Source organism: Taudactylus pleione, unplaced genomic scaffold, assembly GCF_031769625.1.
Source record: "Taudactylus pleione unplaced genomic scaffold, aTauple2 ptg000156l, whole genome shotgun sequence".
Taxonomy (NCBI): domain Eukaryota; kingdom Metazoa; phylum Chordata; class Amphibia; order Anura; family Myobatrachidae; genus Taudactylus; species Taudactylus pleione.
Window position 1 is genome coordinate 5,674,815 of NW_028284558.1, and position 72,089 is coordinate 5,746,903.

Here is a 72,089-nt window from a genome sequence, read left to right on the forward strand (position 1 = left end):
GAGGTGGCTTTTTTGGTGTTATGCCCAGGCATGACTGGAGAGGGGATGTGACGGTTTAGGCTCCAAACGGAACCGATTGCCGTACACCCCCTCTCCCTCAAGACTTACCTCCCTTGTTGTCTGGCCACCGCTCCTTCCCCCTGCCGGATAGTTGTTCTTCAATGCGTCCGTGTTTTCTTGCACCTGTTTCTTTGATGTTGTGCTTCTGGGTTTGCCGTGTCACTGGTGGTTGTCCTGGTGATAATTGGCTGGTATGGAACGGTGCTGTAATCCAGAATGGTTGTTAGACATCACGTCACTAGTGCTCGTCCTTGCGATATTAGGATGGTTTGTAAGGTGAGGGATAATAGGTTCCTTTACAGTGTATAGGAAAGATTCCTAGACTGCACACCCCAAATATATATAATGGGAGGTGCTACTTGTTGAGACTTATTGCAGGTACAGGTGCACAACTCCAAATCACTGATTATATATAAATACATTATGCAATAAAATTTTGCAATCAATAGAGGTTTTTAGCATAATCATGGCCAAGGTTATGGGCATACCCACCATATCCAGGTAACCTCTGTAGGGTAGGTCCCTAACATACTAGGATTCAAATCCAGAGTGCAGGACACCCCTAAATCGGTGCAGCTGAGCCACCCCAGCGCATCGCTATAATGAGAAAAGTGAAATGTGAAGTAAAAATAATAAGAGCAGCTACGGCTGCATGGAAAGGTGAAAATACAAATATAATAAAAACTAACAGTAAAGTGTTAAAATTGTGCAAAAATGAAAGAATGTGTTATAATGCAATGCCCTGAAACAGACCAACCAAAGCAATCCAGGGGACCCACGCCCCCAAAATCAACCCAAAGTTGCACTACAGTACATAACTTGTAGGACTTACCTAAAATTGTGCCCATTACTAGTGTGCATATACAATACCAGGCTCCATGCTTTTAAACCATGCTTTCTAAACCTTTCTTCAGTAGCACGTCTAATTCCTTTTGGAACTGTAATGTGGGATCTGATTTCAGGATATTGTAAGTCTTGGAATCATTAAGCATTCTAAGTGATTAATCTATGTAGTCCTGTTTATTAAGAATCACAATGCTCCCCCCCCCCCTACCCTTTATACCCTGGCTTCACTACTAAGTCTGTATTTTTTCCAGTTGTTTCAATGCTACTCTCTCTTTATTTGTTACATTGTTTTTATATTTGTTGTTGATGTTCAGTTTATCTATGTCTTGTAGTACTACTGGATCGAATATTGTGACTTAGTTGCCTGTTAGATACTGTTAGTGGGGTTGTATCGTGATGGGGGTTTCAAATTGATGTGTCTGTAATCAGAATCTTCTCTTTCTTCTGTGTGTTTTTTTTTGTTCTATATGAAATATTTCTTCAGGGTTAATTTACTTGTGAATGCTTTAACGTCCATGAGCCGTATTCAGTTTGAGACGAGCCGTGATACTTTTTTGCGGCCCGGGCTTTTCACCTACTTTGCCTGTTTTGTAGGCAGAAAAGTATCACGTGCGTACCCGCTTCACCCCGTATTCAATTTGAAAGTACGCAAAAATGGGACCCGGCGAACCTTGAACAGGTAGAAAGTACTGTCAGTTTTGGGGAAATCAGCCTGACACCCCCCAAAAGATGCACTGACATGGAGGTTCCGTATGGTACCCCCCAATTTGGCTTGCTGAAGGTATTTGGGGATTTTAAATGGGCTGAATGGCTGCTAAATAGCATTTTTCCTTACGTGATGCAGAATAGTATTCAGGAATATTTTTTCCAGAAAATAAGTTATCCCAGCAAATTTGGGGTACTTGAAAATGGGGGTCAGCATATTTAAAAGTTGCTAAAGTGAATTTGAAAAAATCCTGAAAAATCCACCTGCCACAAGCACCTGCAATCAAAAAAACACTTGGGGCATAATTGGGGACCCTCCCCAGAGTCAAGTTCACAAGTTTTTATCTCTGTCCCCCAACATTTTTTTTATTCGCCACCAAAATGAAAATAATTTTTTTTGGGTGTTCTTAAGTGTTTTTTTTTTTTTTATATTTTTGCACAGTTTACCTTTGGGGGACTGTCTGAAGGCTGCATGAGGGTTCCCGCAATGTTGCACCCCAAAACCCCAGTTCTGCACTTTTTTCCGCCTGCTATTCATAGGCGAAACTTTTTCACCTATTACATTGCATTGACTTTCCGCCTAGTTGAATACGGGGTAAATTGAATACGGGGTAAAAGCAAAACAGGCGAAAATGATGTAATCGGCGAAAAAGTATTGCGGATCCGGACTTTTCGCCTCAAATTGAATATGGGCCCAAATATGTTTGGAACTTGTTTAGCTTTTTACTCAAATTTCAAGCCTGTCTGTAATAAGGATATTTTAGGTTCCTCCAATGCTCTGAAACTAAAATTGAATACTTCCATAATAACTGTTGTGGTTTGGGACTTAGTATTATCACCCATGTTTTTTGTATTATCCTTTAAATATTGTTGTTCCTGTGTATCCTGAGCTGTTTCTGTAGGGTTTACATTGTTTTGTTTTTTTTTGTTTGCCATTGTTCCCTCTACATCCGCGTCTTGTTTTATGTTTTTTCTTTTTGGATGCTGTGAGGTTATGTTGACTGGTGTGCAGGATCTCAGTCCTGTTTCTTGAGCTAAAAAATCTTGTCCCCATGTCGTGTTACTTTCTTGATCATTGTCTGTGTCTCTCTGTGTACTGTCTGTGGTCACAATGTTGGTAATGTTCTTCTTAGTCAAATGGTTGTATTTTGCTGGTAATTGACCCATTGATGTGTTCACCCATCCTTCATCAAATGACAATCTGACAAGATGTTCGTATTCTAGGTCTTCTTCCCAATCATATACAGAGAAAGATGTTTTGTTAGTGGTTGTAGACATTGCTGTTGTGTCGTGTTCTGTGGTGTTGTTCAATATGCTGCCATATATTGTATTGAGAGTGGTTCATTTGGTTTGTTTTATATTATGTAGCTTGTCATAAACTGTTGGTAAGTCAACCCCGTTCTTTTATATATCGATGTCCTTTGCTTTTTTGTATGTGGACCTTTCTTTATTTTTTGTTTGGGTAGTTTCTTCCTTTATTGTCACAGTGAATGTGATTTGATGGGTTACTGCCCTTATGTTTGTTTGTTTTTGAGTGTCTGCCCTTCTTGTGCTCTGTTGTGTCTATTTGTTGGTCACATTTTATTTTCTTTATTTTTGATTTGATAATTTCTTGTTCTTTATTATTGCTCCTAAGGTTAGTGATCTGTTCAATGTCCTCAAATCCTTCCTCCTTTTTGAATGGATTTAGGGCCTGATTCAGACCCAGTTGCAAGCGCTGAGTGCTCGCAACCGGGTTGATGGTGGCCCAGGGCGCATGCCCTTTCTTAAACCTTCTTTCCCCTTGACCACTTATGACTGGCAACAGCTGCAGCACTAGTACTGGGTTGCTGCTCTTGCTTTTCTATCGACTGATACATGTTCAGATTTGACACCAGCCAAGAAATATTTTTTTTTACTTTTGAGAATTGTTTTGAGGTGCAGATGATGGGGGGATACCACCGCACACAACGTAACTTACACTGAAAGGAAAGCACACTATGCAAATAACATGCAGTAATTTCTTCTTTTTTTTTACACAACACTGGCAATTGTTTTCACTCAATAGGAGGAACAGGTCTCCTTTGTGAGAATTGTTTTGGGGTGCATATGATGGGGGATACATCTGCACACAGAACATTAATATACTGAATGCAGCATCACTTGTCTGAACACACACTTTTTAAAATACACCATATTATTTTAATATTATTTTTCATTTCCATTAGAATTAAAGACAGCAGTAAAATATATATATATATATATATATATATATATATATATATATATATTTTTGCAATTTTTTTTATATAATTAAAACAAAAAACCTCAAAACAAAGCTGCCATCTTGGGTGCAGCAACCCCAGACACAGTAGTTTTTGGACACAAACAATATAGTATACTACAGTGATATATTTCCTATAGGATAAAAAGGTGCAGGTACACTTCAAATACAATCAACAGCACCACACACAGACTGTAACATGTTTGTTTACACTGCAGTGTGTGAGAGTGCAGTCAGTGTGATTGACAAACAATAACAAGACACACTGACAATGAGGATACCTGCAGTCACCTACTCTAGCTACTACAAAACTATTTGCACTCCTACCCTCCTAGTCCTAATGGCGTGCTAATGGTGTTTTTTAGATTACAGTGCCCTATCCCTCCACTCTACCATGTGATATGGAGCCCAATTATGAAGGAGGGACTTTTTTTATGCAATCCAAATCACGGGAGATCCAATGCAGGGAAGATTAACTTTTGCCTCGTTTTCGGATCCAGACTGGTGTGAAGACCAGAGCCGGAGCTCAGAATCGCTTGGATCCCCTAAATTTGAGTGTGATTGGTTTCCAGGGAAACCAAACTAATTATCCTTAATAATCTATACATGTTATGTTCTGCACTTATGTGTAACACACATCTACTCTTTGCAATGACAAAAGAGTTGAGTTATAAACCCCACAACATTTATTTTTGAATATGCCTACAATACTAAGATCATTATGACAGAGGCTAGGAAAGAGTCTCTGGGTTTTAAGCAGCACTGTTGTATTGTATTTCTTTAAAAAAAAAATGATGAGTCTAACAGACATATAAATGATACCAAAATGATGCATTCAAAATGTAAATAAATAGCTTAATTTCTCTCTAAAATATAAGTGGTGATATAATTTATATATCGCTTTCACTTACATTTTCCCTTCACTTATATATTGAGCTATTCTGTACAAAATTGCCTTTTGGTTTAATTTCTGCAGTATTCTCATTTATTGATTAAACGTTCTTGTAAATTCAGTAATAATTGTTGTATAAAATGTAAACGTAAGACAGCTGTAACTCAACAGCATTGCTATGTTTCCTTCGTGACATCATAGATCTATCCACTGACATCACAGTGCTTTCCCCTATAGCATCCTGTCTGCAGTAATCTGGCTACATTCATCAGTTACCTGCCTAGAAGCAGGATTAAAGATAAGTTATTTATAAGATATGATGGATGTGGGAAATAAAAGCAGGGTGCAGTCTATAAGGGGGAAAGGAAGGGTAGAAAGATAGAATAGGGAATAATTGTGGATAGAATGACAAGTATAGGAACAAAAATGTATACTGTAGTGTTACAGAAAAAAAGAGGGCAGTATGGAGGCTAAGCAGCATAAAGTGGCTGGGAGAACACGGGTGTGGATCATGGGAGAGGAAAAGACAGGAGAACTGTCCATATGAGAAAGTTACAGAGAAGAGTACAGAGGGCTGGCAGAGGGGATGTAGTTGGCATCCTGGCGTGCAGGATGCCGACGGTCTGAATACCGGTGCCAAAATCCTGACAGGTCGGGATTCCGGCACCAGTATCCTGACCACCGGCATCCCGAATATAAGTATCGGGGTGTTATGGGGAGGTTAGGTTGTGGGGTTAGGGTAAGGCAATATGGGGAGGATTAGGGTTAGGCACCAGGGAGGGAAGATTGGGATTATGGTGTGGGGAGGGGGAGGTTAAGTTTAAGCACTAGGGGGGTAGGTTAGGGTTAGGCACTGGGGAGGGAGGGTTAGGATAGGGGTTAGGGTGAGATTTACCGTTCTTCCCTATGGGTGTCGGGATTCTGTCTATCGGGATGCCGCTGTTGGTATTTTGAATTGTGGCATCCCGAGAGCCGGGATTTCATACCCAACCCCTGGCAGCGGAATCATTTGTAATACAATTGGCTGTGAGGAGAGACAGAATGATGCAATGATAGACTGCAAAGCTTCACTTCCCTCTAAGGGATCAATCAGACAATTCCGGAAGTGGTAAAATAGATTTTTCCTCATTAAACAGAGAATAAGCAAATTATGAAATTAGAGAAAATTGTATAGTTAGAAATATGTGAAATAGAGCTGTAATAAGTGAATGTTTCCCTACCTTTGCCTATGAAATATAGAGCATAAAGTAGTCATAAGATCCTGTTCCTTACCACACACAATTATATCAGCATATTTTACTATATTATGGCATTTATCACCCAAATGTTAGCAATTTAGGGGCCCATTTATTTTCTTCCTTTTAAATCCAGTGAATAAATGTATTAAAAATTTACAGTTTTACAAACTTGTATTTCCCCTACACATACAGTATATAACCAAAATAAGCACTTTGGGTCAATTGTGCTTATTTTAGGCATTTTCAGTATCCTCAGTAATAGGAAGGTCAGTTTAAGCTCTCTATATATAGGGTTTTCCCCTCTTTACAGTGACACTAATGTTTTATTTTTGTCACTCTGCTTTTTCATCCACTAACAATTTTTTTCTTCCTTTTCCCCTTAGACGTCTCATCAACTGCAGATATTAGATGAGTATTAGAAAGTATAGACCTCCTCCCCTTATCTATTAATGCACCTCTTAATACCCAGAGGGAAGGGCGATCCTGAAGCCATGGTTCCCCAGAGGTTTTCTCCACAGGGGTTTTCTCCTCTTCTGAGTGCTGAAGGATGACTCATCGTGAGTCCAGAGGTTTCCCAAGTTTGTGGCTTTTTTGACATTATGATGATGCATATAAAAACCTGCATTCAAATTCCCTCCATATATTTATAGCAGCACTTGCTGGGACAGAGCAAGAAAATAGGACTTGTCCTGGCAAGGTGAAATCTAACCCCAGGTGGACTCTTTTTTTTGCCATCATTCACAAATGTGAATGAAGGCAACATACATTTGTAGCCCAGTGCACAGGCGCTGACATTGGGCTACGAGTGACCCATGAACATGCTGCACTCTGGCATAAAAAAGGAAGGGAACAGTCTGTTCCCTGCTTCTCTCCCATGCGAGTGTATATAACACCATCCACAGATGGCATTATGTTATTGAGGGAAGCTTCACTTCTCTCATCTATATAAATATTGTTTGTGCAGTCATTAAAACCTATGGGGGCTGCGGGGCTCTGCACAAAAAACTGAGAAGTAAGAGGATCAGTGATTTATTCACACTTATTATTTTGCTAAATATAAAAAAAATATATTAGGCTTCCCCCAGTTAAAATGCTGGAGAAAAGCTTTGTTTTAGTTCACTTAATAGTTCCCATAATTATATTTTATCAGACAATAAAACAAAGTTTTACGTATTCACTGACTGACTCTCCATTCTTTACTGGATGCTACTTTCACAGGGACCTCAAATGATATGACTGTTACTCCGCTGCCCCGCTGGTTCCCCTGACCTGCTGTAACAACCACACACATTCATATGTTACATGTAGCACTCAGGGCCTGATTCAGACCCGCTCGCGAGCGCTGAGCGCTCGCAAGCGGGTCGATGGTGCCCAAATGCGCATGCGCATGATGGAGGCGCCTCCGTCGTGCGCATGCGCGAGACCCGAATAATGATGGCCAAGCCGTCGTTAAAGGTCTCGCACCAAAGGGGGCGTGCTGTCGATGGTGATTGACAGCACGCCCCCTTTGGTGGGCGTGCCGGGGGCGCGGCTGCCCATACCGAGGCGTTCCCATGGGAACACTCACCATCTGGGTCCGGCCCCACTGACATCACTAGTCCGTGTTTTTGGTTTTGGATCTGTATTTTTGCTAAAAAATTCATAAAAACAGCTTAAATCACATAATGTGGGCCTGTTTTTTGTTGCTACAGTATTATTAACCTCAATAACATTAATTTCCAGTAATTTCCAGTCAATTTTGACCACCTCACAGCTCACAATATTGATTTTTTTATCTAGTTTAGGGCCAAAAGGTTGCATCCAGCTAGCTGGCTGACTAAGCTAAGCAACAGCAGTGGGCGGCAGTAACATGTGGCAGTTCAGCTTCGAACATGGCAGAGAGTGGCATTGCAGTGATACACAGAATGGCGGTTTAATAAACTCTATGACCCCTTGGAATTTTAAAAACCAAGAATGTTTTCCTTAACTAGGTCAGAGGCCCGACGGAGTTGGAATATGTTTATGGACTGAAGACAGGGAAAGGACGGAAGGATTGATTAGTTTTTACATTTATTTAATTTAATGTTTTGATTCTTAAAAAAAATTATGAGGGAAGATCAATCTAGGATCAAGTTCTTCAGTTCCTAAAAGACATCTTTGATCTGGAGGTTTTTAAATTTTTTATACATCTCGATCTAACAAAAAAAATGAGGTGGCCTTGATTGTGGTGGTGCTGCTAGAACATACTGTAAACAGACATTTACAAGTTTGTACAGGGAGGTTGTTAGGGATAATGGGACCAAGACTTGCTACTTACATCAGAGGAAACCAGCCTGTAGTTCTTCCCTGAATTAGAACTCCCAGCATCTGTGATGTTTGCTGGGGCCTACTGGAAGTTTTTTGTCAACAACAGGTGGCCATGCTTCAGGTAACCTCAGCCTGCTTTGTGCACTGTATGTACCATGTAAATATGACTAGGTTGGCAGTCAGCGCTCTTTCAAAATGTTTGTACCACTAGCTGCTACCTCTGGAATTGTCCTTAACTTCCTAAATCCGACAAGTAAATGAATAAAGAGGAAAGCACTCTGTGGTGGGTGTGTCGAAAATAGCTAGTAATCTAAATATGGAAATAAACTATTGTGAACTGGCCTTTTATTTCATGATTGTGTATATAGTGTAATAGAAATTGTTTCAAATGTGGTATAATGGAATGAGTATTTGTAATAAGGATCTGGTCGGCAAAATCTTGAGGCTGAAGCGTCTTAATGAAGTATAAAAGTCTAAAGAGTCTATATAAAACTGATGGGCAAAAATTGTAGGCTGGATGTTCAACGCATATGTCAAGAGGATGGTAAGGCATCTGATGCTGGTGTATATTCCCGTTATAAGATACAGAACCACCGTTCATAAATAAAGGCCAAGGCCTTATCCTTTCCTTGCCACTTTGTGTAGTAAATGGCATAATGTAAATTTTTTGTTTCTCTGCAGCTAACTTAGCATTTTTTTTTTTTTTCTTTAATGCTGTAATGGCGTTCTTGCAAACCACGGGCCTGTTTCAGACATTTACGTAATGGTGATATTTATGCAGATTAAGCGAGTTTTAGCCATTGCACATGTGTGAAAGCCATACAGCAGACTCGCAGTGATTGGTTTGTGATTCCGCTCGCACAGTGGATTCACTCCACTGACAGGTGACAGGTAGTGAGTGACAGGTAGTCAGCATTTGGGGAAGGTAATGGGAGGAAAACGCAGGCATGTCGGGACCGTTTAAACTCTGTTTCGTGGGCGTGTATAAAATAGCCATTGCAATCTACTTCGCAGCATGAGAGCTCTCAGCATGTCAGAAGAGCCGCAGTGTTTGAGACAAGTCAGACTTCACTCAGAAGCTGTGTAGCTGCTAGATCTGCATCAATGTTCCCAATGGTTACACTTTTGCACGTCATCGGACAGGTAGGAAAGACAGCAGTGGGTGTCCCTATGCTCGGGTAAGCTTTGGAAGACATCAGCATATTTCGCTATTGCGAACTGTGAGAAATTGCAGCTGTGATGTCAGAAGCATAAATCTCGCAATCATGTCTTTTATCATCTCTGTTCCTGATGCTCCCACCTTTTTACTAGTGGTTGCATAAGACATATATGTTATATTCAAAGCCTCAAACTCCCATAATGGCTGTTTAACAATTACCCAGTAAGTACATTTAAAATACAATATGCATGCTATCTGTTCTAAAGCAGTTCATAAAATCAGTCACGTTAAGCATAAATCTGCATGTGCAGTTTTCAGTAAGTGAGCAGCAGGATTTCCCATCCTAGCATATAAAAAACAGGAGGCAGTTGTTTGCAAGGAGCAGGGTTTTAATATGATTGGACTATAACAGACAATCTATTTAGAGCATGCTCTAGGGAGCTTATAAACAAATGTTGAGTAATTTCAGCCAGCAGTAATTACCCTTGCAGCTGACAAGGGTAGCATGATACTCTCTCCTTCACCTTCAGCCTAGTCCAGAAGGCATTGTACACAACGGCACTTACTTCTAATTATTTCTGCAGTTGTAGGGATAAAGACCAAAGCATGTTATTATAAAACATTTTAGAACTGTTTTAAACGCTTGTTTATTGGGACAATTAAACCCCATAACAGTCACAGCCCTTACAAGATTTATTTCCTGGGAATGTGATATTATGCAGAATTTTATGCTCGTATAAAAAAATAAAAACTTGTTTTCTGTATTCTCAGAATAAGTATTTCTAATCATCTGTGTTATTTCTTCAGCATTACAATAATAATATTTTCCGACAATTTAAAGGGTATATTTTTAATATTTGCAGGATAGGGAAAATGGAAATTTTATCGAATCTATATCAATTAGAGAAAATAATTATTTTAATTAAGAATAAATAAGGATTTAATATAGATGTTAGTAAGATTGATCTCTAATTATTTTAACAAATATGTATTTTAGGGATCTCTTAAAACAAAGTAAAGGGGCCCATACATCAGCATTCAGCAATCACAAAAGAATGATTCATAGATTCGGTAAATTTTCCCCACTGTAAAGATTCCCCAATCCACCATTATCATTTTACTTGTAACGTGGGGCAAATCGTCTGATTGTTACCATGCTAGCAATCTGCAGCCCAGATTGGTCTGTGAAATCCAACATGTTGGACAAACTGAGGGCCTGATTCAAAACCAGACGCTATTTGCGCTCGCTCGTTCAGAAAAAGGTGCCGGATATTTTAATAGAGCGCTCGCTCTTTGCGGTCTGTTGACGCCTCTATGTCACAGTGCTTGTGAACAGTTCAGGCTAAAAGACAACCAAGTGACGTGGCCGATGACGCTGCTTTGTTAATTATGCACACCCTTAAAATGCCCATTTTGACCATTTGGCGCGCCTATGTTTGGATCTCCACTCCCCGTTTTCAAGCACCTTCCCCTGTTACCACCCACAAACGCCTCATCCTGTCACTCAAATTAGCAGGCACTCGCTATTTTGCGAACACATGATTTCCGACCGCACTGACTGGTTGGCGCATGCGCAGATATGCGGACCCATACGCATGCGCAGATATGCGAACATCGCTCGGAGCGAAAGATCGGCCGCTTACGAGCGGCTCTGAATCAGGCCCTGATTCACCAATTCCAATCACTTTTTGGTAGTAATCTGTGATCTGTGGACCCCATACATTGCAGATGTTTTTACACAATCATCTGCAAAATGCAGAATTGCCCCAATTGATTGCTGATGTATGGGAGCCTTAAGACAGTGTACGCTCAGCCATATGATGCTTTGGGACATAATTGACATAATTGACATATATTTGCGGACGTGCAGGGCTTATTTGTCATGGGTGAATGGATATACACACCAAATGCCTTATTTAGAGTCAGGCTTAGAGCAAGTCGTGGCTTTTTCTGCCACAACTTGTATTTTTTGTTTGGTTTTGTTACTGATGGATATTATTGTGATCGCAGCTGCAAAAACATGCTAATAGTTCCACAGATCACCAGAATTTATGCATTCCTATGTAATGGCGTTTAAACGATCAGAACCACCTACGTTTTTCTGAACCTCCCCATGTTACCTCCCCCACATGCTGACTATCTGTCACTCACTTTGCGAATGGGTTCTCTGTGCAAGACAATCGCAGTGTCTGAACATGCACAATGGCAAACAATCGCTCAATCTCTGTAAAAATCGCCATTGCGTCCATCTCTGAATTAGGCCCTGATTGTCTATGTTCAGGCATATGCCAGGCATGTGACTGTGAGATTATTCTACCACCTCTCCAGGACCACTTTAGGTCCTGAATCTTTGTAGTGAGTTCTCAGTATGTGCTTGTAATTGTGAGTTATCCTAGATTTGTTTTTATGCTTTCTGGGTGTGATGTATATGGGTGAGCATATTTATATGTGCATAAATGCCCATGTAATAAAAACATTCAAACACAAAAATAACACAACAGTCCAATCACTCTCATGAGAAATATAAAAAATCCATAAGGGCATATTCAATTGGGTGCGAGAAAAGCAAAAAACCGTACCTGCAAGGTTTTTCCTGCAGGTACTGTTTGTTTGCTATTCAAGTTGGTGAATTTTTTTTTCTGTTTTGCGCGCTATTTTGAGGTTTTTATACTCGCACCACCAGAGCAAGTGTGATTTTTTTTTTTCTAAAATAGCTAATTTGAGTAAAAATCAGTGGGACTTGCTGTGTGACCCAAGCGTCACCCCTCCTAATGACTAATTAAGCTTTTGGAAGTTTCCAATTAGCTTAATTAGTCAGCAATTACTCTCCATCCGAAGTGCGGTTTTCTGAGTCGGGACCCAGACTCCAGCAGCAGCGGTGAGTATGAAGTGTGTGTGAGTCTGTATGAGTGAGTGTGTGTGTGCTTGAGTGTGTGTGTCCCCCCCAGTGTCAGTGTGGCCCCCCAGAATGGGCGCTGGGAGAACTACATCTCCCAGCAGCCGTTGCCCCTCCCACCAGCCCCTGGAGTCTCCCAGCAGCCTCCGCTCCAGTGAGAAGATAGAGAGAAGGCCACCGGAGCTGCGGAGACCACCTGAGACCCCCGGGCAGATAAGTGCAGAATTTGTTTTTGTTTGCAGAGCTGAAAACCCCACGACCACTATTTTTAGATTGGATACCGTGGGTATCAGGAGTGCGCATACCCGCCGTAATCCAAAATTGTGCGCGAGGGGAGCGAGGTTTTTTCCTCGCTAAACCTCACGCCCAATTGAATAAGCCCCATAGTGCTCAACAAAGCAGCACTTAAGTAAAAAGAAAAAGTTAAATCAAGTGAGTTTTCCAAAAGTGATAGTGAATCGGAATGGATTTTAACTATTGTTTTTCACAATTTCCATCATGCATACTTTTATATACTGTTAATTTTCCAAATGTAGTGTAGCTGCATACCCATTTTATAGGGGCAATTCTGAAGCAGGTTGTGGCCATATGTGTAGGTACTAGGCAAACATATACAGTAGGTGCATTTTCCCAAAACAAAATTTGAATCACCTGATTCATAGGGTTACAATAACCAATATATTAAATAGACTCACCCTTGTAAAAAATGACTCTAAAGCCCTAGGACTGCATTTACAATTTCTGACATTGTTTATATACTGTAGGTAAACTAAATTTGTATCAAAATTGCTCAAGGGGCCAATGCCAGAACCTACAGTTGGAGCAAACAGTTTTGGGACAGTGTGAAGTAATATCTGTTACTTGTTTTTTTTTAAATAAACCAGGCACTTCCGATTGTTTATACCCTAAATTTAAGAGTGTAATGGTTTTGCTAGAAAAACATGGCTAGTAAAGGCATTTCCCTTTTAAATTTTGGGCATACACACAATCGGAAGAGCCAGGATGTAGAATCCGTCGCTTAGTAGACGTGGTAGACGTAGTAGTGGTGTATTACTATTGCACTGCAATACTGTCTGTACTATAAGTACATAAATTAGGGAGCCAGATTTCACCATATGCCCCAAAGAATATTACTTAATCTCTACCACTATCTTTCTGGTTTTGAAAAACAAAATGGGTCATGCAGAGTGGACAAGCTTTAGATACATTCCGTTTGGAAAGAATAGCTTTATAACCCTGCTTAACACCACTTACGTACGTTGCACTCCTGCCCATGTCCTATTTATTATTATTTTTTTATGTGCATCAAATGTAATCACTATTAGGCATAAAAAACACCAGCAGGAACAACTCCCACCCCACATATGCAGGTAAAAAAACATTCTTTCTTAAACAAAATCATAATCTATAATCATGATCTATGCCCAAGCGATTAAGGAACATCAGTCAGAGAGCACGCAAACAGTTAATTACAAGTTATTTACTAGTGCCAGTGACCATCTTCATCATTATTTGCACCTGCCCATCACCACCCACACATAATATAGTTATTTAAGGCACATATGTGTATTTTTCCTGTCTGCATCTGCTCACAATTATATAAAAACATACTTAGAGTAATGCTGCCTTGTCCAACTTACTTCCATCTAGATGCAGACAGGAACTTTTCTTTATGGGCACATATGTCTGTCAGTGTTCTGGGCAAGCACAGTGTGACTATACACAAGCTATACTACCCCATATGGCATAATACTGCCTCATACAGTACCCATCTGTCTGTTCTCTACCTTCATGACAACCCCACTGCTGACACAAAATTTATTTCATTTATTTTTTCCTTTTAGTCTCTTATACTGGACTTCATCTCCCATGCACAGTGAGGGTCACTGACATATCTTAACTTATACTGTTTCTGATCCATCTAATAGTTTATCTAAATTGGCATTGTACAATTGCCTTTCTTTCGGCATTTCCCTTACACCATGCTTCTCCCAGAATAGGAAACACATTAATTGGGAGACATTTTACAAAGGGTACAACTGATTAGGTAATTTGTTTAATGTAGCCATGTGAAAGACTAAGGTTTCTCTTGACAGCAGGCTTGTAGATCAACGGGTGTGATTCCTACCAATTGATAAGCAATTGTCGCTCAGTAGAATGTATATGCTGGTTAGACACATAGACATTAAGGTTAGAAGTAGTATGGTATGCAGTCAGAATCTCACCATTAACCTCCAAATTAACATTCAAAATGTTGACAGCAAATGGTTGACATTTCCATGAGGCTTAGAGTTAGGGTTGCCATTAGCATTAGGGATTGCTTTAGGTTTAGCATTAGTGTTAGGGTCAGAATGAGAGGAGAAAACAGAATGTCGATATTTCTTCAATTTCAACATGACATCAATTTCAACATGCTAAATGTTGACTTGTTCAATGTCGACTTGGTCAATGTCAACATTACGATCATATCAGCATAATGAATATCAACTTTGTAAATGTCTAACAAATACACTGAACCCATCAATATATTTATTATGGATAATATTAACCTTCAAAACACATTTTTCAATAAATCAATGTTCTGAGAAATCAATGCAAGTTAAATTCAAGGAACAAAATTGCATGTGTGCAACGTAACCACTATGCAAAGAAGCAGCAGTGATCATTTATTTTTCAGAATGGGTCTTATTAATGCTATAATAATATATATTTCATATGCAAATGTGAGGTAGGTTATGGCATATTTATTGAATCTCTTGTCCCAGTTATATAGAAGTTACTGTATGAACATGTTATATTTTTGGAATTTGTATCCCTTTTATTTAATGACTGTGTTGTACTTTTGTGTATCTTGAATTACATTAATTTAATAAGTTCAATGACCTGTACATTGTTATATTTGAGCAAAAATTTAAGAAGTTCTGTCTTTGTTACTCTAATTATCCCAAAAGCGTTTTATAAAAGGAAATATTGTTTAACTGTGCTAACCCTGTGATAGCTTGACTGTATAACATTTTGGATAGTAGGGACTGCTTTGTTAAGCATTTGAATGATGGTGTGTAAATTGTTAACTAACAAAGAGCATAATGTGTTCTAGTGGGTACATTTTGTGCAACTGAGTGATTTTGCATTAAATACTAAAGGTTGTTGCCGTAACTAGTTGTGGATGGATGTGAGAGACCTGCCATGTAGTGTTTTTCAGCTTGACCATTACATACAGTCACATGCTTCTTCCACAAGTGAATGGAGTGCGTTCCAAGATACTCCACTGTGCAACGTGGTGTAATATGTCACAACCCACTTGATACATTTCTACATCCTATAGCATAGCAGTTTCACTAGAAAAGTAACATCTTGCTTCCAGGTGCCAATAGCAATGCAATAGCACACCTGTTAAAAATAAGCTAAGCTTAACTCATGCATTTGTTGTACTGTAGCTTATATAATTAGGCTATAAATCTATTTAATTGCTTTTTAATATAGATCACCACTATAAATTGTAAATGTTAATACAAAATAATATACAGTATTAGAAAACAATAAAAAAAATATTAGAAAACAATTTATATACACTATATGGACAAAATTATTTGGACGCCTGACCATTACACCAACAGGGACTATAATGACTTTGTATTCAAATACACATACTTTAATATGGAGTTGGTCCCCTTTTGCAGCTATAACAGCTTCCACTCTTCTTGGAAGGCTTTCCACAAGATTTTGGAATGTGTCTGTGGGAACTTGTGCCCATTCATTCTGTAGAGCATTTATGAGGTCAGGCACTGATGTTGGACAAGAAGGCCTGGCTCATAATCTCCATTCCAGTTCATCGCAAAGGTGCTCTATGTGGGCCAATCAAGTTCTTCCACATTAAATTCATCAAACCATGTCTTTATAGTTCTTGCTTTGTGCACTGGGGCACAGACATGTTGGAATAAAAAAGGGCCTTCCCCAAAAGTTGGAAGCATAGCATTGTCCAAAATGTCTTGGTATGCTGAAGCTTTAAGATTGCCCTTCACTGGAGGTAAGGGGCCTAGCTCAAACCCTGAAAAATAGCCCCATACCATTATACCCCTTTCCTCCACCAAACTTCACAGTTGGGAAAATTCAGTCAGGCAGGTAACATTCTACTGGCATCCGCCAAACCCAGACTCGCCCATCTGACTGACAAACAGAGAAGCATGATTCATCACTCCACAGAACAAATTTCCACTGCTCCACAGCCCAGTGTTGGTGTGCTTCACACCACTTCATCTGACACTTGGCATTGGACTTGGTGATGTGAGGCTTGCATGCAGCTGCTCGCCCACGGAAACCCATTCCATTAAGCTCCCGCCACACAGTTTTTGTGCTTAAATTAATGCCAGTCGAAGTTTGGAACTCTTCAGCTATGGAATCAGCAGAGCGTTGATGACTTTTACGTATCTTGCACCTTAGCAGTCGTTGACCCTGCTCTGTGATTTTACATGGTCTTCTGCTTCAAAGCTAAGTTGCTGTTGTTCCTAACCACTTCCACTTTCTAATAAGATCACTTACAATTGACCGTGGAATATCCAGCAGGGATGAAATTTCATGAACTGCCTTATTGCAAACATGGCTTCCTATCACAGTACCATGCTTGAAGTGACTGAGCTCTTCAGAATGACCTATTTTGTATCACAAATTTTTGCAAATGGAGATTTCATGGCTAGATGCGTAACTTTATACACCTGTGGCAACAGGTCTGATTGAAAAAACTCAATTGAATAGTTAACAGGTGAACCCAAATAAATGTATATATATATATATATATATATCAGTATATCCCATACTCACACTTTCACCAGGTAAAGAGAAACTAAGAAATCCGAGGACTATGAACAACAACTGCAGGTATGCACAGAGAGATGTAAAGGGAAAGGTTAACCTACCCATGTACTAAATGGAGCACTTAACAAAAGCAGGCATTTGGATAGAACTAAGCTGTTGAACTATAGGGAGAAGAAGGAGAAGGAAGAACGTATTAAATTTGTTACCACATACAACAGGCATGAACACATCATTAGGAGATCCCTTCAAGACCATTGGAACATCCTACTAATGGATCCTGTTCTGAAAAACTCCCTCCCAGCACAACCACAATTAGTATTTAGGAAACCCAAGAACCTGAAGACCTTTTAGCACCCAGTATGATCAGGACCATTCCGGAACAGTCAGCTCTTCTACCAAAGTGCAAAGGTTGCTACAAATGTGGGCAATGCAATGTTTGCAGGTTTCTACACCCTGTCAGGAAGATGTTTTACAACAGTGATCAAACCAAGGAATATAAGATTAATAATGTATAAACTGCAACACATCCTCAGTTATTTATTTGCTTGAATGCTCTTGTAAGCTAAAGTATGTGGACAAGTCTAAAAGACCATTTAAATTACATATCCAAGAACATGTCCGGAATATTTGGAACAAAGTACAGACACATGCAGTGTCCAAACATTTTTTGTCTCACCACAACTCAGATCCGGAAGAACTGTCCTTCAAAGGAATTGAACCGGTGACCCTTGGGGAATGAGGAGGTGATCTCTCCAATTTACTCTCTAGGAGAGAGATGTATTGGATATATACGAATTGGAGACACTGTACCCGAAAGGGTCAAACGAAAGATACGAAATAGCTCCCTTTCTATAGCTTTAAGAGTTCAGCATAATTTTAGTCATGTTTTGCTTTACTCATGTTCAGCGTTACCTTATTTATACAAAATTTGGTGATATTAGTGCGCAACAAGTCCCCAAAATCAGCCAGCAGAGTACAATAAGGAAGTTTCACCATAAATGCACTTGTATAGAATAAAACGATTTTTGTCTCCACTTAGGTGCTTTCAGGGATTACCATGTAGACCACAGATCATATCATGAGTCTGTATTCTTAATTATTATTTCGTATCTTACTCCTTTGCATCTCTATATTTAGAAATTGTGTACTCACAGTTTGTTATGCCACGTCCCCAGACAATGAGTTGCTTGCATGTACAAATGCATTTACTTGTCACCAGTAGGGTGGTTGAAATCTCCCCCTTACACAGAGCCTCTATTCTGGGTGTCACAATGCAGCATCTGTGTAAGGGCACCTCTGTGGCTAGCAGTCAGCAAAAGTGATGTCTCCATGCAAGTTGTCATCCACTGCAGGCAACAAGCAATAGATTCACACTTGTAAAGGAAAATTCGGGGTGTCTCTAACCGGTTTCGCTGCGTTTTCTGGGAGCTTTTTCTAAGAGTCTGGGGACGTGGCATAACAAACTGGGTACACAATTTCTAAATATAGAGATGCAAAGGAGAAAGATACAGAATAATCATTAACAATACAGACTCATGATATGAACTGTGGTCTACATAGCGTTACATTATACCACACCGCTAACTAAAGCCACACTGTCACGACCTGGCCCTGGGGATCTTCAGTCAGAGGACTGGGAGTTGAGGTACTGGGGTGAGGAGAGAGCAGCAGGAGAGGAGGAAGGATCAGCTAGATCCGGATGTTGGTGAGACCTGACCAGAGACGCGGGGTCTAACTCGCTGGTGGTTTTCACCAGTGACCCCTCCAATTGGGATATGCACTTCGCAGTGCCCAATGAGCAGGTCGTGGTCCCCTGGTCAGTTACCCTGGAAATAGCAAGAAGACTGACAGGTATTGTATGTACTGGGCAGGGGCATTTCTAGAGAGGAGGGGGCCCATGTGCAGTCTCCGATATGGGCCCCCTCCTCTCCGCCAGGCAGCACACTGAGCTGTGCATGGCCAGCGCTGGAGTTATAGACTCTGGGCACTAGAGTGTGCCCAGAGTCTATAGTGTCTGCACAGGTCACCAGGAAAATGGCCACGGCGGCCATTCTCCCTGTACTGCGCATGCGCAAGCAACAGAAAAATGGCCACCGCAGCCATTTTCCAGTTGTTTAACAGCACCGGACACCCACGCCGACATGGGACTCTGGAGAGGTAAGTAATATTATGGGTGCAGGGTGTGCGGTGTGGGGCCCCCTTGGACCCAGGGGCCCATGTTCCCCGCACACCCTGCACCCATTATAGATACGCCCCTGGTACTGGGAGTAGCACTGTAAAAAAGTACAGGAGATTAGCACAGAAGAATATCTCTGTTGATTATCAATGGAGAAAAGCTCTGGAGAATAACAGGAGGATATCACTGAAGAATATCATTGGATAATAGTACTGAAGAGTATAACTGAAGAATATCACTGAAGAATATCACTAGTGATTATCATTGGAGAATAGTACTGCAGAATAACACTGGTGAATAGCATTGAGAATATCACTGGAGATTACCACTGAAGAATAGTACTGCAGAATATCACTGAAGAATAGTACTGCAGAATATCACTGAAGAATAGTACTGCAGAATAACACTGGTGAATAGCGCTGAGAATATCACTGGAGAATAGTACTGCAGAATAACACTGGTGAATAGTGCTGAGAATATCACTGGAGAATAGTACTGCAGAATAACACTGGTGAGTAGCGCTGAGAATATCACTGGAGAATCCTGAGAAAAGACACTGGAGGTAAATTCAGCGTGTAGCCTGGAATGGTGTTAACAGCTACTGGAAGAAGTGAAGTTGTTCAGACAGCTTCTTGTTCCCGGAGCCTAGCTTTATACCCCTAGGTAGCTGGTCATTGGAGGAAAGAATCAGCTGAGTGACCGCAGGGCTACCATGGGAGAAAGGTCCGGTCAGGTGATACAGACAACATTGCTGCACCCATGACAGCAGCCGAGGGAACTCCGCAATAGAGAATCGCATGGAAGTCTTAGCAGTCTGTGAGGAGAATGCACAGCACACCACCTGCCGCAGCACCTGGCATCTGACAGCACAGTAGATCAGGGAAGCAGGTGCTGCGGTGAGTAGCGGCCAATCCCAGGCCACATCCTGACACACACTATACTGGTTATGCCCAACCTCATCTGATCTTGGAAGCTAAGCAGTGCTGGGCCTGGTTAGTACTTGGATGGTAGATCACCTGGGAATCCCAGGTGCTGTAGAATACTGTGAAGTGGTTTATTAATATATTATTATAGTGGTTTTACACATGTAAAACTCATATGTCCTATATATATATATATATATATATATATATATTATATATATATATATATATATATATATATATAAAGTCTGTAGAGCAAGTGTGCACACTCCTAGTATCCAAAGGACGGATGCACAGTTCAATAAATAAAGAAAAATTTCTCTGCAGCCACAGAAAAAAACCAGCACACCATGAATTCCAAAAATATTCCTTTAGTGTAGTAATTCGCAATGGTATGAACAAATACAAACACATATAACAAATGTGCTAGTGTATCCAGCAGTAGTATACAGTCAATCAGGCTCCTTAAAGCTTTTTCAAGCATCGTGAACAAACAGCGAGGTTCCCATCATATAATAAAGGTAGCTGCAGTGTTATCATGCATAGTCACCACCATGGAACAAACGTGCTGTAGTCCTAAGGAGCCAGTATGTCACAGCCCGACAGCTGTTTCAGTGCTTCCTCACACCTTCATCACGGGGCACAGAGTTATAGCACTGCAGCAAACCCAACACAAGATATACACAACAATAATACCTACACCTGTGTAGAAAGTCCACACAATCACCCACCTGATGCATCTCAATCCCAGCGATTGGCATAATGATCCGACTTCCATCTAATCGGCAAACCAATGTGCCGGAAATGACGTCTGCGGTTCATTCACACATCCCGGAACACATGCTTGCGTTCCAATCGGGGGAAACGGCTTGAATAGCTATACCTAATTTCAGCGCTGTGGAATATGTTGCTATAGTAACCAAGATGCTGACCTAGCGTCCTGGTAAGGAGTTGATCAGGTAAAGAGTGATCCATATGCGGACTTCCCCACATGTGTTACAGATACAGGCAAACAGAAATAGCTAGCACACATAAAACAATGGCAATATATCATAAATAAAGTAAACAAGAAAATATTTGAAGAGAAATAGTATTAAGTTAAAGAAAACAAGACAGGTTCAATTCCTCATTTAAACCATTTGGTGACATAGATTTAAACTCATAAATCCATCTGGATTCCCGTTGTAGAAGTAATTTCTCCCTGTTGTCGGCAAAAGGGAGAAAGGCAACAGGGAGAAATGACTTCTACAACGGGAATCCAGTTCAGCTAAACTGTGTGACAAAGACTGTTGTACTATGGTGCTGTCTACATCCTTCATATAATATAGTATATATATATATATATATATATATATATAATATATATACACACATATAAATATATATATATATATATATATATATATATAACATAAAAGAGGGGGACAATGACAAGCACCTGATAGTGTGGTAATTTTGATAATCATTAATTAGAGGTATGTGCTCAATATATATGCGTACCGTGTATACGCTTGTCTGTTAAGTGTATCAAATAGGTCTTATTCATCATATCATATTACATCAATATATAATGGGTCTGCAATATGATCAGGGGCTATTTTTAAGGATCTTTATAAATAGAGCGGTTATATGTTCTTTTTAGCTTATTAATATATGCACTTTTATATATAAATATATTTTTTATATGTAGATTAGCCTAACATTTAAAAGATTCATCATATATTCTTAGAATCTCTATTCATCCCATCCAAAATGATGAAATATAATCTGTGTCCCACAACAAATTGGCGGCACACATGGTACACTCCAGCTACAAGGATGGCCCATCACTTAATAACAAAATACACTAATATAAGGGTGTATTTCCATGTTTTTATCCTTTAAATCTGCATAATTGTATTTATATATTTTTATTTCTATCTTTATTTTTTAAACTATATATTTGTGTACTGTATAACACTGCTGTTTAATATTGGTATAGAATTTACCAACAGGATTATTTACCAATACAATATTTAATTGTGTCCTGCGGAAGAATATACCCTCCTACATCTAATAAGGTGCTCCATAAGCAGTAACCTCCAATAAATAGGCAGCTGTCAACCAACAAAATGGTGGGTCCCCAGTGAGGAGTTTTTATACAGTGCATGGGACCTAGCCAGGTAAGCTACACTGAGCATGCAGTCCATACAGTTTAGTGTATTTAGAGCTAGACATAATGTGTGACTTCCGGTAGCGGCCAAAAACCGAAAGTGACGCGCCGTTCCGGTTCTGGCCAGATGCAGATGAGAAATCAGGAACTAACGGTTACAAAATCAATTTGTCAATTAGGAGAAGGTTGGGTATATATATAGCCTCCCTGTGCATATACTCTATAACCCCTGAGGAAGCCTTATATAGGCGAAACTCGTAGAAACATTTACCCTCACCAACATCTGCTGCTATTTGACTTCTAATGAACTATGCTGCACTTTCTGAAAAAGAGACAAACATATACACCCCGGGAGTCAGCCACTGATGGACTAAGAAGCATGTTCTCAAACTTGGTCCTCAGGTCCCCAAACAGTGCATGTTTTCCAGGTCTCCTTACAGAATCAAAAGTGAAATAATTAGCTCCCCCTGTGGATCTTTTAAAATGTGTTAATGAGTAATGAATATACCTGTTAGGAGACCTGGAAAATGTGAACTGTGTGGGGTCCTGAGGACAGAGTTTGAGAACCATGGGACTAAGATAAGCAACTTTTTTTTGTGTGTAATGTATATATAGTGTGAATACATTTGATTATTAGCCACAAACATATGACACTACAGAGGCAATTTATTTGCATTTGACAAGGTTGCTGATGAATTTACCCGTGGTCGTCTGGGAATTGGGGATAAAAGGCGTTCTATAAATGAAAGTATTTCCCAGTGTGGAGCTCCCTGGTTGATGTAAAAGACCTATTTGATACGCTTAACAGACAAGCGTATACACGGTATGCATATATATTGAGCACATACCTCTAATTAATGATTATCAAAATTACCACACTATCAGGCATCGTCCTTGTCACCCTCTTTTATTTTTAGAAACCAACCGCTCTGCCAGGCGGTAAACCAAGAGGACTGAGCAGCCACCTACATAAGAAAGGAACATAATGTGATTGAATAGACTAATTTGGTTCTGAATAGATCTAATAAATCTAAAAAAGAACCATTCTTTACTGACTATATACAGCATTGGATACATACACAAACAGGAAGCAGCGCCAGTATTCCATTTCTCTTTTCAAATATATATATATATACATATTTTGATGTGTGTAGTAATTTATAAATAATTGTACTATACAATAATATTTAATATAACATATTTCAAATGCACAAGATATATTCTTTAAATTACAGTCATAAGCTCAGTACATACTAACGATACTGGATTAGAACCTCTATACACTCCTTCCTATACCTTCTAATATCCTGCCTATACCTTCTAAGGATGACGCTAATTTGCATACGCAGTTTATATAGTAAATACAGACTCCAGACTTGGAACGTGTGGTTCCAAAGCACAAAGTATTATTCAAGTAAAAGTACAGTCAGTTACACGCTATTGATCCATACACAATTTGGCGCAAAGGAATTATACAGACCCAAGTACAGTATACATACGCAACGCATCCGGACCGGATGTTAGGCATCAGCAAGAAACCCTTCGTCAATCAGCATTCAGCATGAAGACTAAGACCCAGTGTTGGAGTACACATATTTATACCCCCCAGAAATAGACAACACAATAGAGAAGTTTGTTGCTGATGCCATTGGTCCTCAAGGGGGATGCATCTGTTACAGAGCATTTAACAGGCTGATTCAAATAGACACAACCCAGCCTCCAACAACTGAGGGTCTCTGGTTTCCCGCCCCATGCAACATTCTAACAATTGTTCATATAATATACATTTTGTTGCTTGAAGTCTCTGCGGTCCATAAGTTGATAATGCATGATGTGATCTCCACACCGATAATACCGGAATTCTGTTGAAAGAGTACGCATCAGTACAAAACCAAACACGGCTTACTTAGCATGCATAAAACCTTAGTTACCAAATAATCTTTATTTCACAGCATTTATACTAAATGCACAAACTTAAATCTTATACCTTAAAGCTTATGGAACCTTGTATGTGAATATGTAATGTGTGAGTATGCGGGGTTTGATGTAAAGACGCTAGTTAACTTGGAGCAGATGCGTGCGCATAAAGCTAATGAACAGCGGTTTCATATAGGATCTTATGCATTCGCTAATATGCGATTAGTTACCAGTGCAATTGTGCGTATTAATGTGTGTATGAGAAATGGTGCACTTAGATCTCACTTAAACTAAGTGAACACCTAGCAGTGTGGAATGCTGAGCCTTATAGTTCATCACGCCCCCCTCTCTTAACAGCCCCCACCCTTCCCAGGCTCAAAAGTAAAGTCCTTTGTTCTCCCAGACTCTTGTGTGAATGCAAATTAGCCCAGCTACAAGACCCAAACCTAAGATAACACTCTTGGCTTTGAAGGTATTTTATTGCAGGAAGCCTGCTAATGTAAGGTGTGTATTTGAGCAGGGCCACCTGGAGTGAGAGCAGACGTTATATTCAGGAAGCTTGTCTACACAGGCTAGTTGTCACGTGGCCATTTGCTCTGTTTAGCTAATGCAATATATCCTTTAGGGGAATTATAATAATATACACTTTATCCAGAGCACCCAAACTACGTAAAGTCATGAAATGGGCTTTTGGTGAATCACCGTAACTTATGGCGATGGTCACAGATGCAATCGCATGATGCTAATAGTATTATCGCCACATGTACTAAAGTGTGAGTTTATCTAAAATGGCGCTTAGGCGGCCATTTACAAAATGGCATCTTGCGGCCAGTCGCAAGATGGTGTCGCTGCGATTCAATTTTAAACTGATCTTGTCTCAGCCAATAATCAAGCTTCGACAATTCTGAAAATCCTGACATTTTGGTGCGGCATACGTGCCATCTTCAGGACAATGTACAGGGACAAATATGTATTACTGACAAACATATAGTAAAACTTACCATCCTTATGTAGAAATATGGCCACCAAATGTTCAATCCAGATGAGAGTAAAGGAGGATGCGGGCTGATGACATCACGCCACGTTGTAATGGCAACTCCACATGGTATCTGGTCTGGCCTCCCATCCTCCGGTCTAGATGCACTGGGAATAGCCTGAAATTTAAAGACCATTAAGATTTTGAGGAAAGAAAATGAAAAACTGAGATCTGCAGAAAAAAAGGAAGAATCTAATGAATACAATTTACAAACTGCTAGTAGAGTATTCCATGTCTAGAAGACACTTCTTTGTACACTAACTTAGTTTGTAAATCTCTATCACACACTATGGGACTGGCTGCAGTCAAGGAATTCAGAGAAGGAAACCCTCATTATAAGGTACCAGACTATTAATTTACTGTATATTACAATTACTAGAAGTTACCTAATACTGGAACTACTTTTGGTTTGATAATTTGCATTATATTTAAAAAGAAGGTTGTGCCGTGGGATCTAATGTTGCGCCGATTTATGTGAACATCTTTATGTTTCAGCAAGAAAAAAATCTTATCTCTTGTTCGCCCAGAGATCAGTAGTAAAATAATTCTGGACAGTACTTGAGGTACATGGATGATTTATTAATCCTATGGACTGGGAGTCAGAAGTCTTTCATTGAAATGATTACAAAATATCAATTTGTCTCTAAAATTTAATTTGAGAAGATAGAGTACCTTGACGTGAAAACCATCTATAATCATAACAAGCTCTGTGCTTTAGTTTATTGCAAACTCACGGATAGGAATACTATGCTACAATATACTAGTCATCATCCACCAGCTTTAAAAATAGGTCTTCCATTCTCACAAATGTGTTCATCATATAAAATAGCTGCAAATAAACTAATACTTGTGGTTAGTATGTATGTAGTGTCTTGCATTCTTGTGAATAATTTTATAAAGATTATAAATACTTGAAATCTATTCACAGTGTTGTAGTCTCTAGCATTAATAAAACATAACACAATACAACAATTGTAAAAAAAAATATCAATAACCAATAACAAAATGAACAGTCAATATATAATAGTATCATATATAAAAATTACAAACTCAATTAATGACAGTTAGAATAAATATAAAAAGTAGATAAAGTATGGTATAAATATCGTAAAAAATAAATAAATAAAATTAAACCATAATATGTGACATACAACCTCATAAGAAAACATCTACATCCTTATTTAGTCTTAAGGGAGTAAATGTATATAACTGATCAATGCAATAGATGTATCTTTTGTAAAATAATACTCTAACTCCATTGTTACTGTATATTCTAAATTCTATTGAACTTAATCTAAATATCTCTAGATTATGTTTACGACAAAATTATGGGAGATGTGATGAATCAATAGACCATTCTTAGTATTCTAATCTAGTATGGTTTTGTATCTTGCATGTAAAGGACTTCATAATTTTGTATATACCACTATAAGTACCATTAATATCATGAACTTGCAAATATTGCAATGAAAACAAGGTAGGGACATTTCTTTGTAACTTGCTGAAGCCAATTTATGTTGAGATTAAATGGTGATAGTTTATTTTACCTGATTTGGGGCAAAAGGAATTTGAGATTAGTGGATTATTATAAACTACTGCTGGTATTTTGTGGAAAACTAGATAGAATATACTTTAGGGGAAAGTTTTCCAAACTCTGCCTTTACAGTCCAGGTTTTAAGGATATCCATGCTTGAGTCCAGATAGTTACATCAAATTAACTGAGGTACTAATTAAATCACCTGTGTTTAAGCATGGATATCTTTAAAAACTAGACTGTAATAGTGAAGTTTAGCAACCACTGCTATAGCCTCTGTAAAAAGCATTTCCCAATTTTGACTTAAGATGGGTACACACTAAGCAATGTGTGACCCAGCAACGGTGTGATGTTATGTAATGATATATTGCACATGCTGTACACACTGCATGCTCTGGTGTATGACAGCATGATGTGTCATTACATGCTCCAAGTAACTGCACCACTTCATTCATTGCAATGTCCCATCTACCATGCACAACAGCAGATGGGACGATGTAATAAATGACCATCATTATCGACAGACCGGACGTACACACTATATGATGTGCATGATATAGCATTCTGATCCGTGTTTATTGTATAATATATAGTAGAGATGAGCGGGTCTGGTTCTCAGAGACCCGGACCTACCCAAACTTCACGATCTGGGCTGAGATCCGAGTTGGTTTGTGTTATCCTGCCTGACATGGATCCCAAAATGAAGCAAGATGTCATCATCCCGCTGTCAGATTCTCGTGGCTTTTGGATTGTATGTAAGTCCCTCCCCACGGTGATCAACACCATTTGCTTGCTGAGTCCCAGGCTGTTAGGCTGTGCTTCATCCAAGGGGGGCTGAGTAGTGTAAAAAAAAAGTAACTAAAGGTTTTAAAGAAATAATAACTTAAAAAAAGTAAAAAAATATTGTTATTGTGCTGTACCCCACACTGTGATGCTGTATGCTGTACCCCTCTCCAGTGTATACAAAACACTATGATGCTACTGGCCATATTGTGAGAGATGCTGCAGTGTAATATATTCATTAAAAATATTGTGACACTGTAAGGGATAGTGCAGTGTATTCATAAAAAATTTGGTGACACTGTAAGTGGTATCGCAGTGCTTTATTCATAAAAAATATTGTGACACTGTAAGTGGAAATGCAGTGTTTTATTCATAAAAAATATTGTGACACTGTAAGTGGTAGCGCAATGTATTCATAAAAAATATTGTGACACTGTAAGTGGTAGCACAGTGTTTTATTCATAAAAACTATTGTGACACTGTAAGTGGAAATGCAGTATAATATTCAACACATACTGTGACACTGTAAGTGGTAGTGCAGTGTATTATTCTTAAAAAATATTGTGACACTGTAGGTCATTGATACCGCAGTGTAATATTTAAAATTGATACAAATTGACATGTAAGCTGTACTACACTACATTCGTGTTTGTTGATATGGAGAATGATCAGTTGAGAGGAGAGCAAGAACCACATAGTAGTGCTGGAGCTGCTGCCAGTGCCACCAGTCATGATGATACTAATCTGTCTACGTCATCTACTAAAGCCGATGTCCAAGAGCATACAGGGCTTAAGTCAGGGCATATAAAATCAAAGAACTAATCTTTTACATTGATAAAGAAAAAAAAACATCAAAGGGAAAACTAGCTGCAGAAAGACATAAAATTGGCAATATTCCTTTCACCACACGAAGTGGCAAGGAAAAGCTAATGCCTTGGCCTTTATATATGACTGGTGGTTCTGCCTCTTATGATGATTTAAGCACAAGTAAACATGCTGACATAGAAATCAAGGATGCTTCTATGGAAGTGCACTAGGATAAGGAGGATCTTTGTGTAGCTGACACTAATAAGGATGTTGATTATGAGGATATTGATGATGAGGATGTTGTTGATGAGGATGTTGTTTGTGTAAATCAGGCACCAGTGGAAGAAACAGTTGTTGCCCATCATAAGGAAAAGCCCATTGTCATGACTGGGCATAAGACAGAAAAATCCATTTCTTATGTGTGGAATTATTTCTACCCAAATCCAGACAACAATTGTCAAGCCATCTGTACCCTTTGTAAAGCCAGAGTAAGTAGAGGTGGGGAGCTTAACCATATAGGAACTTCCTCTCCCTGTTATCCTCTCCCTGTCATCTTCAACACATCCATGAAAAGAGTTTTTGCAAAATTCAGAAACTTTGGCTAAAAAAGTAACAACAAGCAGTCCAGCATCAGCTAGTTCCCTTCTATCTGCTAGATCCAGGCACCTGCCATCTTCACCACCAACACCTTCATCAACAATATCCTTAATCACAAAGCGATTGGCTTGTTTGGGCCCTGTCAAGGTCGAATAATTGCATGCGACCACAAATCAACTGTTATCGGATGATTTGGTCATCCTGTGTCTGATTTATGTTGGTACAATCCATGATACACCATTGCGTGCGCACGCACCCGGTGTGTGCACGTATCCACACATTCGCACAACACTAAATAGCGAATAATATACAACACTCTCACACTGACAAACACAATAGTCATGTAGGGGTTAGTTAGTAATGAGGAACAGCTTCTGTATACATGTCTGAGAAAAGTAATTAAAAAATATATACACCAGGATCTTGTGAGTGTTTTACATATAGATTGAGAAGCCCCGCATACAGACAAATATGGCTGTGGCAATTGAAATATAACCCAGACACTGATATGCACAATTGAATTTGTCTGAATGAGAAGTTAGGAACAATGGTCAGAGGTTTGCTTAAAAAGTACTGACAAGTGTATTCTAAATAGGCAGAGGAAATCCTTTGAATTAGCTATCAGACAAAGTGACAATGGCATTCAGCTGGAGGTCTCCACCCTGCTTGAAAGTGAACCTCACTGCTTGTAACACCTTGCACTGTAGTTTAAAAATACAGTCAGGTGCATAAATATTGGGACAATGACAGAATTTTCATATTTTGGCCTCTATTCACCACCACAATGGCTTTGAAATGGAACAAACAAGATGTGCTTTAACTGCAGACTTTCAGATTTAATTTGAGGGTAACTACATCCAAATCAGGTGAACGGTGTAGGAATTACAACGGATTCTATATGTGCCTCCCACTTTTTAAGGGGCCAAAAGTAATGGGACTATCAACTCAAAAGCTATTTCATGGACAGGTGTGCGCTATTCCCTCATTATTTCATTATCAATTAAGCAGGTAAAAGGTCTGGAGTTGATTCTAGGTGTGACATTTGCATTTGGAATCAGTTGCTGTCGACTCTCAATATGAGATCCAAAGAGCTGTCACTATCAGTGAAGCAAGCCATCATTAGGCTGAAAAATCACAACAAACCCATCAGAGAGATAGCAAAAACATTAGGTGTGGCCAAATCAACTGTTTGGAACATTCTTAAAAAGAAAGAACGCACCGGAGAGCTCAGCACCACCAAAAGCTGCGGAAGACCACGGAAAACAACTGTGGTGGATGACAGGAGAATTATTTCCCTGGTGAAGAAAAACCCCTTCACAACAGTTGACCAAATCAAGAAACACTCTCCAGGAGGTAGGTGTATATGTGTCAAAGTCAACAATCAAGAGAAGACTTCACAAGAGTGAATATAGAGGGTTCACCACAAGATGTAAACCATTGGTGAGCCACAAAAACAGGAAGACCAGATTAGAGTTTGCCAAACAACATCTAAAAAAGCCATTACAGCTCTGGAACAACATCCTATGGACAGATGTGACAAAGATCAACTTGTACCAGAGTGAAGGGAAGAGAAGAGTATGGAGAAGGAAAGGAACTGCTCATGATCCAAAACATACCATCTCATCAGTGAAGCATGGTGGTGGTAGTCTCATGGCGTGGGCATGTATGGCTGCCAATGGAACTGGTTCCCTTGAATTTATTGATGATGTGACTGCTGACAAAAGCAGCAGAATGAAATCTGAAGTGTTTCGGGCAATATTATATGCTCATATTCAGTCAAATGCTTCAGAACTCATTGGACGGTGCTTCACAGTGCAGATGGACAATGACTCGAAGCATACTGCAAAAGCAACCAAACAGTTTTTAAGGCTATAAAGTGGAATGTTATGCAATGGGCAAATCAATCCTCTGACCTGAATCTGATTGAGCATGCATTTCACTTGATGAAGACAAAACTGAAGGGAAAATGCCCCAAGAACAAGCAGGAATTGAAGACATTTGCAGTAGAGGCCTGGCAGAGCATCAGCAGGGATGAAACCCAGCGTCTGGTGATGTCTATGTGTTCCAGACTTCAGGCTGTAATTGCCTGCAAAGGATTTGCAACAAAGTATTAAAAAGTGAAAGTTAGAATTAGGATTGGTTTGTCCCATTACTTTTGGCCCCTTAAAAATCCTGATTTGGATGTAATTACCCTCAAATTAAATCTGAAAGTCTGCAGTTAAAACACATCTTGTTTGTTTGTTTCATTTCGAAGACATTGTGGTGGTGAATAGAGGCCAAAATATGAAAATTCTGTCAATGTCCCAATATTTATGCACCTGACTTGTATTAGTGAAACTATGTAATATTCTTACCCTTACACATTGCACACTTACATAAAAAGGTTCCCTAGTATTAAGGTTAATATTCAAGGTTTATTCATTATTAATTATGTAATGAAGCGACTGTATTTATGATCTCAGGTTTAGTACATGATAAGCAGACCGTGTTTGGTGCTATTCTAAACCACTGTTTATTTGCAGACTTCCGGTTCCATCGGCAAGGAGAACGCAGCAGGCATTCGCAAGATATGAATTATAGGTTAGAATGTATCTCTGTATGTAGTGTCTATTGATTAGTTAAAACGGACACAAAGAAGCTGTTGGAGACTGAACTATTACAATACAAACTGACCTATGAACTGCATCGTAACAGGAGAACCAGGAAGAAGAACCAATGGGATTATGCCAACTTGTTTTATTGTATTGCCTATCTCTGTAAGGGTTTATATGCAAGCTCCCTGAACCTGCTAGTCAGTCATCATATTCTTTCTGTTGACCTAGGCTTCACCTTTGATGCCGGAAATCTGGATCCAGAGCACCTGCATAACGTATTGACTGTATCTTGTTTATGTATAATCTTTTGCGCTAATTGTATTTAGATCACAGCATGTAACTATTTGCTTTTGGTAAATAATATCTTTTTGTGCTTCGGAACCACAATCCAAGTCTGGAAAGCAATTATTTCTTGTGCAACCTATAATGCTATTTAGCGACATTTAGAGTGTATAGACAGGTAGGAATCCATAGCCCCCACAAAGCAAGCTACCACTGGGCAGCTGATATTGCTGGCCATGATATCATGATACCATCATCCAATTCCTCTCCCTCATCAGTGTGTGCATCATCTTCACACAATATTAATTTGTCCCTGATGGAATCCACAACCACAGGTGCCGCTGTATTTTTTGGATGCAATTCTTGGTAGAGCTCTTCCTCCTGGAATTTGTAGTTCACTTTGATGAACATCATTTTTTCCACATTTTGAGGAAGTAGCCTCCTACACCGTTCACTGACAAGGTTCCTGGCTGTACTGGAAACTCTTTCTGAGTACACACTAGAGGGTAGGCAGCTCAAGTAAAGCAAGGCCAGTTTGTGCAAGGTCCTCCAAATTGCCTTTATTTCCTACCAGTAGTCAAACGGACTGTCTGAAATGCCTAATTGGATGCTATCATTAAAAAAATGTAAAATAGTCCTCACCATTCTTTGAATATTGACCATGTCAGATGGAGTCATAGTAGAGGTCTCATTAATTGTAGACAATTCTTTTAGACCTGGCAAGATGTCAAAACTTGGTTGTGTTGACTCATCTGCATCACCATTGGGTCTTTTGAGAAGGTTTAGTTTTCTCTCGGCAGATGCACTTACTGGAGAAACTGAAGGAGAAGCCATCGCGGCATCACGTGCCACTTGAGCTGACAATTTGCTTACCAACAGCTCTTTGCATCTTTTCAGATCTGTTTCCATTGTGAAGAAAGACATGATGTATGACTTAAATCTATGATTCAGCATGGTTGCCAAAGTGTATTGATCCGATTGTAAGATCCTGACAACCCTTAGATACTGGTGAAGCAAATAAAGGACTTGATTTACAATTCCGACATACTTAGCGGAATCACTTAGTTTCAGCTTCTCTTTCAGTTTCACAAGCTGCTTTCCATCAGTCTAATTAGGGGAATTACCTAACTCAAGCTGGTAGTGTCTGAATTTACTTCACAAGTGGCTACTTCGAAGGGTTTCAGAACTTTGCACAACATGGAAAGTATTTTCTACTGAAATTGTTTCCCCCCCTCCTCTTCTTATGTCATAGTACGCTGTGTTGCTTTGGATGACTTTTAGCTGTTCCTCCATCTGTTGAAGCATATTCCACCTTGTAACTACCTCTTGCTTCAACATTTCTTGCAGGTGTTGCAATCTTCTACATGCATCTGGTGAATGGCGAAAATGTCTAGAAATTTTTTAGTCCACAAAGAGCATCGCCTGCATGGCCCTGTCATTTAAAAGAAAATTGTAAAATGTCACTGTTCACAGATGATGTTCTTTTAACACTGTCAACCCCTTTAGGGTCTCTCCCTAATCTCCAGATGGAACTGTTGTTGTATGGCTCCCTCTCGGGTTACAAAGTAAATCATTGCAAATCAGAAGCCCTTGCTTTAAATGTCCCCCCATCCCCCGAATTCAGGCAACACTAGACCCCAAATTTCAATTTTTTTGGAGACCTTTAGCCATTAAATATTTAGGAGTGTCCATTACTAAAACTTACTCTTCCCTCTACAAAGCAAGTTCTATCCACATGATTAAGACACTACAGCAAGACCTAGACAGGTGGAATGTTTTGTATATCTCGTGGATAGGCAGGATTAATATAATTAAAAATAATTTCCTCCCATTTATTGTGCCTATTTCAAACCCTTCTGGTTGCTCTTCCGTGTTTGGCACTTGCTTCCCTACAGAAACTATGTAATAATTTCATATGGGCTGGATGTAGACCTTGCATTTGTAGGACTATCTTAGCTAAGAGTACAGTCTCAGGTGGTCTGGGTCTCCCCATTTTGCAAGCCAACTATTTGGCATGTCAACTCAATCATATTGTATCATGGCACTATGCACCAGGGATTAAGAAGTGGGTGGATATTAAAAGCTCCTTAATTCAGGGAGGGTCTGTTTTTTCTCTGGTATGGCTTCCCGAATCTTGTAGACTAGCCTCTGCCTTTTCGGTTCCAACTGTTTATATTACTGTCCAGTTATGGGATAGGCTTTGCAGATCCTGTGACTTAGCTTCTTACCCATCGCCCCTGACCCCGATTTGGAATCATCCTTTGTTTATTGTGGGCTGTGACAGTAACTTTGCCACCCTGTGGCATAATTGTGGCATTGAACGCTTTACCAATGTTAAAGGTGCATTTGCTCCTGCTACAGTTACACCCCTCCAGGACCGCTATAGCCTACCCTCCTCGTATCGCTATCAGTATCTTCAAGTTCTTAGCTTTATCCATTCTTAAACCAAATCCTCTTCTTTATGCTCCCCTACCCCTTTTGAATGGTTATGTTTATTCTCGATTGGCCAGAAGGTAACATTTCATTAATCTATCATTTGGTTTTGGACCCTGACCCCCCAACCTGTGAGCCCCACAAATTAGTTTGGGAGTCTTTTGCTTTGGAGGATGATCAATGGGATGAGATTAGATTACATACAGCTAAGGCCTCCATTAGTGTATCAACTAGAGAAACTTGCTGCAAAGTTTATTCCCCATGGTATTTAGTACCCCTCAAACTCCATGCCATTTTCCCAGCTATATCCAATTTGTGCTGGAGATTATGTGGGAAGGACCTCCACACCTAGTGGTCCTGTACTTCTATATTTCCTTTTTGGGATCAGGGTTGTTCATTGATTTGCCGTGGTATTAGGTTTAGGGTGACTTTAGATCCTGTAGCGGCCCTATTGATTTCTTCTATACCTGGGACTTCCAAGTCTCAAGATAAATTACTTGTACACATATGCAATGCAGCCAAATCCCTAATTGCCAAACATTGGAAGGATCATAACCCGACTCCGCTGCCTGCCTTTGTGGCAAAGATTAACTTCATTGCCTCCATGGAGTATATCACCAGCTTACAAAATAATGGGTTGTTAAGTTTCAGGCAATTTGGTCTCCCTGGTTCCAATCTCAGTCTCTCTTTACTTCCGGTCTCTGCTGACCTTTCTACCTTTTCCCCCCTTTTATCTCTTTATTTATTTATCTATTTATTATTTTCATTCTTTTTTAATTTTTCTTTTCCCATTGCAATAATAATTTTCTGGATCTATGCTAAAATTTTTGTGTTCTTTAGTACTTGATTTTTTTACTGTGTTTTGATCTCTGAAGATATCTTTTATATTTATGTAATACATTCTTGGTGTATGTTTTGGATGTTCTTCACTTATTTTGTAACCAATACTGTATTTGATTTATATTTGCTGTATGATTTACTTTAATAAAATATAAAATACTTTGTTTGAAAAGAAAAAAAATTGCTTCACCAAGTTGATTGCATGAGCAAAACATTGGACGTGTTGGAATTCACCCAGCTGTAATGCTCTCATAATTTTGGTAGCATTGTCAATAATCACAAATCCTGATGAGAGTCCAAGCGGGCAAGCCAAAGATACTGTTGGTGCCACTGAAGGTTATACACCCACCCAGTGGGCTGTTACAATCATTTAATCTTGCATTTGCTCTGTTTTGCTTGTATACATATCTGTGGTTAAGTGGACAAGTTGGTACAATGACATTTTGGAGAACACTAATTAAGTTTTTTTAACGTCCTACAGGCTGGGAATTGCTTTTCTACTGAAGTGGAATCTAGATGGGAATTGGTAGTGGTGACACTGGACCACAATTAACTGTCTATACCCCACTGCATTATTGGTGGATATTTAATGCACATTTAATACCAGCATAGACGTTATGGCGTCAGTGATCTGCAGTGCAACTTGGTGACTGCTGCCATACTTGCTCCCCCTTGCAAAGGTTTGTTTAACAGTCAATTGTTTTTTTTAAACTACTACTGGGATGAAGATCCACTCACAGGAGCAGCAGCATCAGCAGCAGCAGGCTTAGCACTCAAGGATTCTTCTGGGGCAAGGACTGATATAAATGATTTAAACATTTTTGTAAATGCCTCCTCCCCTCCTCCCTCATAAATTTGCTTCAGAATCAAATAATTTAATTAAAATTTACTACTAATCAACCCTTCCTTTCCCTGTCTTCAAGTACATACATATTCCAACTCCCTCAGACCTCTTGAATAATAAAAACATTTGTTTCCTGATTTGCCAAGTTGGAAGTTGAACTGCCACAGTTGCTGGAATCTTCTACATGCAGTTGCTGAATGCCAAATATGTCCAGAAATTACATACCGTACAATGAGTATAGCAGGCTGAAGTAAACAGGCACACCATCTGTTGTTGACAAATAACTTCCAGTAGGCCCGGCAAACATCACGGATGCTGGGAGTGCTAGTTCAGCTGGAGAGCTACAGGCTGCTTTATTCTGATGTAAACAGCACCTCCACAAGTAAGGCCACCACATTTCTATTAGATGTATAAAAAACCTCCTTGAGATCAAAGATGTCTTTCATGAACCGAAGAACCTGTTCCTACATTGATTTTACCTCATACATATTTTTAAGAATCAAAACATTAAAATAAATAATTTAAAAACTAATCAATCCTTCCGTCCTTTCCCTGACTTCAGTCCGTAAACATATTTCAACTCCCTCGGGCCTCTGACCTAGTTCTTGATTAATGAAAACATTCTTGGTTTTTAAACTTCCTATGGGGTAATATAGTTTATTAAACTGCCATCCTGTCTACCACTGCAGTACCACTCTGTGCCATGTTGGAAGCTGAACTGCCACAAGTTAGTGCCGTCCACTGCTATCACTTAGTTTAGTCAGCCAGCTAGTTGGATGTATCATTTTATCCTAAACTGGATGAAATCAATATTGTGAGCTGTGAGATGGTCAAAAATGACTGGAAATAATGTTATTGAGGTTACTAATACTGTAGGAACAAAAACAGGCCCAATTTATGTGATTTTAGATGTTTTTATGATTATTGTAGAAATAATACAGATCCAAAACCAAAACACACAAGGGTGGTTTTGCCAAAACAAAATTCAGATACAAAACACGAAGGAGATACAGACCCAAAACCAAAACCATAACACTGGGGTCGGCACACACCCCTAATACATAGTGTAGTGTGTAAACATTGATCCAGTTTTATAATTTTCACTATTATATCTGGAATGAAAACGATGAATATGAGTTGGTGACAAATTCAGTTTTTTATTTATAGAAGCAAACAGGACCAGACTGGGACTAAAAATAAGCCCTGGCATTTAGAGCACACAGGCCCACCTCAAGTCAGCATCTGAACACAGAGGAGGGCACATCTGTACACTTCAAAGCAGACCCATAACTACACATTTTGGTGCCCTATGTAAATAAAGACCATTGGTGGTGCCATCAACAAATGAAGGGATAGTGAGCTCCAAAAAACACAGGTGTGGTCTTGCTGGGAAGGGGCATGACCACACAATAGTACCTTCAATTTAAATGATGCCACACTGTATGGTCCCTTTGTCACAGTACATCGCACAGTAGTGCCTTTCATCACATTACACCACACAATAGTGTCCCTTATTCACATTAGATCATAGAGTAGTGCCCCTTATTCACATTATGCCACACAGAGCCCATTCACGTTATGCCACAAAGTTGACATCCTTACAAACATTATGCCACACAGTAGTAGTGCCCCTTATAACAGATTATGCCATGCAGTAGTAGTGCCCTTATATATCATGCCCCACAGTTGTAGTGCCCCTTATACATTATACCCCACAGTAATGTCCACTACATAGTATGCCACACAGAGTAATACCCCTTATAACACATTATGCCCCACTGTAATGCCACACACAGTATTGCCTCTTACATATTATGCCCCTTCCCAAGCAACTCTCCCTCCATCCCTCTTGCATCCTCTCACTTCCCTCTGTGTCCATCCAGAAGCCTCTATTCTTCACCTGTGTGCCCTGGTGAATTTTGTGCCGGGCTGCCAGCACCTACATGTAGCTGCAGCCATGGGGAAAGAGCATCAATGTCATTTTCAATGAGGTGCCAGTTGCGAGCCAATCAAAACTCACAGACCGGCAGCCAGTCAGCAGCAGCTGCGGGTCCATGAGTTCCTAATGGCTTGTGACCAGCGCCTTATTTAAAAGGACATATGTGCTGTTTCTCAAGAGCTGCCATGGCTGCATGCAGGTGGGGGGGACCCATAATCAGGATAACACACAAAACAATTGTGCAGGGAAGTTTATCTTATCTAAAATTGGTATAGTATATCACACACCATAAGCTCCCCTGCTTCTCTCCCCAAGTAGTGAGACACAGACAGCGCACTGCCATGCCTTTTTTATTTAGACATTGCAGCTGCAACTGCTAATAAGTCTGTTGTCTTATTCGAAGGTTAGAGACCTGAACTGGATCCCAAGAATGAAAGTGCACCCTCTTTCCTTTTATCACTCCAGGGACCCTTAAACAACTCATTCCATCCATCCAAAACACTAAAGCAGCTTTAATGGAGTGTAAAAGGTACATACAGTCAGGTCCATAAATATTGGGACACTGACAGAATTTTCAGATTTTGGCCTCTATTCACCACCACAATGGTTTTGAAATTAAACAAACAAGATGTGCTTTAACTGCAGATTTTCAGATTTAATTTGAGGGTAATTACATCCAAATCGGGTGAACGGTGTAGGAATTACAACAGTTTCAATATGTGCCTCCCACTTTTTAAGGGGCCAAAAGTAATGGGACTATCAACTCAAAAGCTATTTCATGGACAGGTGTGGGTTATTCCCTCATTATTTCATTATCAATTAAGCAGGTAAAAGGTCTGGAGTTGATTTTAGGTGTGACATTTGCATTTGGAATCAGTTGCTGTCAACTCTCAATATGAGATCCAAAGAGCTGTCACTATCTGTGAAGCAAGCCATCATTAGGCTGAAAACTCAAAACAAACCCATCAGAGAGTTAGCAAAAACATTAGGTGTGGCCAAATCAACTATTTGGAACATTCTTAAAAAGAAAGAACGCACCAGAGAGCTCAGCAACACCAAAAGACCCGGAAGACCACGGAAAACAACTGTGGTGGATGACAGAAAAAAATTATTTCCCTGGTGAAGAAAAACCCCTTCACAACAGTTGGCCAAATCAAGAACACTCTCCAGGAGGTAGATGTATATGTGTCAAAGTCAACAATCAAGAGAAGACTTCACAAGAGTGAATATAGAGGGTTCACCACAAGATGCAAACCATTGGTGAGCAACAAAAACAGGAAGACAAGATTAGATTTTGCCAAACAACAGCTAAAGAAGCCATTACAGTTCTGGAACAACATCCTATGGACAGATGAGACAAAGATCAACTTGTACCAGAGTGATGGGAAGAGAAGAGAAGGAAAGGAACTGCTCATGATCCAAAACATACCACCTCATCAGTGAAGCATGGTGGTGGTAGTCTCATGGCGTGGGCATGTATGGCTGCCAATGGAACTGGTTCCCTTGTATTTATTGCTGATGTGACTGCTGACAAAAGTAGCAGATTGAATTCTGAAGTGTTTCGGGCAATATTATATGCTCATATTCAGTAAAATGCTTCAGAACTCATTGGACGGCGCTTCACAGTGCAGATGGACAATGATCCGAAGCATACTGCAAAAGCAACCAAAGAGTTTTTTAAGGCTAAAAAGTGGAATGTTATGCAATGGCCAAATCAATCCCCTGACCTGAATCCAATTGAGCATGCATTTCACTTGATGAAGACAAAACTGAAGGGAAAATGCCCCAAGAACAAGTAGGAACTGAAGACATTTGCAGTAGAGGCCTGGCAGAGCATCACCAGGGATGAAACCCAGCGTTCTTTTGATGTCTATGCGTTCCAGATTTCAGGCTGTAATTGCCTGCAAAGGATTTGCAACAAAGTATTAAAAAGTGAAAGTTAGATTTAGGATTGTTTAGTTTGTCCCATTACTTTTGGCCCCTTAAAAAGTGGGAGGCACATATAGAAACAGTTGTAATTCCTACACCGTTCACCTGATTTGGATGTAATTACCCTCAAATTAAATCTGAAAGTCTGCAGTTAAATCACATCTTGTTTGTTTCATTTCAAAGCCATTGTGGTGGTGAATAGAGGCCAAAATATGAATATTCTGTCAATGTCCCAATATTTATGGACCTGACAGTAGAATCCTACCTATATAGCTCATCACTTTGTATTATCTGATGGAACAAACGTGGCATATCTTCAAACCTGGTGAGTGCCATTCCACTTGAACCTGTCCAGAACAAACTCTGGTTGATTCATTATGGATCGCTATTGCGATCGCAGCTGCGATTATGCACATATACCCACTGCGAAAATATGCTAATATTTACAATCACAATGCCATCGCAGCCCAACATAAGGACGCCCACTTCCCCTTACTCACATCCGTAATACCTTGCATGTCTGCGAAACCATCGGTAACATCGAGTATCAGCAGAGCCCAGGCTCGGACTGGGCTGTTGGTGCCCCGGGTAAATCACCGGTGGGCCCCCTTGCTTCAGAGCCCTGACCACTACAATTGGTTGGCGGGGTCCATACATGAGCACGCTGGTTCCCATCGGACTGCCTTCAGCAGTTGCCCCATCAACTATACCCTCTTCATTTACTTCTACTCCTGGTTCGAACGCTGATGAGTTTCCTTAGAAGGGCAGGAACTCATCAGCAGTGTGTGATGTACTCAGATTGGCTAAGTGACACATCACACAAAGTCACCCAGCCAGTCGGAGAACAGACACGCCCTCTTCCTACACTGCCCGGGAAAGCAAAGGATCAAGCTCAAGCTGAGGAATCAGGTGGCTGCTGCTGGACTCTGACTGCAGGATGACAGGCAGCACAGATGGAAAAGGTCAGTGTCACTGTGAAATTGTGCAAGTGTGTCTGTCTGTGTCAGAAGCAATGTGTGAGAAAGAGAGTTTATCAGGTTCTGGATATCCAGTATTATAGAATTGGCTTTGTATGCACTGCCAGAAGGCAAGCTGGGACTTATTGTCCCAAAAAGCTGGAGAGCCTTGTGTGTTATTTTATAGTTTCTTTTGCAGTCAATCTACTGTTCTTGTTGTGTTTTTTTAATTAACAAGTTAATTTATCACTTAAAGATTACTGGAAAATCAGTGCATATAAATCTCTCTCTCCACACACACTTGTATTATGAACCCATCACTCACCGGGTCACTAACTATTTTGGGGTTCTTTTTCTCTCTCTCCCCATCTATTTATATTTTTCCCCATCATGCCCCCAACCCTCTTATCTAGTCTCTCTCTACTGCTCCCCTTTCTGTTTTTTACCACCTCCTTTTCTGTCTGCCATCCCTCTCTTTTTACCCCTTCTCTCCTTCAATCCCCTTCTTTTCTCTGTTCGTGTTTTTTTTTTAAATATATATTATTGTTTTTAAGGCAGTATAAGTAATTCTTATAGGTGGGGGCATGTCTTGGCTTAATACCCCTGACTGCTGCTGTTACAAGAATCTTGTTTCCCACTGTGGACCTGATTCAAACCCGCTTGCAAGCGCATAGTGCTCACAAGTGGATCGATGGCTGGGCAGTGCGCAAGCCACGGAGCGAGTGAGAAATTCACTCACTCCGGGGCTTGCTACAAATAGGGCAGCTGTCGATGTTGATCGACAGCTCACCCCGGTTTGTAGGCGGTTCCTGAAGGAACGCCTGCCGTTTGGGGGAAGCCCTACTGACATCACGACCATCGCAACCATCACCTGGCCACTTGCAAAAGCTGTGGGTGGTCACCCACAGCTTAGCGAGCTGCCAGAAGGCTGGCCTAAAAAAATAAAATAAAACCCTTCAGACCTGCAAGCTGCCTCTGGCAGCGAGCGGGTCTGAATCAGGGCCTGTGTGTCTCCCCCGGTTCTCTGCCTGACATCTCTAAAGCTGGCAATACACCAGACAAACTAGTTGGTTGGAATGAAAATCGAATAATGCATGGGAGCAAATGACAATCATCAATTTGCTCCCATACAACGGAAAACACAAAAAAGGTCATTCAGGCAGGTTGATTAAATCTGTTTGATTTAAACAACTTGTCTGAACAACGGCTTTCCTCCATTTTCCGGTGTTTGGGAGCAAATGGACGATTGTCATTTGCTCCCATACATTACCAGATTTTTATTACAGACAACCAATTAGTTGTATAGTTAGAGGAAAGTTGGTCTGGTATATGGCCAGCTTTAGGTGTCTTACCTATATGGGCCCCCCTCTGGATGTACTCTGGATCGTGAACGGTCCCCCTCATCGTCCCTCTCCTTCATTTGTGATATGGTGGCCGCCAACTTAGATAAGCTCTGCTGCCCATTTGTCCACTGCATGCTTGGTGACATTCATTGCCTATGGGGTGCTCATTGGATGTGTATATATGCAAGACCTGGGTATTTTGGTTGAGCCAGGCCAAAAACCTGGGAATCTCGCTATGTCTGAAAGGGGTATGATTGACTTGTTGGGTAGTATGGGTCCCTTCTATGCATGCTTGGCCTGGGACAGAGGCCTTTCTTAATATTTTGAGAGCTCTTAAACATTATACTTGTTATTACTGTACATATATGCATATTTTATCATTATGTAGCAATTCAAGCTTTCCATGTGGATGGACTTCGTTCACCTGAATTGCTCTGGAAAAGGTACAGAAGGGAAGCCGGTGTTTGTAGTTACAAAATACTGTAGCTAGAGAGCCACAGAATACACTTAAAGTGGAGCTGTCTTCACATGGTACCTAAAACTACCTTACAACATAGGCAAGTCCTGTGTTTGCCCCCCATGCTACAGTTTCCCAGTCAGACAGGCCTATATTGGGCACAGTGCTGTGTCTGAGAATCTGAGGCTGTATGCTATTATGCCATGTCCATTTGTTGACCACACCTACCTAATGACTGGTCCTATGAATTCAGTGGGCCCCTGCCATTGCACTTCCCTTGTGGGCCCTTAATGGCCTAGTCTGACACTATCGGAGCTTCATGTACAAGTACAACAGGTCTAACCTTACTCAAAATTTGCTAACCTCATCTCACGCAGTGAAAGCTCAAGCTGCATAGTGGCTAATTTATGTAACGGCTTTGAAACGCACTAACACGTTTGCGTTTCCCCCGACCACCCCGTCAACCCCCCCAAATGGTCACTTCCTGTCAATCACTCTGCGACGGGTCTGCGTAGTCACTGCATTCACATTGTGATTGTAGTGGAGCCTTCACGCACAGCGATGCATACGTATGCGCAGTACGCAACAATCTGCCATCTGCGTGCGTAATCGCAATATCGATCCTTGCTGGATCAGGCACTCTATTCAGAAAGATAGCTAACACCTTGGTAAAGCTCACTGAGAAAGCTACTGCCTTATCTACAGTAATATATTCAGCAGCCACTATGATTTTAGTCAATAGCAGATTATTTAGCCTTAGTACATTGATCCTGCCTGTGCCTATTTAATTTTTACAGTAACTGTTTGCTGTGTACAAGCAACACTGAGGACCTCATTCAGAGTCAGTCGTTGCAGCCGCACGGTCGTACGCATACGATGTTTTTCTTTCTGCGCCTGCGCACGGCTAGCAGTGCGCATGTGCGTACGAGCTCTACCGATCACAAATACTGTCGGTCGTAGGGATTCCGACACGGAAGTGGATTGCTAAAGTTGATTGACAGGAAAGACCGTTTGTGGGAGTATACGGGGGTGGTGGTCTGGAAACTGAGGCGTTCTTCAGCATTTCCAGGCATTTTAGGGGAGTGCATAAATTACCTGCTTCGTACGACCAAGAATTGCGGATGCAATTGAAAACGTCACTCTACGAACAGGCTGATCGTCCAGGCTAAGGTAGGCAAGAAGCGTCCGTAAGCCACAACAGTATAATCGTTAATCTGATGTTCCCTGCGATGTTTCGATTTTGAACCACACAAACCAAGCAGCTATGATTGCTGCATTGTAACTATTAACACTGCTAATTACCTTGTAACTCATTTCACTTGCATGTGCATTAGTGAATTCGTTATCAAAATGTTTCTTTGTGCTTTTTAACCAGTTTTTTGCTCAAACAGTTTTTAAAATATCTAGCATTGTGCCTGATTCAGAGCCGCTCGTAAGCGGCCGCTCGTTCGCTCTGAGCGATGTTTGCCCAACTGCGCATGCGTACGGATCGTTATACGCATGCGCGAATCAGTCAGTGCGGCCGAAAATCGTTTGTTCGCTAAATAGCGAATGCCTGCTAATATGAGTGACAGGAGGAGGCGTATGTGGGTGGTAACAGGGGAAGGTGCTTGAAAACGGGGAGTGGAAATCAGAACGCAGGCGTGCTTAAAGGTCAAAACGGGCGTTTTAAGGGTGTGCATAATTAATACTGGAGCGTCATTGACCACGTCACTGGGTTATTTTATAGCCAGAACTACTCGCAAATTTGTGGTAGCAAACACCAGCCCCAAGAATAGCGAGCAGTTCATACTCTGTTCGATGTACTCGATTAATCTAATAAATAGCGGACATGACGTAGGATGCGAGCGGCCAGGGGGGGTCTTTTTCAAAATTACAACCGCAAGTTTGTTTGCTCGTTCAGACATAGAGGCGTCAACAGACCGCAAAGAGCGAACGGTTCATTTGAATAGCCACCCCTTTTTGTTGAACGAACGACCGCAAATAGCGACCGGCTCTGAATCAGGCCCATTGTGTTTTGCGTAGCAGCCTTTTCAGATACTACACTGTTTAAACCTTGTATTCATTGATATAGTTAAAGTTAAACATTTTTGGTATGAAATTATTTTATTTTTGTGAAATTTGCCTTTCATCACAATGTCAAGAATAATTGTTTAGGCAACATTTGTATATAATTAAAATAAAGAAAAAAAATAGATTTTGGTTAAAAAAAAAAGAGCTTGAGACATTGGTAACCAGAAATACGGGGACTGGACAACAGGTGAGGGAGGAGATATCCAGGGCTACTTGCGTCATTTGGGCCGGCTTGGAGGAAGAGGTAAGCTACGGACAGCTGACTGGCGTGTAACACGCCGACTGGCCTGGCCAGAGGTAGATGGGATTTCCTCTGGCCTAGGCATAGGGCTCTCCATACTTGCGGGGGTGGCTGTTGGGCTGCCAGAGGTGGTGGTCCTGGGAGGAAGGGAGTCTCGCTCCATCATGGCAGGTGGGTTGGCCTGCTCCTGGGTATTGGCCAAATGATCTAGGGCCCTAGCAATGGTCTCCAGGGCCACCACCACCCTCACCAGAGTGGTCTCCATCCTCAGAAGAACACATGTGTTATCCTGAGTTTGGGAGACAAACCTGGTGAGGAGAGGCACTGCTTGGTCTGATGTTTGCCCTGGAGTAGACTCCACAGGGTCCCCAGATGGAGTACTTGGATCCTCCCCTGCAGAGTCCCCATCTGTGCTGGACCCAGACCTTACCTCAGGAGCAGGCACTACCTCCTCTGAGTCTGGAATATAAATTAAAAAATTTTATTTGTTTTTCAAAAAAAAAAAACAGAGACGTTTCAGCTTTATACTTTTTGGCTTACAAAATTAAATTACCTCCTTGCACATGTGGAGCGTTGAAGTCGGCCATGTCAGTGTCCATAGTGGACACGCCGACTATCTCCTCTTCCGTCACACATCCCTGAGCCAACGTCTCCAACCTTGTCAAGGCCAGCTCCTCGGGGATGGGACCACCACCTGTCCCCGCAGCATGGTCCACCCTACTCCGTAGCTTCCTCTTCAGTTGGTATTTGAAATCCGTCCAGCTGTCAATGTTATTTTTGAAATTTTAAGTGTTAGTTTTTTTAAATAAGATCAAGCTTTGGCCTTCAGTACACTCACAATATAATTTTCTTACCGTTTTTTTACGACTTTCTGTGTTCTGTAGGTTGTCCCCACACCATTAACAGCCCTGGATATCTCCTCCCAAATCCTGTCTTTGGCTCCAGCCCCCATATTTCTGGGTGCATTGACTAGGTTCTCCATTATCATGGTCACCAATGTCTCAAGCTCGATCTGTGAAAATGGAGGGTTTCTTGGCCTTGGCCTTGGCCTGCTTGGGCCCGCCTCCTCCTCCTCTACTGCTGGACTTTGATTCCCAGCACCTACAACAATTTTTCAAATAGTACAATTTTTTAAAATATTTTATGGGAAATATGACCAGTTCTTGTGTTGTGTAAAAAATGTGATTGGAACTTACCTGGCTCAGTTGGCCTCTGCTCACCATGCTCCTCTCTTGCCATTCTGCTAACCTGTGAGAGAGCATGAAGAATACTGCTTCTGTAGACTTTTTTATAGATGTGATCGCATCCCTGGATTGGTTACCCATGCATCCTTATTTCCCTAACTACAAATGCACACCTTTCCTGCATTCCGTAATCACTGCGTGGGTTGGGCTAGATGTGAGCACATCCCTGGATTGATTACCCGTGCATCCTTATTTCCCTAACTACAAATGCACACCTTTCCTGCATTCCGTAATCACTGCGTGGGTTGGGCTAGATGTGAGCGCATCCCTGGATTGGTTACCTGTGCATCCTTATTTCCCTAACTACAAATGCACTCCTTTCCTGCATTTCGTAATCACTGCGTGGGTTGGGCTAGATGTGAGCGCATCCCTGGATTGGTTACCCGTGCATCCTTATTTCCCTAACTACAAATGCACACCTTTCCTGCATGTTTCAATAATTGGGGTTTGGTTTCTTTATTTAAGGCAAAGCCAAATGTTCCTTTACTTGTGGGTTGTAGTTGGAGTGTTTGGTGGTGCAGGAGGTGTTTGATAATAGTTAAATAGTTTGAAGTTGATGGAGAGGTGCTTTTGTGTGTAGTTTGTGAGGTGTTTGTTTGAAGTTGATTGAGAGGTGCTTGTGTGTGTAGTTTGTGAGGTGTTTGTTTGAAGTTGATTGAGAGGTGCTTGTGTGTGTAGTTTGTGAGGTGTTTGTTTGAAGTTGATTGAGAGGTGCTTGTGTGTGTAGTTTGTGAGGTGTTTGTTTGAAGTTGATTGAGAGGTGCTTGTGTGTGTAGTTTGTGAGGTGTTTGTTTGAAGTTGATTGAGAGGTGCTTGTGTGTGTAGTTTGTGAGGTGTTTGTTTGAAGTTGATTGAGAGGTGCTTGTGTGTGTAGTTTGTGAGGTGTTTGTTTGAAGTTGATTGAGAGGTGCTTGTGTGTGTAGTTTGAGAGGTGTTTGTTTGAAGTTGATTGAGAGGTGCTTTTGTGTGTAGTTTGTGAGGTGTTTGTTTGAAGTTGATTGAGAGGTGCTTGTGTGTGTAGTTTGTGAGGTGTTTGTTTGAAGTTGATTGAGAGGTGCTTGTGTGTGTAGTTTGTGAGGTGTTTGTTTGAAGTTGATTGAGAGGTGCTTGTGTGTGTAGTTTGTGAGGTGTTTGTTTGAAGTTGATTGAGAGGTGCTTGTGTGTGTAGTTTGTGAGGTGTTTGTTTGAAGTTGATTGAGAGGTGCTTGTGTGTGTAGTTTGTGAGGTGTTTGTTTGAAGTTGAATGAGAGGTGCTTGTGTGTGTAGTTTAAGAGGTGTTTGTTTGAAGTTGATTGAGAGGTGCTTGTGTTTTTTTTTTTTGGTATTAATTTATTTTGGTTGTGGTTTTTTTTTTATTTTTTTTATATTTTTTTAGTGTTGTTTTTTTGTGTTCCTTTCTTTTTGGGTTGTTTTTTTATTGGTTCCTTTCTTTTTTTTTTTTTTGGTGTTTGTTTTTTGTGGGGTTTTTTGTGTTTGCTTTTTTGTGGTGCTTTTTTTTGTGTTTGTTTTTTTGTGGGTTTTTTTGTTTGTGTTCGTTTTTTTGTGGTGTTTTTTGTTTGTGTTCGTTTATTGTGGTGTTTTTTGTTTGTGTTTGTTTTTTTGTGGTGTTTTTTTTGTGTTTGTTTTTTTGTGGTGTTTTTTGTGTTTGTTTTTTTGTGGGTTTTTTTTGTTTGTGTTCGTTTTCTTGTGGTGTTTTTTGTTTGTGTTCATTTTTTGTGGTGTTTTTTGTTTGTTTTCATTTTTTTGTTGTGTTTTTTGTTTGTGTTCGTTTTTTTGTGGTGTTGGTTTTTGTGTTCCTTTTTTTGTGTGTGTGTTTTGTTTTTGGTTTTGTTTTTGTTTAGCAAAATTTGTTTGCTTTGGAGTGTGAAAAACCACGTAAGTTTTTGGGCTTGATCCGGTTGACTTTTTTTGTTTGGTTGGCCGGCCTTTTGTCTTCTTCCTAAATCCAATGTTATTTGAAGAATCAAGTAAGTGTGCCAGCCTACTGCATTTTGTTTGTTATTTTTTTTGGATCAACAATCATAATCTTTGTTATTTTTTGTATTTTATTCTAATTTTTTTTTTAAATATTTCTTAAAGGTGTTTAACACTCCTTTTTAGTCTGGAATCAGGTGAGTGTCTATTTTTTCAAACACACTTATTTTTTAGTTTATTCTATTTTTTTAACAACATTTTTGGGGAATATTGTTTATTGCTCTATTTTTAAATTCAAATTTGGTACATTTAACAACAATTCATATTTGCAAGTTTAAAAATTAAGCATGGTTTTAACACTAAAAGTAGTAATATTGTTTTGTCCTTAAAAAATGTTTATTTTTTATTTTTCCCTCTCATTTTTAAATCAAACAACAAATACACATGTAGTGATTTCCGAAGGTGGCACTGCCCGACCCTGTAAGAATATGCCCCATTATTATAAAGCTAAGTATTTTTGCACTCTGGAGAACCAATTAAAAATATAAATTTAACATTACAGAGCAATGTTGGACAGCTAATAGTGGCCATGTTGACCCCCACCAACCTTCCTCAGCCTCCTCCTGGGCATAGGCATAGGAGACTGCAAGGGCCAAGATATATAGAACACGTGTCACTCTTTTTGGAATGCCTGATGATGTGGTTGTTACCACTTATCGCCTGCCTCCAAATATTATCCTAGACACTCTTTCAATAATAAAGAATGATCTAGAAAGTCAGATTAACATTCCTACAGCAATCTCATCACTTACACAGTTGTTGATGGTGTTACATTTCTGCACCTCAGGCTCCTTCCAAACCACTGTAGGGCTGGTGGGTGGCCTCTCCCAGCCCTCATTTTCACGGATCCTGAGGCATGTGCTAGATGCATTTTTCAATCATCTAGCACATTTTATTAGTATGCCTTTGGATACGGAAGCCCTTGATGTGGTAAAGCAGAAGTTTTTTGAAATTGCAGGCTTTCCACACGTCATAGGGGTAGTGGATGGCACTCACATAGCACTTTAACCCCCTGCATGCAGGGAACAAATATATAAGAACTGCAAACATTACCATTCCCTAAATGTAATGGTGCTATGTGATGCCTCCCTCCAGATCCTCTCCCTGAATGCTCAATTCCCAGGCTGCAGCCATGATGCGTATGTGATCCAGCATTCAGGGATTTGGCCCAAATTAAGCACACTGCAAGCTGGTGATGCGTGGATTCTTGGGAAGTAAAAATCCAGTATGTCTTTCTAGTAATAGTGTAAACAGGTTCTCATGGTAAATATATATCTTTTGGTGTCCCATTTCCATCAGGTGACAGTGGATATCCTTGCACACCCTGGCTGCTGACTCCGTATTTGACTCCCACACCAGGGCCCCAAACTCACTATAATGCCTCATTTACTGCCACCAGGCAGGTGGTGGAGCGCTGTATTGGCCTTTTAAAGGGCCGGTTCCGGTGTCTCCATCACTCTGGTGGTGCACTCATGTACTCGCCGGATATGGTTTCTCGCATTGTGGTCCTGTGTGGGATTTTACACAACATTGCAATAAGGAGTCGAGTACCCATGCAGCCAGAGGAGGCCTTGCCAGAGGATGGCCCCCCGGAGGAAGGTATTGTGATGCTGTCGGGGGGGGCCAGACGCGATGATTTTGTTTCACGTTTTTTTAGGTATGCCTGTTTACATTTTTTGGAAAAGAAAATACAATTTTGCAAAATGTATTTTAATGTGGCCCTTTTTCTTTTGTTTGCTTTTCCTACCAACAAAATCACAACACTTTCCAAAACATGGATAAAAAATGGAACCCATTGGCAATACCCTGTATGTTTTTCTACAACTAACACATTTTGCACGGATATCCCCCAACATGTTTAGTTAATTTGCCTTTTGTTTTAGTAATTTCTATGTTTTTCATTCCAAAATCTGTTTGTTTTTTTACTATACTTGTTTAGGTTTGACTAAGCCAGATGTTTAATTTGCCAAAACCATGAGGACATTTGTTATGTGTGAATCTGTTATGTTTTTTTTTTTACCATTAAAAGCCTGTTGGCAACATGTTTGTTATGTAATAAATGTTTTAAATGATGCAAAAATGTTGTTGCTTGTTTGTTGTAAAAAATTGTAAGCCATTGTGAGGTGTATAATGTATGCCAACCCATAATTGAAAAATAAACAACATTACTGCAAATTTTCTTAAGGTTTACTAATACATATTTTAAGTTCTTACACTATGGAAAGGCACCCACCTTTGTTCCTAAAATTTTTCACATGAAGAATTACACCCTTTAATGTGTGCCAAAAAAGAGGACAAATGTTGGAAATAACACAACTTTATTTATTTTTTATAGAAATGTCAAAAAAATGAAAAAATAAATAAATAAAAAATACTACACATCCTCCAAACGCCCCACTAATCTTAGGAGGCAGCTGTAGGCCTGCATTAAGTAGCCCGAGGTCTCTCGCAGCTCCTCCCGAATTTCCCTCAGGATGTGGTTTAGATCTGTAGAAAATTTGTAAAAAATGCGGATTAAATACTTCATTACAATTAGAAACATTTGAATAGTACACATTATTCAATGTACCAAAAAGTGTTTAAATACACTGATGTTACGGTGTGTTTGAAGGTATCAGACACACAACATTATTAATAGGTTTTTACTTTTCTGTTATTCAACTAATTTTAAACCCTAACTATGTGGCATAAGCCAAACTCCACTATGATGATGTTACAAATAATGGGAGGTATATTCTTAAGTCATGATGGCCATATCCTTAAAACACAATGCACGTATTCACTTTTAAAGTGTTGTTGATGTACCAAAAAAATGTATTATTTGTTTGCTATAAAAAACATCACTTTGCCTAAGTACATTAGTACATTTTAAACACAGTGTACACAACATCAACAAGGGTAGTCTGGTGCCTAGCACCTGGGCAAGTTTGGTGACAGTTTTTTTTACATTGTAAAATACTAATCCAAATTTAATCATTAGTTCCTCAAACTCCAAAAAATTTTTGAAAAAAAACAAAACTATATTTTTGAGAACCTCAAAACAAAAAAAGGGCCAGACAATAAACATAAGGTTGTAAGTCTGAAAAACAGCATTACTCCGCAATAATGTTAAACCCCATACAGCAAATTTTCAAAACAACAAAAAAAGCACAGAAATTTTAACAAATACATGGATAACAACAACACCCCAACAAATTAAAATAAAAAAAACATACCCTGAGAGTGTTCAGACACAGCAACAGATGGTGCTGGCAAAGCTTCGGGTGAGGGTGAATATTCGGGAGTGGGGGGAATGGTGGAAGGGGAAATGGAGGCGGAAAGATCACAGGGAGGGGAGATTTGGGACATTTGGGATAAGTGGGCAGGGGAGGGAGGCAGACTTGGGGAGGATTGGAAGAGGGAGGGAGGGTTACTGGGGGAGTATGGTGGTGGGGAGGGAGGGCTGGGTTGAGGAGATGCAGGTGAGGGCTGCTGGTTGGTAGCTTGTCTTTGGACTCGCCGTGCCCTTCTCTGTCTCTGCTGGGCTTCTAAAATGTAAACAAAAAAACCCAAAAAATAAAGTTTTGAATTTCGGTTACACAATACAAGTACACATTCTGTACAATAGGGACAACATACAGGAGGGTTTTTTAACATTGACTTACATAATTGGCAAAGGAACATATATTTTTAACAGTCCACTAATTAATACTTTTAAACAAATGCATACTTACGTCTGCGTATTTGCAAATGCAAATTCCTGAGGAGCGCAGGCGACCGGCGGCCCAGGTCCGACCAGCGATGCTCTAATTGGGCAATGTTTCGACAAAACCCCGCTGATCGGAGGGCTCGCCTCACCTCCGCATAGGTGGCCCGTTTTGTCCTATTTGAAATGGGCGGCACAGCATGGGTGATACGCCTGTCCATTATGTTGACCAGGACAAGCAGCTCTCTCCTGGTAAACGCTGCGGCTCTCATGATGGCAATGGGCGTTTTTACAGAAAACATGAAATATACATGGGGTAGAAAAAATATGATTGGCTAAAATATTTACACTTCCATCAAAAACACCACTATTGGCCAATCTTTTAATCATGTGTCCCAAAAAATAAGGTCACATTTGATTGGCTACAACACGCAGTGTGCAATTGCAAATATAAGAGTGCAAATGAGCCTAACGCAAAATGCACATGCATTTAGAAAGTTAACACAATTAGCAAACAGACATTCACAGTTAATAAACCTTACTTTGTTTTTAACATTGTGTGAAAAAATAAGAACGGAAAAAACAAACACGAAATGAACAATAAAGTTTATTGACACATGATAAAAAACTCGTTTGAAAGAACAGCAAGAGTTAAACACTTATTTAGATAATTGCCAACAAGCTAATAACAAGCTGATCAATAGTCCATGTAAACATGACATGTGACCATCAAAACAGCACATATGGCCGCAAACATCAGAACATAATTAGCATACAGCGACTGACAGCGCCTGACTACGATTGACTCGATCGTTCATTCAGATCAGTTGGTAGCTAGAGGAGGTGCAGTGCTAATGAATGGGCGTCACTTTGTTTACGATCGCCCTGCCGTACGATCGGATTTTGCGGTTGTTGGTCGTACGACCGTGCGGCCACAACGATCGACTCTGAATGAGGTCCTGAGTGTGTGTGTCTGAGTGCGTGCATGTGTGCATGTGTGCGTGTTATACTGCTTATGAGAATCTTTGCTGCTCTGAAATTTAATGATACCATTAAATGAGAAGATGACACTGGTTGTACAAATACAGTATGTAGTATATGAAGTCATTGTGTTTACATCATGGTTACCATTATTTTATTGATTGGCTTTCAATTCTGCTTATGGTGCTGGCTTCCTCCTCTTCTAGCTGGCAGTGTACTATAGGAGTGTGTTTGCAGCTCTGTCAGTAACTAAAAGGGGCAGTCTTGTGACTGCTGCTGTCATTGAGGCACCAGATTTGAAATTGACAAATTATTTTTCTAAAAAACTCTCAGAAATTGTAGGTTTTTTTTGAAAAATATGATGAATATGTATTTCAAGTTATCCAAAGTGATTTAATAAAAAAAATATATATATATTTTCAAATATCTGTAAAAAGACTTTTTTTCATATATCGGTACATTGGGAATATCTGTAGATGTAGAAATGGGATGTAGTCGGCATCCCAGTGTGCGGGATGCCAGCGATCTGAATACCGGTGCCAAAATCCTGACAAGTCGGGATCCTGGCACCAGCATCCCGACCGCCGGCATCCCGAAGGTAAGTATCGGGGTGTTAGGGGGAGGTTAGGTTAAGGCACTAGGGAGAGGGTTAGGGTTAAGCACCGGGGAGGGGGTGTTTAGGTTTAGGCCAGTGTTGGCTAACCTTGACACTCCAGCTGTTATGGAACTACATAACCCAGCATGCACTGCTACAGTTTTGCTATTAGGGCATGCTAAAACTGTGGCAGGGCATGCTGGGATATATAGTTCCACAACAGCTGGAGTGTCAAGGTTAGCCAACACTGGTTTAGGCACTAGTGGGGGAGGTTAGATTTAGGCACCAGGGAGGGTTTAGGTTTAGGGTGCGGGGATGGGGAGGTTAGGCTTAGACACTAGGGGGAGAGGTTAGGGTTAGGCATCGGGGAGGGAGGGTTAGGGTAGGGATTAGAAAAACACTTACCTGTCTTCCCTATGGGTGTTGGGGTTCTGGCTGTTGGGATGCCACTGTTGGTATTTTGAACAGCAGCATCCATACAGTCGGGATTTCATACCCAACCCATAGAATTTAGTACTGTACATGCAATAACAAACTATGTATAGCCAGAAGCTAGTAGAGTGCCTGTAATTACCAGCCGCTCAGAGCCAAGAACTGGCTACCACGTGAATCTGCCATTTGCCTATAGCCAGGAATTAGCACTGGTTCTCCGGTTAATGGCTCCTTGGAGCCGGAAGGTAGCACTGTGTATGTGATACTCTGGTGCCTGGAGCTAGCACAGTGCCTGTGGTTACCAATTGCCCAGAGCCAGGAACTAGCACTGTAGCTGTAGTTACCAACTGCCCAGAGCCAGGAACTAGCACTGTACAGTAGCTGTATCCATGAACTTCATGGAGTCAAGAATTAGAATAGTTTGTGTATCTAAGAACATGTGATTTCACTACTTACTCATCAGTTTATGATGTTTATTTGTATCATAATTCCTTAATGTACCACACAGAGTATTATGTTAGAGCTTTATAAATGCTAGATAATATTTTTTCATGTTTCATAATTGTTCTAATGGCAGTGTTATCATATGTACTATTCATTGTTGGATTTTATTTACTTATCATTGCTAAGTATAAAACTATAATCAGTCCTTTGTATAGTTCTTTATACTGGTTATATGCTGGTGATTGTTGGGTATAATATGTTAGTCTGTAGATGGTTATAATATGCTAGTCTTTAGGCCGATAGACATGATATGCTTATTATTGCAGGGTAGTACTATTTTGTGTAAGCCACATTGGTCATTCCTCGTTAACATAAGATATCTAATAGTATAAGATGCTGATCATTGTTGGGTGCAAGAAGCAAGTCATTTTCAGGGATGATAAACTGCCCATTGCTGGCCATGATATCGTGGTAATTGCTGGAGTGCATATGCTGTGTTGTGCTGATTATTTATTGTCTACGATATGCTGGTCATTTGGCAGGTCTATTTTTGATGGCTTTCCTATTGGGATGTGATGGTCATTTATGGCTATGATATACTGGTCATATATTTTATACTGGTCATTAATGAGTATGATATGCTAGTCATTGAAAGGAAAGCACACTACTCATTGATGGATAAGACATTTCTACTATTGCAGAGTAAAAGATCCTTGGTGTTGCTGAATATAAAAAGCTAGTAACGGAGAGTGCACCTACCAAATAAATCTAAATATACAGTATATTGTTTTTGTTGTTGTTGTTGTTTTTTTATATAATTCATCTAAGTGCATTAATATGATACATGTTTGTTTATGCAATTTTTATGGCTTAATGTGCAAAGTGGAAGCTCATCTGAGCAGGAATTACCTGTCAGTCATAGTAGCCTAATGCTGCAATCTATTGTCACTCCACCACGCATTCAGCACGATGACCTTCTGATTCTACTCCTCCGCAAAATAAATAAATATTTAAGGCAGCAGAGGGAAGAGTGGAACGGCTGAAAATTTTAGTTAAATTGGTGAAACCAATTAACTAATGGTATTCTTATCATTTATGCCTGTAATTGCATGCACTGAATGTCACGATGCAGGGCGATTCTTAATGACTTGCAAATGATGGAAGATAAGGGTGTATGTAAATTTTTAAATCAACCCTTGGCACACTAATGAAAATGCAGACATAGTACATAAAGCACCATGATAAATCAATAAGAACAAAAGGCATGCTTATTCCACTGTATCCACCATCATGGGTTAAGAACACAGCACAACGCACAGTTAATATGCTCAAATCAAGTCTCTAGTGGAGAGAGATGTTGGTTAGTGCATTAAAAGAGAATTACAACTTCTTGTGTGCCCAAAAGTATGATGATGTTAATATCTTTGTTAAATTGGGCTTAATACTCTAGTTTACTCAAACACTGCATATCAATAAATTTTTTGTCACAATGTAAACACACACACAAAAAAAAAAACTTAGCAAACAAAAACTTGGTATATGTGCCAAACTACCCAAACATAATTGGATTGGTCATTGAACTGTAATGTGTGCGGTTTCTCAAACACCATGGATATTTTGGTGTACAGTAAGCTTCTATCCGCCTCAATAAATTCAACTCAAGTACCTAAGATGTGAATTGACAGCGAGTACCTAAACCCCAAAAGTGTATTATTTACATTTTTTTTTTAGAAGTTCCATTGCATTACATCTTGTCATGTTGCATTCTGTCACAAAGTGATACAACATGGTGTAACTTGATGTGACATGAGAGATAACTGAAGAGAATGTGCATTATTTGTCAGGTGTTACAGTATGTCTACTGTCTAAAATAAACAACTTTGCAAATAGCAAATTGTATGTGTTTATTTTTTTCTTATAACGAACAGTCCTTGGAATTGAACATTTTTCTATTAGAACCTAGACTCTCACTCATTCTGTTCTTCCAATTAATGTATCTTTAAATTGCTGGTGGGCGTGAATGACACCCAGCGTCTCCCAGATTTAAAATTGTTAAGTGCAAATGTTATACCCAATTATGTGCAGGATGCAGCTTTCCTAAATCACATCCTAATTGCCCAGAATAGAATGATAATCTGTTTATAGCAGCTAGTTTACAAGAGAGCTGTAGTGAATAAATTGCAAAGTTTAACAGTGTGGAAGAAAATCGTTCATACTTTTGCCAGTCACTTATTACTGAGATGCAGTTTGAAGATAAACATTAATTTGTCCTTGTTCTTTGGAGTGGCAGATGTCACTTTGCCCAGGGAAGGACCTGGACAGCAGATAGTTTGCTGATGATGAAATGAGAATGCAGAAATGCAAGAAGACCTCTGGGATTTCACTGGTCATCTGCAGGGCAAGATGTTGTGCTGATTCCATGTTGACTGGCGCTGTTCTGAAGAAATCAGCCATGGCTACCATCCTTTACCTTATTTCATTAGTGAGTATTTACCGATCTGTCGGTAATAACTGTTTCTGCAATTTTAGGCTGTTATTGACTGCTAAACCGTTAATTGGCTTTCTCATATATTCTACTCATTAAAAGCATGTGCAAAAAGAAAAATTGTCACAAGGTTCATCTATAAATGTGACTTGCTATTTGAAGATTGACAACATGATAAATAAGTGACAAATAGATGATTTTTAATCTAGGAAATGAAATGTATATTCTCTTTAATTGCAATTTATAAAAATGTTCAACACATTCATTTTTCACCATATCTATTTTAAAGTTGTACTTTTATTCACATTATATTAAACATATATAAAAATAGCACAGATAACGACACACATTTGATGCACAGTGATAAAAAAAATCTATACTGTTAATCACCCACTTTACATATAATACAAACATTATTTCTATATATTTACATTTATATATAGATAAGTATATATATATATATATATATATTATATATATATGCACATTATATACATTGTGTGTGTGTATATATATATATATATATCACATACTTATAGCAGTGTTGCATTCAGCACCTTCAACTTTTAAAGCCGTATAAATATACTTTATCTCACTTCCCATGGGTTTTGTCTATGCATCATGGTCAATAAAGGGTGCAAGGTAATGGTTACCGACTTACTGTATTAGTTGAATCCAATATTCCAATATAAAAGTTGTAGAAACAGAACACACACCCCAGTAAAGCCAAGACCAGTGTGCATGTCTGTGTGTACAATACCTATACATATATTTAAATTATATATATATATATATATATATACTCCTCATCACCGGCGGTAGTCAATAACTTCACAACAGCATTGTGTATTTATTGACCCGTGAGTGCTACCGGGGACGAGAGGTGTATATATGTGTATACATACATGTAAGCATATATATATATAGAGAGAGAGAGAGAGAGAGAGATTTTTTAATATATATATATATATATATATATACGTATATATATATATATATATATATACACATAAAGTATATGTGTGTATACAGTATAATGCATTGTTTCTTTGGTTTCAAGGTGCTCCAGCAGCTCTTGTAATTAATTGAGTGACGAGGGACTGTTTTTTGGAGGGTAGTGAAACTTTTCCCACGTGGATGAACCCACGGTCAGGAGACGTTAGGCTACATTAACTGCCTGTATATTTCTGCAGGACTCTGGAGGAAGCAGCTGGGAGCTGAGGCTCTATTTCTGAGAACCCTGGGACACGAGACATCAGCATCTACCTTTCATCTTTGCTGAGATTTGGAGAGGGTTCAGACCGCAGAGGCTTCTTAATTCTCACTAATTCATTTGCTTTCCTGATTCACTTGGCTTGGATAACCTGAGAATGATAATGAACCAGAGAGGGGAGTGTGCCTAGCGCTCTGTCTTTGAATGTGCTCAGCATGGATCGAAAGCTTTCTGTGAATTTTCCAAGAGGGAAATAATCTTATTACTATTGGCGGTGATTGCTTGTCATGAGGTTGTACAATATTTTATTCTTGCTTGTGAATATCTGAAAACATCAGCAGCTATTTGGTGTTGCTCGCTTTTTTTTTTTTTTTAAGTTTAATTCATCTTTTAGACCTTTCTTTTTCTTTCTCTAATTTCTTTTTAATAAATGCACTATACATTATTATGCATAGATTCTCTGTATATTGCCAGCTGCTAATAACATGTTTATTCTTCAGCAGTAAATCAAAATAAAAGACGGCCTGGCTGCAAAAGTTCATCAATAAAACATGACATATATAGATTAAATATAAATACATTCATTTTGACGGTCATTGTTTTTCAGCACAATAATAAATTAATATAGTAACACTTTTTATAACAAATTGGTTGATGTGGAATGTCGCCTGTTTGCTTTTTTAGCCACAGAAAATAATTACACAGATTAAACAGCAATAACATATTGACTAGACATGGAAAAATCCATACTCTGTTGGATTAATAAAACATTAATTATCATTAATTAAAGCACAAATTAATTATATGTGTTTATAAAAAAAAAAGCTTGTTATAGTATATGTGAAATGAATATAAGTGATATGCAGGGCCCTCTAATGGTTTTGTCTTTTTGTTAGTAACCAGTTTTGTTTTATTACTGTATTTTAATAAAATTGAAACACTATGGAACATGTTATCACTATATGTGAATACATACATATAAATAATAATAATAATAATAATAATAATAATAATAATAATAATAATAATAATAGTAGTAGTTGTAACAAAAACTAGCAATATAAATGGTAGTAACAGTAGTAATATGTAATTGGGGGTCATTTATAGAAGCTACCAAATAGACTGTTTGGCTGTTTAGCATGTATATTATTCAAACAATATGGTGCTTGACTAAAGGTGATTGAAATTCTCATGTTTTGTTATACAAATTAAAGGAACTGTATGAATCTGTAACATAGGGTCTATTCAATAAGCAAAATAAAGGCTTTTCTCCAGTATTTTTGCATTTTTCTCACTATTCAGAAAAAAAGAAAAGAGAAGTCGGTGATTTCCGCTCCTTTATCTAATAACAGTGCTGCAGCCTCTTAGGTTTCAAGGGGGTTGCGCACAAACTCTATTTAACGCCATCTCAGGATGTCGTTATGTGCGCCCTCAGGGGAGATAAGCAGAAAAAGACCATTCTCTTTCTGCTTCCCCCCAGACTTCTCCATCGGCAAGGAGGCGCATGCGCAGAGGTCACATACCATCTTTTGTAAAGGCGAAAGGCAGCATTGTGCTCTGTTATCTCGTTGCTGGGTCAGACCTTTACTGCTCGGTCTATCCCGGCACACAAACAAATATAAATATGGAGATAAAAGAACAGCGAAAAGCAACAATATTTTTATGCCGCAATTCGCTTTCCTATTTAAATAGAACCATACTGACTATTTAAATAGAACCATACTGACTACTGACTTTCCTATTTAAATAGAACCATACTGGGCCAAAACATTTAAGTGGATTGCTGTGTCTTTTGGGTCAGCAGGTTCAGACTTGTGGAAAGGCCACGTAGGCCTGATATTACTGCAGACACCTCTCAGGGGTTCATTCTTTTTTATAATTGACCGTCTTAATTATGTCATACCTATGTGTATCAGAATGTCTGCTGGCTATGGAGGAGGAGTTGGACTTGTCACACAAACCTGCTTCCAAAATCACACATTGCTCAGAGGTTATTATTATTGTTTATTTATATAGTGGCAGTAATTTACGCAGCGCTGTACAGAAATGTACTTCATCAGTATGCTTAGCACTGAATAATGAGATAAAGTATGGTTTTGGGGGGGTGTCTCTTCTTTCCGTGTTTTTTTTTTCATGAAACTACAAATCTAAATCATTTTAAATATTATTAAAAATAAATGAATTTATACAAATGGAACATGCTTTGGGGATCAGGGTTATGGATCTGCATACCAGCCCAGGGATACAAACCTTTTTGAATCTACATCCGATTGTCAGTGGCAGATATTTGGATGATACTGTACTTAACTTATGGGGTACTGCTGATGCAAAAATCATTACATTTCTTTCAAATTTCTTCTGTAAAGGAATGGCATTGTGTCAATTCTACACCTCCTTTTCTAATTCAATTAATTACTACAATAAGGTGTACTACTGCAACTGTGTCATTGTGCTGATTGCCTGCAGGTTACTAGTGATTGTCCTGCCAATGAATCTTCCTCTCTGCCCTAGCCCTTGCTCTAAATATTTACTTGTCTCTGGGTATTATCTTTGTATCTTACTGTCTGCTCCCATTATTTTATTACCCTCTAAAGTGTCTCCTTAAGTTGGGTACACACTGACAGATACATTGGCCGATCAATTGATCGGCCAATGTATCTGCTGCCCATCAGGCAGTGTGTACCCGCTATATGTCAGTGAACGCCGGCGTTCACCAACATATCACATTGGCTGTGCTGCACAGCCAATGGACAGATATGTCTGCAGACATATTTGTCCATCGGCAGGTGTGTACGGGCGGTCTGCAGACACACAGTGGAAGCCGCGGGGAGGGGGGCGGGACACGCCCCCGACATGGCCACCGGGTCTTGTCCCTCGGCCACCGGGACCCGAAGGCACAAGTAGATGATGTCCGTTAGTGTGTATGAACCACCATCTGCAGATATATCTGTCAGGTGTGTACCCACCTTTAGTCTTGGAAAAGTTCAGTCTAATATCCAGTGACTGAGATATACCTTGTATATGTAATTCTTCCCATTTCCTTTAAAGTTAGTCTCTTCCATGGGGCATTGTCCATTATATCCCATGTTTCTGTGAAGTAATGGGTGTGTCAAGCTGGATCTTTGTGGGGTCTATGTACTAGGCCTTGGAGAGAGATAACGTAGAAGGAGATAAAGTACCAACCAATCAGCTCCTGTAATTTTTCAAACACAGCCTGTAAAGTGACAGGAGCTGATTAGCTGGTACTTTATTTCCATCCACTCTATCTCTCCCCAAGGCTTAGTACATATGGGTCTATGTACTAAGCCGTGGAAAGACATAAAGTGAATATAGATAGAGTACCTACCAATCACCTCCTAAATGTCACTTTACAGTCTGTGTTTGAAAAATGACAGTTAGGAGCTGATTGGTTGGTACTTTATCTCCATCTACTTTATCTTTATCCAAGGCTTAGTACATAGACCCCAATGTCGCCAAAGTCTTTTTTTGCACTTCCTTTATTATGCTGGTCTACCCGGAAGCACTTTACGATTCTTTCATGCAAATCATCAACGTCTAATAAAAGAAAATCTACTAAAACAACAGTACTAGAATTGCAAAGTCTCTAAAATAAAAGTAACAATTAAATCTCATGATTTATTCTAGAAGTAAACTTGTCTCTGATTTTGTATCCTTTGAAGTATGGAAATGAACTCTTTCCTCATCTACAGTGTTCTAACAGAAACCTTCTCCATGATTCTTATTGGAGATGATACAAAAGTTTTATACTGTCCTGATATCAATTTTGTAATTATTTTTTCATATTTTCAACCTTGTTTTTTTTTTATTGAGCTGTCGTTCAATGGCATTGGCTTACTGATGGTAAGTAATTTCCATGTGACCCTATCAGAACCATTGGTATGCTGTCTATTACGTATATTATAGCACTGTCTGGATAAGATCAGGTTATATTTTTACCGACAGATGATATTTCAGATGATTTTTATTGTCAGTAAAGTTTTGAAGAGGATGGAGCTCCGCAAAAAGTGACTAAATCAAACAGCAGCTGGGAACATTATCCTCAAATTATAAAGGAATAATAGACAGTAATTATACAAACATCTAAACATGATCTCAGAGTTTGGCTTGAAACCTTTCACAACTCAATATTGATAATACAATATTTTCAGTCTAACCCACTATGTAATTTACACATCAACTGGAAAACAGTGATCACTATTTTCGAATGATTAACCATAGGCTGAAATCTAACAATCCCCTAAATCCTATTCTGCTGAAAACAAAACAGATAATAAGAAGCACTTGCAGACATGAACGTTGGGTTTGATTACTGACGGCTCCTGTTACTATGTAAATTAACATACAACCAAACAATCCCACATTGATGTCATGATTCCTTAATGGTTCTGTCACACTCTTGGCTTTTTCCTTGTTAGTAGAAGACACCTCGGGGAATTGCAGGTCTCATTTGTTGAAGCCACAAAACAACTCTTAAGCTATAATAGGCATTTAATGAAAAAAAGGAAAAACTATATAATAGAGTTCTCCAAACTCCAGATTATCGGTTGTCTTGAACATAGCCTATTCGACCAGGACAACATTTGGAACTGGGATATTTCAGCTCACGCAGAACCTCTTGGGAGACAGAGCTATCAATCACCATTCTGTTTTTTGAACCGAAACAGTGATTGACAGTTATGGTTCCCCAGAGACTATACAACAACTGCTGGCTTTGCTGTACTATCCTCTGTGGTGAAGCAGTGGTCTTCTATGGCTGCCCAATCATTAAAAAACAAACCTTCCCATGGGTCCAGCATTCCAGCATGAATAGTTATATTATATATATATTTCTTTCATTTTTGAGGATGCAATATAAACAAGTCCTTGCCTGGGAAATTGACTAATTAATAAAATAAATTATTCAGATAGAGTTATTGTGTACTGTTGGCTAGATGCTTAAACACTTTATTATATAAATATATACAGTGTATATATATATATATATATATATATATATATATATATGTATATATATATATATACAGTATGGGCTTATGGGCTGATTGAAAAGTAATGAGACTGATTTTTTTATCAGAATCAGATGTTTCATGACTTCACTTTTAGTGTTGCAGCTGTGACATTTTTAACTTCAGCACCTGTTCTTTCTTCCCAGTTGTTTTTTCAGGGTTGGGAATGCCCAGAAATCACCAGGTGCTACAGTAAGTCCGGGCTTTATGGAGGGTGTTTCAGTTCTGTCCCATTAATTTCAGTCAGTGCTGCCAATGCAACAGCAGCAACATGTGGTCGGTCATTGTCTTGGAGCAAAGAACGTTATTTCCTCAGTAAATGTGGTCTTTTCTTCCTCATAGCTCCACGCAAATGGGTTTTCAGGAAATTTGTATAGTAGTCACCATTAATTGTCTGTCTACAAGGAACCCAGTGCTTTAGGATCATACTGTGAACATCAAACAACAGCAGAAGCATGACTTTGCACACCAAAGGAATCACACAAAATTTTTTTGGTCGAGGCAAATTTTCGTGTTTCTATACACTGGACTGTGGTTTGGATTCTGGATCATAATGACGAATCCACGATTTGTCACACATTCACAATCGATGTTAGGAAATCGGGTATCCTCTCCAACATTCAAACTATGTTCTTGCACGATTCAGATTGCTCTTCTGAGATTTCTGGGTACCCACCAGGCACACACGCGATGCATTTTCAGTTCCTTTGTCACAATATGTTGAAACCGTTCTAATGAATTAATTTGTTTAACACAGAATTCAATCACACATCTCTGACGTAATCTCACAGACACGTCTTCCTCATCCGCTGTGACCAAACACTATGGTAGTCCAACCGCAGGCTCAGATACATCGATGTATGAGCTTCACAATAACCAGCATAGCATTGCCAAGTCTAACTATGGGACAGAAAAACAGAGGCAGTTTCATTATTTTTTAATCAGCCCTTGTGTATATATACAGATGTGAGCCGACAGGACCTGTGAGTCTCTGATAGTGGCGATCATCCTTTTGCATCTTTTTTTGCCGAAAATGCATCTTAGTGGCACACACAAAGTCCAGGAATGATGATGTTTGTCCATACAAGATGAAGTTTTGCCTCTTTCTGAGTTCTGATTTTTTGGAGGGAAAAATCCGAACTCGGCGTGCAAACTCGAACCTATCCGAGCCTGCACATCCCTAATATATATATATATACCCACATACATATTGGCGTAAACTAAACTATTCATTTAAGTTACTATTATTTAATAGGCTTACCTTCTTGGTGGATTTAAATCCCCAGTAGAAGTAGATAACCAATTGCTAACAAGATGGACTGGCTGAGAGACTTATTGTTTGGTCCTATGCTAATAGTAAGTAGTTAAAGTTTATCCCTTTATAATTTTAAATAAGAACTGGTATAGTCCAAACCATTTATAAAAGTGATTATTGTTTCTTAGGCTTACATTGTCACCATCCTTAATTGAATCTCCTGGTGGATATATACTCCCGGTAGAAGTAAATAACCAGTCCCTAAAAAGGTCAATTGTCAAATGACAGGTGGTATCCAGGACTGTACCATAAATGTGATTAAGATTGTAGAGACAAATAATTATCTGAAGCCCAGCTGGAATTAATACATACACAATTGCATAAATTCTGAAGCTATATTTACCAGCATCTAAATGTTGTAGGAGTTCTACAGTTGACTATCATTATGAATGCTTGTCCATATTTTACATGTACTAGTTGTCTTTATGTATACCCAGATACTTTACGGCTATGAGCCTAGCTTATGAATATTTTGCTGTGAAGTTTTTGAACTCATGTTGTATGTTACAACTGAATAATATATTATGGATCAATTGTGCTTATATATATAGCCAAAACCTGCTTACACTTTTAAATATGATGATGAAAGTATTATGTTTGTACTTGTTATGTATGTTTTGATACTGAGACACCCCATTTATTTCTTAAAGACACCCCTGAGGAAGCCATTTATCACAAAACGCGTTGGGTGACGAGATATCAAGATCCAAAGTTGGCCCTACAGGCTGTCAAAGAGCTTGTCCGTATAAAGGGAGACAGCAAGTGTACAAAAATCTGTCCCACAATGGTCAAGATGTCTATGTATATGTGAGAATAAGTTTTAAATGTGATTTTATGTTTTTTAATAAAACTGTGAACTAAAAGGAAAGAAAGTTATTAGTTGTATTTGGGTGATCTCAGGTTGAAAAAGGTCTCTTAGTAGGCCTGATAGGAGGAATCTAAAATTCACCATTATCACTTCACAACACTCTATGTATTATACTATATAAAGGGTGAATTGGATCCCATATAGAGTTGTATAATCCAGTTTAGGTGCTCCCCAAAAAAACAACATCATATTCATATATGTATATAGAAATTATATATATATATATATATATATATATATATATACACACACACATGTGTATATATATATATATATATATATATATATATATTACTGTAGTCATTTGTATGATATGCTTGGTGGACATCTCACCTTTAAAAGCCTGTGCAGGTGAGCTTCAAACCAGGAAAGTATCATCAAATTAATTCTAACATGATAGCAATTGCCATGTTTATAATGCTTGCAGAAAATCGGGGTTCCACGTTGGGGGGATGCAAGCTTAAATGTTTTGAACAAATATGAACTAAATCCCCATGCTTTATTATGGTGAGTGCAGAGCCTCTTTGATATAATTAATACACACAAGATATATATAGCCCCTAATTTTGTCTCAATCAGAAAATACAGATACAAAACTGTACATGTCAAAATTTAAATTTATTTATGTTGAGGTACTCTATAGTTATTTAATGACTACCAAATCTCAAATCTTCCAGATGTATGTAAGAGTCATTACATGCATAATTACTATCAACAGGATCTAGAACACTTTTACATAAAATGAGATTGAATACAAAAATGAGAAGTCTGATTTAGATTCTCTCTCCCCCCAAAACATTACTTTGACAAAAATACTATACACACTGTATGTGCACACACTTTACAGTATAATTACAGTATGTTGATATCAGGGCCGCAGCTAGGGGGGGGCTGGAGGTGCACGTGCACCAGGTGCGCCGCTGTACCCGGTGCCAGTGACCTCCAGCCCGGCGCTGCAGAGAGGCTCCAAGGCGGACGTCCGCTGGTAATATTTATTACCAGCGGGCACCCGGCTCCTTCTCTGCAGCGATGCAGTGTAGCCGGAGGCTAGAGTTATCTCCCGAACTCCAGCTTCTGGCTCTCCCCACGGGCACTATGGGGGAGACGTCATGACGTCTCCCCCATAGTTCCGAGGAGCAGCCGGCAGACTGGATGCGATGCTGGATGCAGGAGCAGGGTTAAAGGTAAGTATTTTTGTTTTAATAAGCTGCACTACAGGGGCATTATTATGGGGGCATGGGCATTATCACATGGGCATTACTATGGGGGCATGGGCATTACTATGGGGGCATTATTATGGGGGCATGGGCACTACATGGGCATGAGCACTACAGGAGCATTACTATTGGGGCATGAGCACTACAGGGGCATTACTAGTGGGGCATGGGCACTACAGAGGCATTACCACAGGGGCATTATTATGGGGGCTTGGGCATTATTATGGGGGCATGGGCATTACCACAAGGACATTAATATGGGAGCATGGGCTCTACAGGGGCATTACTATGGGGGTATTAACATATGGGCATTACTATGGGGGCATTACAATATGGGCACTACTACATGAGCATTGCTATGGGGCATTACTATGGGGGCATTATCATAAGGGTCTACTACAGGGGCATTACTATATGGGCACTACTACAGAGCATTACCTCAGGGGACATTACTATAGGGGCACTGCTGCAGGGGGAATTACCAGGGGGGGCGCCAAATTACTGTCTTGCCCCTGGTGACAAAAATCCTAGTTTCGGCCCTGTTGATATGCATTAAATACAGAAGAAGTAGTCATGGTAAATATAAGGCTAAATGAAGACATTCCTTTGAACTGACCCCACTTGAAGTGTTGACCATGGGTTTGCTTCATTGTTGTCATTGGTTACTAGTTAAAAGATCGACTACATTCTTATGCATAGTGGTTCAGCCATCAAAACAAGGCTCTTTAATTATATTATATTCTCTTTATATCAAGGTGCTCATCTCTTCTTATTTTGAAATGAAAAGACTAAGGGGTATATTTGCTAACATGTGGGTTTTTAGAAGTGGAGATGTAGCCCACAGCTTCTAGCTATTATCTTCTAGAAGGTGCTGGATGAATGTTAGGTAGAATCTGATTGGTTGCTTTGGGCAACATCTCCACTTCTAAAAACCCACACTTTAGTAAATATACTGTACCCTTAAGAGTTGAGTATTTCACAAACTGAGCATAGAAACAGAGTCAACATGGTGGATGAGGGTTAAAGTGAGGAAACTGGCTTCTCAGTTTAAACCTGCATAGTGTGGAAGTACAGTAGGTGCAGGTGTTTGTTTGTGTTTGTAACTCAACACAGTTTAAATAAATTGAAAACAAAAACCCTAAAAACTAATATTTATGTCTTCCGGCCCTTTAAGAACTGTTGAGCAAAGATATGCATATGAGCAAACTGAAAGCTGTTCTATATAACATACATGACTATATAACCAAATTAAATTTCATGTAATTTGGTAGAATTTGAAGCCGGAACACTTTGAAATGATTATCTCACCGATTAAATAAATGTGCTGAAAAAATTAAATAAAAATCTCATATCTGAATATGAACCTGTAGCTCAGTCTATTTCTTTCTACCCAAGATCTATAGTAAAATTGATTCTGCAGTGAGCTTTGCTATTCTACTTTTTAGATGATACAACCATCATCCACACATTCATTTAATTAATGTCCAAAAGTCTCCTTATTTATAAGGGGATATTTACAGTATATATATTTATTAGATGAGAAGTATGTCAATTTGAAATCAGCTACATCCTCTTGTCAATCTATTTCTATAATTCTCAATCACTGAAATAAAACTATACGCATGTTGAAGCTGTTTTTAGAACCTATGATGTCTAATGCTCATTATTTCTTCGGAATGTTGGGCTCTTGCTCAATATGCAGCAGTCAGCTGGAAATGGCTACTGATGAATAGTAACATTCTTTTCCTTCATCCTTCCTTGATATCTAGTCCTGTTCCAAAACGGCAAGCTATAATGATCAGTAGAGACATAAGCATATGTATAATAATGTGTGTATGTATTAAAAAGTGCATTGTAAGGCCATTTCTGCAAGGTGTGGCATTGCACTGTCTGTAATATTGCAAGCAAACTGTCTAATTAAAGTAATATTTATTTAATTGTGCCTGAAAATATGACACTAACATACAATCTTTGTGAATTTTAGCTTATTTCTGACAGAGAATAAAAAACATGTCTAGTTGGGTCTAGTTGGCCATTGTATCACCTCTTCTAGTGTCTTTCTTAATTCAGACGCTATTACATGTAAAACAGGAATGGCCTGAGGCACAGATTTATTAAACAGAACAAAATCAAATTTTCAACTTTTCAAGTCACTATCTTCTTAGGTTGCTTTATATAAAGCCACCAAAACAGATGTATGGACAGTGGCCCTAATTCAGAGGTGAACGCCAATTCCATAGCGTTTATTAGAAAATATGCAAATATCGCAGTCACCGGGATCTGTATTGAGAAACCCACTAGCTGTGTCTCAAGGCCGCTGCATGTTTACAAAGACCGCACATCAGTCGCACCATCAGACTTCTGAGAAACCCTATGGATGCTCAGAATGTCCATCGCAAGTAAGATTATAGAGACTTAACCCCTGCATTCAAATTTGCAGTTGATGGCTGTGACACATCCCACAAAATGGTTGCAACATGCCTTGCTTTTAATCATCACTATCCCGTTACCTCCCTCAAATGGTCACTGTCTGTCAATCACCATACATCCTAATCTTATGACCACAGTTGCAAGACCATCGCAGCACATACGACTGCAATGCTGATGCATGTGCAGATTGACGCATGCGCAGATAGAAAACTTCAGCTGACCAATAAATCAACACTATGTCCATCTCTGAATAAGGCTCAGTATACCTACCATCAATCATCCAGTTAGGCACATCAATGGCCAAAATGACTTCTAATCCTATATTTGCTGGCTGTGCCTTCGAAGGATTACTTTCAGTGTCCTAGCCCTAGAACAACCAAATGGCCAGAGCCGGCCCTAGGCATAGGCATTCTAAGCAAATGCATAGGGCTTTTGGAATGCCATGGGGCATTCCATGGCTCTGCAGTGCAGCTCAGCTCCAATCGGGCAGTGCATCAGTCAGGTGGCTGTGGTGACAGCCTGCCAGGTCAGAATGAGCTTCTGCACAGAAGTTCATTCTGACCTGGCTGGCTGTCGGGTGAAATTACGGGGTGTTCTGGTTGTGCACCAAACCACCAGGATTTCGGTCATTATAAAAGATGAGCTCAGAAGCTGCACAGAGCAGCTTCGGATCCTGACTTCTCATTTTAAGGCACGCAGTGACGTGATGTCACATGATCGCACCTGCCGAGAGCTGTGGAACGGCACTCGCAGCAGCCACTACCACGAGGATGCTGACAGTCACAGTCAGAAACCTAGCAAGATGGAGTAAGGTGTTGCTGCTGGAGGATACAAGAGGGGAGCTAGGAGGAGGACCCGGCATGTGATTCTGCACAGCTAAAGGCCTTCATAAGTGTGTTGACCGGCTCAAACTACAGTGCGTGTGTATATATGTATATGTGTGTACATATATATATATATATATATATACATATATATATATATATATATTAGGGGTGAGCGGGTTCGGTTTTACTCGGATTTACTCGGATCTTTAAACGGCATTTTATTGGCTATTGCCTATCATGTGTTTTGGATAGCCAATATAATAAATCCGGATTTGCGGTAAAGTGGCGATAAGAACCGAGTAAATCCGAGTAAAACCGAACCCGCTCACCCCTAACATATGTATATATATATATATATATATATATGTGTATATAAATATGTATATATGTATGTATACACATGTGCTCGTGTGTGTGAGAATATACAGTCAGGTCCATAAATATTGGGACATTGACAGAATTTTCATATTTTGGCCTCTATTCACCACCACAATGGTTTTGAAATGAAACAAACAAGATGTGCTTTAACTGCAGACTTTCAGATTTCATTTGAGGGTAATACATCCAAATCGGGTGAACGGTGTAGGAATTACAATGGTTTCAATATGTGCCTCCCACTTTTTAAGGGGCCAAAAGTAATAGGACTATCAACTCAAAAGCTATTTCATGGACAGGTGTGGGCTATTCCCTCGTTATTTCATTATCAATTAAGCAGGTAAAAGGTCTGGAGTTGATTCTAGGTGTGACATTTGCATTTGGAATCAGTTGCTGTCGACTCTCAATATGAGATCCAAAGAGCTGTCACTATCAGTGCAGCAAGCCATCATTAGGCTGAAAAATCAAAACAAACCCATCAGAGAGATAGCAAAAACATTAGGTGTGGCCAAATCAACTGTTTGGAACATTCTTAAAAAGAAAGAACGCATCGGAGAGCTCAGCAACACCAAAAGACCCGGAAGACAACTGTGGTGGATGACAGAAGAATTATTTCCCTGGTGAAGAAAAACCCCTTCACAACAGTTGGCCAAATCAAGAACACTCTCCAGGAGGTAGATGTATATGTGTCAAAGGCAACAATCAAGAGAAGACTTCACAAGAGTGAATATAGAGGGTTCACCACAAGATGCAAACCATTGGTGAGCCAGAAAAACAGAAAGACCAGATTAGAGTTTGCCAAACAACATCTAAAATAGCCATTACAGTTCTGGAACAACATCCTATGGACAGATGAGACAAAGATCAACTTGTACCAGAGTGATGGGAAGAGAAGAGTATGGAGAAGGAAAGGAACTGCTCATGATCCAAAACATACCACCTCATCAGTGAAGCATGGTGGTGGTAGTGTCATGGTGTGGGCATGTATGGCTGCCAATGGAACTGGTTCCCTTGTATTTATTGATGTGACTGCTGACAAAAGCAGCAGCATGAATTTTGAAGTGTTTCAGGCAATATTATATGCTCATATTCAGTCAAATGCTTCAGAAGTCATTGGACGGCGCTTCACAGTGCAGATGGACAATGAACCGAATCATACTGCAAAAGCAACCAAAGAGTTTTTTAAGGCTAAAAAGTGGAATGTTATGCAATGGCCAAGTCAATCCCCTGACCTGAATCCAATTGAGCATGCATTTCACTTGATGAAGACAAAACTGAAGGGAAAATGCCCCAAGAACAAGCAGGAACTGAAGACATTTGCAGTAGAGGCCTGGCAGAGCATCACCAGGGATGAAACCCAGTGTCTGGTGATGTCTTTGCGTTCCAGACTTCAGTCTGCAATTGCCTGCAAAGGATTTGCAACAAAGTATTGAAAAGTGAAAAATAGATTTAGGATTGTTTAGTTTGTCCCATTACTTTTGGCCCCTTAAAAAGTGGGAGGCACATATAGAAACCGTTGTAATTCCTACACCGTTCACCTGATTTGGATTTAATTATCCTCAAATTAAATCTGAAAGTCTGCAGTTAAAGCACATCTTGTTTGTTTCATTTCAAAACCATTGTGGTGGTGAATAGAGGCCAAAATATGAAATTTCTGTCAATGTCCCAATATTTATGGACCTGACTGTATATATATATATATATATATATATATATGTATATATGTATATATATATATATATATTGGAAACATGTGTAAAAAAAAGAAAGAGAAAGCAAAACATATATTAGCCGTAGCTACTACATAAAAATTAATGACTTATATTCCAAGGACTGACAACAACTCTTCTAGTAAATCACCTTTGCCACTCTTATGAATGTCTTCTGGTGGCTGGCAACACCCCATAATACTATTTTATGAACCCCCATTATCACATTCCCCTGGTTGACCCTTTGCACTCTAG